The 71565-nt window shown below is 46.1% G+C and overlaps 4 protein-coding genes across 4 annotated transcripts in view; 1 reads left to right on the plus strand and 3 right to left on the minus strand.

The window, feature by feature from the left end:
* The window catches only part of LOC311140027 (UPF0606 protein KIAA1549-like), a gene marked incomplete at both ends in the record, with an annotated part of 11962 nt that extends 6518 nt beyond the window's left edge, over positions 1 to 5444 (minus strand). Inside the window, 6 exons of the mRNA XM_084174997.1 lie at positions 1887 to 2073; positions 2263 to 2393; positions 3254 to 3422; positions 3665 to 3750; positions 4016 to 4571; positions 4704 to 5444. Of these exons, the coding sequence (XP_084031123.1) occupies positions 1887 to 2073; positions 2263 to 2393; positions 3254 to 3422; positions 3665 to 3750; positions 4016 to 4571; positions 4704 to 5444 (1870 nt within the window). The remainder of the gene's footprint in view (positions 1 to 1886; positions 2074 to 2262; positions 2394 to 3253; positions 3423 to 3664; positions 3751 to 4015; positions 4572 to 4703) is intronic.
* Positions 5445 to 9199: 3755 nt separating this feature from the next.
* On the minus strand, positions 9200 to 21929 carry LOC311139613 (protein mono-ADP-ribosyltransferase PARP12-like). Its single transcript, XM_084174524.1, has 8 exons — positions 21538 to 21929; positions 20754 to 20889; positions 19318 to 19582; positions 19078 to 19173; positions 18821 to 18947; positions 12068 to 12236; positions 11575 to 11695; positions 9200 to 11346 (listed from the first exon to the last, which is right to left on the minus strand). The coding sequence occupies exons 1-8, from the start codon at positions 21864 to 21866 to the stop codon at positions 11246 to 11248; spliced, it is 1344 nt and encodes a 447-aa protein (XP_084030650.1). The 5' UTR covers positions 21867 to 21929; the 3' UTR covers positions 9200 to 11245.
* An 829-nt stretch (positions 21930 to 22758) lies between these two features.
* Positions 22759 to 28973, plus strand: LOC311139924 (KICSTOR subunit 2-like). The gene is made up of 3 exons (XM_084174923.1): positions 22759 to 23278; positions 26285 to 26573; positions 27261 to 28973. Exons 1-3 carry the CDS (start codon positions 23038 to 23040, stop codon positions 28078 to 28080), a joined length of 1350 nt encoding a protein of 449 aa, XP_084031049.1. The 5' UTR covers positions 22759 to 23037; the 3' UTR covers positions 28081 to 28973.
* Positions 28974 to 30727: 1754 nt separating this feature from the next.
* On the minus strand, positions 30728 to 51191 carry LOC311140181 (SLIT-ROBO Rho GTPase-activating protein 1-like; the record flags this gene model as incomplete). Its single annotated transcript, XM_084175127.1, has 23 exons — positions 30728 to 31150; positions 31284 to 31605; positions 31849 to 31962; positions 32406 to 32586; positions 33014 to 33087; positions 33291 to 33515; positions 34046 to 34151; positions 34760 to 34894; positions 34980 to 35057; positions 35221 to 35281; positions 35369 to 35402; positions 35544 to 35571; positions 35882 to 35966; positions 39752 to 39949; positions 40607 to 40708; positions 42445 to 42666; positions 42882 to 43010; positions 43171 to 43347; positions 43997 to 44059; positions 45382 to 45489; positions 45618 to 45672; positions 46519 to 46714; positions 51125 to 51191. The coding sequence occupies 23 exons, from the start codon at positions 51189 to 51191 to the stop codon at positions 30728 to 30730; spliced, it is 3183 nt and encodes a 1060-aa protein (XP_084031253.1).
* Between the last annotated feature and the right edge of the window lie 20374 nt (positions 51192 to 71565).

Below are 71565 nucleotides of genomic sequence, written 5' to 3' on the forward strand. Positions count from 1 at the left end.
GGTGTTGGAGTCGTGCCTGGCCATGCAGTCATGGGTGAACAGATAGTACAGGAGGGGACTGAGCACGCACCCCTGAGGGGCCCCCGTGTTGAGGATCAGTGTGGCAGATGTGTTGTTACCTACCCTTACCACCTGGGGGCGGCCCGTCAGGAAGTCCAGGATCCAGTTGCAGAGGGAGGTGTTTAGTCCCAGGATCCTTAGCTTAGTGATGAGCTTAGAGGGCAGTATGGTGTTGAATGCTGAGCTGTAGTCAATGAATAGCATTCTCACGTAGGTGTTCCTCTTGTCCAGGTGGGAAAGGGCAGTGTGGAGTGCAATAGAGATTGCATCATCTGTGGATCTGTTGGGGCGGTATGCAAATTGGAGTGGGTCTAGGGTTTCTGGGATAATGCTGTTGATGTGAGCCATGACCAGCCTTTCAAAGCACTTCATGGCTACAGACGTCAGTGCTACGGGTCGGTAGTCATTTAGGCAGGTTATCTTAGAGTCCTTGGGCACGGGGACTATGGTGGTCTGCTTGAAACATGTTGGTATTACAGACTCAGTCAGGGACATGTTGAAAATGTCAGTGAAGACACTTGCCAGTTGGTCAGCACATGCTCGGAGTACACGTCCTGGTAATCCGTCTGGCCCTGCGGCCTTGTGAATGTTGACCTGCTTAAAAGTCTTACTCACATCGGCTACGGAGAGCGTGATCTCATAGTCATCCGGAACAGCTGGTGCTCTCATGCATGCTTCAGTGTTGCTTGCCTCGAAGCGAGCATAGAAGTGGTTTAGCTCGTCTGGTAGGCTTGTGTCACTGGGCAGCTCGCGGCTGTGCTTCCCTTTGTAGTCTGTAATAGTTTTCAAGCCCTGCCACATCCGACGAGCGTCAGAGCCAGTGTAGTACGATTCAATCTTAGTCCTGTATTGACTCTTTGCCTGTTTGATGGTTCGTCGGAGGTCATAGCGGGATTTCTTATAAGCGTCCGGGTTAGAGTCCCGTTCCTTGAAAGCGGCAGCTCTACCCTTTAGCTCAGTGCGGATGTTTCCTGTAATCCATGGCTTCTGGTTGGGGTATGTACGTACGGTCACTGTGGGGACGACATCATCGATGCACTTATTGATGAAGCCAGTGACTGATGTGGTGTACTCCTCAATGCTGTCTGAAGAATCCCGGAACATGTTCCAGTCTGTGCTAGCAAAACAGTCCTGTAGCTTAGCATCTGCGTCATCTGACCACTTTTTTATTAACCGAGTCACTGGTGCTTCCTGCTTTAGTTTTTGCTTATAAGCAGGAATCAGGAGGATAGAGTTATGGTCAGATTTGCCAAATGGAGGGCGAGGGAGAGCTTTGTATGCGTCTCTGTGTGTGGAGTAAAGGTGGTCTAGAGTTTTTTTTCCTCTGGTTGCACATTTAACATGCTGGTAGAAATTAGGTAGAACGGATTTAAGTTTCCCTGCATTAAAGTCCCCGGCCACTAGGAGCGCTGCATCTGGATGAGCGTTTTCCTGTTGATTTATGGCCTTGTACAACTCATTCAGTGCAATCTTAATGCCAGCATTGGTTTGTGGTGGTAAATAGACAGCTATGAAAACTATAGATGAAAACTCTCTTGGTAAATAGTGTGGTCTACAGCTTATCATAAGATACTCTACCTCAGGCGAGCAAAACCTCGAGACTTCCTTAGTATAGGTATGTGTGCGAGTACAGTATATGTATAATTATGGTTAGGATGCTACAAACGGCACCCAGGTGTGAGAGTGTATAAGTGTGTGTGTGCACATGCGTGTGTGTGTGTGTGTGTGTGTGCTGGTGTGCGTGTGTGTGTGGGATAGTAGCTGGTGTATAGATGTGGGGTGTCAGTGAGGGGTAGATGAGTGTGTGTGTGGTGTGTGTGACTTACGTTCAGCGATCTGCAGCGTGGGGAAGCCCAGGTAGAAGCTGAACTCCACCGTGCTGAGGTGTCTCAGGTGACCGCTGACCTCTGACCCCAACAGGTAGCCCCGCCCGTCACGCACCGCAAACGTGATGTCCACCGGAATCTTCTGGTCACCCTGTGGCTTGGCCTGACCCATGGTGATGTTCAGAAGCTGGAGGTGAACACACACAACACACGCACACGTAAACACACACACACACACATATACAAGTAAACACACACACACACACGTGTTACAGATTGACTAACTTTTTGATTGATCTGAATCCCTTTCCTCAGCTCTGCTGAACCTACCCAAGTGAATGGCTAGTACACACACTTTCACGGCTACGACTCTTACCTGTACAGTAACGTTGCCAACTTCATGTGTGCGTCTGCGTGTCTCTGTGAAGGCCATCAGCAGTCCTCTCTCCACTCGCTCACTGAAGTTACACACACGCACATCCACGTGACTGGGCACAAACTGCAGCACTGAAAAACACACACATTATAGATCATCACACTGACAGTACACACACGTTGTCCAATGCAGCACTAAAACAAACACACAGGGAAGTTCGACTCTAATATTTTGACTAATTTAGTTCATTTGAGTCAGTAATGCCCAGAGCATGAAGGAAGGACCCCCTACCTCCGTACGATGAACTGAAAACTCAAGTCATGATTCTACAATCCTCTCGTTCACGTCGTTCACCATAGGGGGCTTATTTGAGCTGCCATTTGTGACAGACTTGTAAAAGTTTGATTTAAACAATGTACATATATGCTAGGCACACAAATATTATTATTTCTTGATAAATTGAAACAAGGTCTAGTTGTGGCTGCAACCAAACTAGATTGTGAACGACTCTTGGCAGAATGCATTGCTTGACTGCCACGAGGGTGATAAGCACAATATCGTTCAAACTGCAGTCCCCCAAACAATTCGTTCTCAAGTTTGTTGAGCATGTTTTGGTTCTACAAAGCCGTGTCATCACAACATTCAAAAATCAATTAATTCATGAGATAAATGATCAGTTCTAAACATGTATTTTTCTTCTCTATGCTGCCTGGAACATGATCTATTTCCATGTGCGCATATATGACAGACAGCTGTTGGTCGGACCACGTCTCTGGAGCCTCTGAGCCGGAGGACAGTGTATTAATCCTGCTATAGGACTCATTGCGACCAGCAGGTCAAATGAACGACTAAAATGAACGAGTTTCTCCGAAAAACAAATCATGACACTCAAGTCAGTAAAAAGAGTAGTTCAAAAAGAAAAACTTGTTTGCGAACTGCACATCACTAACACACCACACATACAGGGAGAGAGAGAGAGACAGGTTCCTACCAGAGTGTATCTGGTACTTGTGATCAGGTATGCCATAGAGGGCTGAGACAGTGGGGAAGGAGGAGGAGCTTCGTGTTGATTGGCGCAGAGCGTTGATGACAGACATGGCGGTGAAGATCAGAGGTCCCGCCACAGCACGGAACGCAAAGCTAGACGGAGTTCTCAGGAACTGGCGGAGGAAGGGAGAGAGAGAGAGAGAGAGAGGGGGGGGGGGGGGGGGGGGTTGGGAGGGAGGGAGGGAGAAGAGAGCAGAGGGAGAGTGAGGAGGAGAGGGGGTGAGGGAAACGCAGGCATGTTTGGCTTTCAAGACATTTGTGAAGGGCAAACTTGCACATTCCTGCAATGCAACTCATTGCTCCAAACATGCTCTTTCCCCAAAGCTTCTCCAGTGAGTATTGATAGATAGCCTACCTGCAGCTCCACTGAGCGGTTGAACTCCCTCTTCAAGATGTCCCTGACCTGGCCAAAGCCCACAGTGGAGCCAGACTTAGGCAGGACTAGGAAGAGACAGGGTTAACCTAAAAAAACCTGCATTCAACCATTGACAACTCATTCCCTGAAAACACACTCCTAAGCTATTCCTTAACCAAGGGATGTGCTCCCTTTAAAACAGGTGACCATGAGATCCCAGCACAACACATTGACAGGCCAGAGCAGTACAGCACAGTGCAATGCATCCTCATCTACAGTATTGACATACAATTGCCTCTCATATGTGCCTCCATCTCTAGTCTACTATGAGTTCTACTGGTGTTGTCTTACCCACTCTGACCAGGTACATGTCAGGCTTGGTGACGTTACACAGGTACTGGCGTCCCGGAGGGGCCTGGGCTGGGGGAGTCCGGGTGATGCTCGCCAGGGTGCCAGGGGTTGTCGTGGTAACAGTGGTTGCCTTGGTAGTGGTCGTCGGTCGGTTGCTGGGGACCTCGGTCACAGGTGGTGGTGGTGGTGGTTTTATGGGGTCCCTCCCTGGAGGTCGCAGCATGGGGGGGCGAGCCAGGCTGGTGGTGTTAGAGGGGGGCAGTGGTGGGTGTCTGCCCGGGGTAGCTGGGGGGACTCTGGGCCGCGGAACAGGAGGCTGAGGGGGTACTCTGGAGGTGGGTCTAACTCCAGGGGTGGGGGTACCCTGACCGTCCCACAGAGTGGGTGAGAGGGTCAGGGGAGGAGTGGGACCCGCTGAGGGGACAGGGGGGTGCTTGTGGTCCCGGGCTGGAGGGGGCCCTGTGCTAGGGGAGGGGGACAGGGATGGGGGCTGAGTGTGTGTGTGGGTGGGTGTTTTTGTGGTAGCGGTGGGTGTGATGCCGAGTTTGGGGGTGGTCTTTGGGGGTGGGATGACAATTTCTCTATCTCTGTCTCTTTCTCCATCTCTCTCCCTAGCGCTCTCTCTTTCCCTATCTCTCTCCATCTCTCTCTCTCTTTCCCTCTCCCTTTCTCTCTCCCTTTCTCTTGCCAGTTCTCTCTCCAGTTCTCTCTCCAGTTCTCTCTCCCTCTCTCTCTCCCTCTCTCTCTCCCGTTCCCTCTCCCGTTCCCTCTCCCGTTCCCTCTCCCTGGTCCTCTCCTCGTCTCTCTCTCTGGCCAGCAGATTGGTGTAGTACTCCAGACTGTTCATATCCGGCAGCAGCAGCTCCGTGGGCTCCAGAGGAAACATGTCCCCCAGGTCATAGTCTTCTTCATCCCAGGGAGGGTATCCCTCAGGCTGGGCAGGGTGGGTGAAGGGGAGGCCCTCCCGGAAGGGGGAGGTGGGGGACGTAGAGGGGAGGAGGTTGTTGGAGGACAGGGGGAGGGTTGGGCGGGAGGGGAAGGAGGTGTCGTAGGATGCCCCGTCGTCAGGATCGTAGGTGTGGCTGGGTAAGGGTGTGGCCAGGGCCAGTTCTTCCCCCTCTGGGCCCATGAAGGAGAGCGTCTCCAGGTAGTCTCCGGACCCCCAGGCCTCCTCTAGGGATGGGGCGTGCTCCCAGGGCGGGGGAGGGGTGAGGGTGGGCTGGCTGTGGGGGGGCAAAGGAGGGGGGTGGCTGGGAGACAGCAGGTCCGGGGGTCTCAGGAGGAGGTGTATGCCCTGAGCTTCATCGTCCACTGAGGCAGTGTCAGTGTTACCAGGGTGACCAGTGTCTTTGGGTGGGCTGGCGCCTGGCCATCTGGAAGAGGGTGACGATGACGATGGCGACCGTGATGAGGACCGTGCTGCTGTCATTCCGTTGGAGTCAACACCCCCTGTGGAGAGATAAACTGCAGTCACAACACGTGACTGTCCGGGCCAGAATGGCCCATAGTGCAGGAGCCCCCTGGACAGGACACTAGTCTTTCGCAGGGCCGTGTACATGTGTGCGTGGTTAAAATTAATGTATGAACACAGCAGGCTGAGCAGAATCCCTGCTGGTGGCTGAGAGACCTAGTTAAAGCTGAGCTCCATCTAGAGAATACAACGAGCAGAGGATAGAGCCCAGCACTGATCTCACACACACAGAGAGAGAGCCGACACTAGCCTTTTAGGGGCCCTAAGCGAGATTTGGTTGTGTGACCTCCATCTCACGGCAAAACATTTGTGGCTTCCCCTCTTGGCGGCAAAAATAAATTAAAAAAATACTGCAATTTTACACATTTTGTCATGGGGCAGAGAGAAATTTTGCAGTTTTAAATAAAATGTCCTGCAATTTATACACATTTCGCAAAAAAATTGATTTTTTTTCTATTTTAAAGCCAATTCCCAGCAATTCTACACATTCTGCCATGACTTATGCCATGTTAATACAATATCTGGGTGAGCGTGACTAACAAAATCAATTGGGGACCCCTAGAAGTCAGGGCCCCTTGGCACGTGCCCTGCGTTACTACAAGGTTTAGATAGCTGGCTAACTAACTTACCTAGCAATTTATAAAATGTTAGCTGACATGGGCTAATTGAGTGACTTTCAGTGACTGACATAAGAGGAAAACTGCTGATGCAATCCCAAATTTCAAAATGGCACCTTGTGTATTCTATTATTCTAACTCTCAACAGTAAGTTGAGACCCTGACTGTCGCTTATTTGTAGTGTCGGCCCTGAACACACAATCCTCACTCAACAGGACACTGAAGAGTCTTACACGCACACATAGGCATAGAGAAACACCCAGTGCCACTGTTCATTTATCATGATTTTAAGCACAATATAGTGTACCACAAAGCGCTATAGTACAGCTATATGATAACCATAACCAGGTCTCTCTAGGATGGTTACCTTGACTCAAACAGAATAAATGAACACTCTCCTTGCGCCTCATCCATCCATCCATCCCCTCTCTCACTCACACACACACACACACACAGTAAGTTACATTACAGCGAGCACCCTGCCTCCTCCTCCTAGCCTCGACTAGGCGCTGCCATGCTTTGCGGCAGCGTCACGTGCTGTGTGGCAGCAAGCTCATTGGTATGCTGCAGACACGGCACACAGCTCAGAGGCATCCCAGCCAACAGCAGGATCAAATCACACGCACCCACGCATGCGCACACGCACACACATTACATTGATACAGAGAGGGAGATAGTGATGGAGAGAGCAAGAGAGCAGAAAGAATACAGAGAAATAGAATTAGAGCAGGGAACAGTAATCGAGAGAGAAGAGAAAGAAAGAGAGTGAGACTGCAGGAATGAAGATAGATGAGAGTAAAGACTTGTGTTTCTAAGAATAGCATGCAGCACCCTTCGGTCGATCCACATGGCTTTGATGACAATGATCCAATCAGCAGTGCTAAACATCCTTCACCACCAGGCAGCAGTCCGTCTGCCCCCGTCACACACACCGCCCACAGATTTATTTATTTTAAGTCAGGATATATTTGATTTTGAGTGGGTGCTTGTATGCGCCGTGTGTATGTGTGAGTATCAGTGTGTGTGATGCCTTAAAGCCAGTGAGTGGGACTGAGTGAGGGATGACTGTGTGTGTAGGCATCCACTGTCCATCTGTCCCTGACGACATAACCGAGTCACTGAGAGATGGAGGAGGATGAATGGACAGATAGACTACATGAGAGAGGTAAAAGGATGGAAAGACATGAGGCGAGGAGATGGTGGTGAATATGGAAGTTGGTGCATTAGCACCAAGGACAGCTCCAAAAGTCTAGGGAAAGTCAAATACTGGAAAAGTCTAAGAAAAGTCCAAGAAAAGTCAAATACTGGCCCTGTCTCTTAGTGTACCTTGATGAAACCAGGTGTGAACAGTAATTATTATCATTCAGAGTCAAAGCCACCAGCCATCCATGGCTATGAGAGTAAGAAAATTGTCACATACCTGCAACAGGTGAGCTTGACATCGTCATGGACACCAACAAGGCAGCTACCAGCAGGTGCGCGCAATTAGTGCGCAGGCCATGAGAGGCTCGGGGGCACATCCTCGAACCCGCGCTTGTCAGGATCAGACTCTCCATGGCACGCGAGGAGTCACATCACACACGTGTGATGCCATCTCTCAGCTATAGCATCATCACTGCATGCTTTCTGGCGACCATGAGGCCCTATATGCAAATATCTAATAATACAAATCTATTGAGATAAAGGCCTAATAATAAAAATATCTTAATAGTATAAAAATATTTAATGGGTTAATCCCTATTTTTAAACTCGCCTACTAAAGCAGCAGACAGGCTGCCTTACCAGTGTCCTGTCACATTTGATAGCTGGCTGACTGACCCCATTTTTGGGAAGCTTATACTAGGCCACGTCTGCCAACAAACATCATGCATCTCACACATCGGACGGACACGGTGTGGTTCATTCATTTTGGGGTTTTTATTAGGCCTATTTAAAATAGCCCATGAAACGATAGGCTACAACGGATTTAATTGTTTTAGTCTAATTAGCCTATAATGTCGGTCATGAGACTCATGCCACAACTCCCAGCTTATTATCCTATCTTCATCATTACCTTACCTCGTCTAGCGGACATTCCTAAATTTTCCCACAGTATGCCTACACTTGCGCAGCAATAGACAAATCGATGCATTATTTTAGTGATAAAAAGGGCGGCAAGCGCGAGCTGTTAATGGCTCAAATTTGGAAGCCTTTTAAGACTGAATCGGCGGATAATATTAAACTAACCTATGTGTAACTGAAAGAAAAGGAAATAACCTAATCAAAATCTCTCAAACACACAAACAGTTAGCTTACAGCACTCGCCGCATTGCTTTCTTTCCATAGCCTATTTTATCACAGCGACGTGATGGAGCCTACCTGCCATCCAGGAGATGCGGTACAACCGCGTCACGCCTCTCCAAGGCCCATGCGGCCGCGCGCTCCCCAGCAAGGAGAGAGAACCAACAAAATTACTATGTTGCAAAATGCAGAACCTGACAACCAGTTTTTTCCGTTAGAAAAATAACTCCCAATGTCGCCAGTATTTACTGAACATGTTCGCGGCCGACCACTTGAACGTCAGCCGCGCCGTGTTCATACATTCAGTGATCATCTCGCGGTGAAACGTCACACGTTCGAGCGCCCATCATTGGAAAACCTGAGATTCCGGACACGTCTCAGTATCATACTGTCCTCATCAGGAATTTATCATAGCCCCTGTAATTTACGGCCCATAATACCCGAAAATGATATTTCATTCTACACACAAATCATGAGCACGCCATAATTGGGTTTATTCTTGGGATGTTTTGCAGCAGAGTGTTTTCTGCAACACCCCTGGCATTCCTCAAATGCGTGTGCCAACATGATACCTGGTCATTGGCCACTCAAAATACCGGTTAACTTGTCCTGTTTGATGCAAGGCATAGGCATAGGTGAATCATGGATCTATATGGCTTTCATTTAGAATATTAGGGCCAAATGATGTTCATAATACGTTTTCTGTGTAACTAATTATGATAAACATGGGGAGACATGCAAGTGATAGTCTTGAGTATGGTCTTGAATAACATAAAATAGACATGTAGAAAAACTATTACACAAATAAACATGCCAGACCAGTCTATAGTTTTATTATCACATCTTCACATAAATATAGAGATGCATGCTAGGAAATTGCGTTATATACTACAGACTGCGATTAACTCGTAACGTGATAGATATTCTAAGACAAGTTGTAACTACAGTTGAAGTCAGAAGTTTATATACACTTAGGTTGGAGTCATTAAAACTCGTTTTTCAACCACTCCACAAATTTCTTGTTAACAAACTATAGTTTTGGCAAGTCGGTTAGGACATCTACTTTGTGCATGACACAAGTAATTTTTCCAACAATTGTTTACAGACAGATTATTTCACTTACAACTCACTGTATCACAATTCCAGTGGGTCAGAAGTTTACATACACTAAGTTGACAGTGCCTTTAAACAGCTTTTAAAATTCCAGAAAATGATGTCATGGCTTTAGAAGCTTCTGATTGGCTAATTGACATAATTTGAGTCAATTGGAGGTGTACCTGTGGATGTATTTCAAGCCCTACCTTCAAACTCAATGCCTCTTTGCTTGACATCATGGGAAAATCAAAAGAAATCAGCCAAGTCTGATTCATCATTGGGAGCAATTTCCAAATGCCTGAAGGTACCACGTTCATCTGTACAAACAATAGTACCCAAGTATTAACACCATGGGACCATGCAGCCGTCATACCGCTCAGGAAGGAGACGCGTTCTGTCTCCTAGAGATGAACGTACTTTGGTGCAAATCAATCCCAGAACAACAGCAAAGGACCTTGTGAAGATGCTGGAGGAAACAGGTACAAAAGTATCTAATCCACAGTAAAACAAGTCCTATATCGACATAACCTGAAAGGCCGCTCAGCAAGGAAGAAGCCACTGCTCCAAAACCGCCATAAAAAACAAGCCAGACTACGGTTTGCAACTGCACATGGGGAGAAAGATCGTACTTTTTGGAGAAATGTCCTCTGGTCTGATGAAACAAAAATATAACTGTTTGGCCATAATGACCATTGTTATGTTTGGAGGAAAAAGGTTGTAGCTTGCAAGCCGAAGAACACCATCCCAATCGTGAAGCACGGGGTGGCAGCATCATGCTGTGGGGGTGCTTTGCTGCAGGAGGGACTTGTGCACTTCACAAAATAGATGGCATCATGAGGAAGGAAAATTATGTGGATATATTGAAGCAACATCTCAAGACATCAGTCAGGAAGTTAAAGCTTGGTCGCAAATGGGTCTTCCAAATGGACAATGACCCCAAGCATACTTCCAAAGTTGTGGCAAAATGGCTTAAGGAGAACAAAGTCCAGGTATTGGAGTGGCCATCACAAAGCCCTGCCCTCAATACTATCGAAAATGTGTGGGCAGAACTGAAAAAGCGTGTGTGAGCAAGGAGGCCTACAAACCTGACTCAGTTACACCAGCTCTGTCAGGAGGAATGGGCCAAAATTCACCCAACTTATTGTGGAAGCCTGTGCAAGGCTACCCGAAACGTTTGACCCAAGTTAAACAATTTAAAGGCAATGCTACCAAATACTAATTGAGTAAACTTCTGACCCACTGGGAATGTGATGAAATAATTATCTCTACTATTATTCTGCATTTCACATTCTTAAAATAAAGTGGTGATCCTAACTGACCTAAGACAGAGAATGTTTTACTAGGATTAAATGTCAGGAATTGTGAAAAACAGAGTTTAAATGTATTTGGTTAAGGTGTATGTAAACTTCCGACTTCAACTGTAGGTATTGATTACAGGAAACGTAAAAACAGACTTCAGTTGAGGGCACCGGGTTTTCCAATGAACAAAAAAAAACATATTGCAAACAAAATGCATATTATATCAGTAACATGATTTGAAATTAGCAACACACTGTGATTTCCTGTTGCTGGCTCTTCGTGGCTGTACCAGGTAGTTATCCCTGTGGTATTGGGTGATTTACATACTGTGTTGTATTGGGGTGACTGTCAGCCAGTCCAATTTATCCCCACTCACCAGATCCAGAGTAAAGGTACTACATTAATTCAGAGGAACAGATCTGCCCATTTATTCATCCTCTTTATTTACTTGCTCCCTTCTCTCTCTCTTTACGGTGCAGTCTTGTTCTCCACTTCCATGATGGAGATGAAGCGTGGTCGGCGACGCACCCTCCTCTTGGTGTTGTGTTTGGGGTTCCGCTGGTACATGTCTGCAGGAAGGTTTGAAAGTGGAGGACAAGTTGATGAGGAGAGGGGCAGAGGAGATGAGAGTAGGGTAGAGAAAGGAAGGGTACAAAAAAGAGATGGAGGAGAGTTCAAAGACTAATGATTCCTCATCCTGGTCACTGTATGTTTTGATATAAAACATATTGATCAGGTTTTTTCTTACACAGCTATTTCAGTGCAGGTGTATGTTGGGGATGTAATAAGGGCTTTACCTTGAAAACTGAGGTAGTAGTTACGGTGACCTTTCATAATGGTGACCTCAGCAGATCTGTCTGCCAGGTACGCTTCCTCCAGCTCCCGGGAAGAGAGGGATGTCATTCGCTGTTTATCGTCCTGACCACAACACAACCAACACCACCACATACTTAGGCCGGGATTCAATCCAAGGCATTTTATAGAGCAGCACACTGGACAGCCGACAATGCGCCTTTTAATGGTAATTTCCCCGACGTTCGCGGAGATAGCATTCACGGTAAACACTGCGCATGTCGGCTCTAATGCTAAATTAAAACTCAAGGGTAATGCGCTGCTCTATAGAGTGCCTGGGATTGAATCCGGCCCTTTCCAATACTGAATGCTTTTAAACCATAACTCAACCACAACAGCACCACTACAACTTAACATCACTGAATCCTCACAACCACATCTCAACCACAAAACAACAACTGCAAAGCTTAATGCCCCCCCTTCTCCCTCCAGACTCACGGGTCTTCCAAACTCAATCCAGTTCTCGTGGTCGCCCTTGTAGTACCACAGCCACTCAGTGGTCAGGATGTAGTGAGCCGGCTTTGTTACCGAGGATACCGTGGAGAGGCGCCGCACGGGGTCCGACTCCCGCGTCATCGTTAGGAAGTCTACTGGCCGAGAGCCCGGACTGAGAGAGAGAGAGAGAGACGTTCATGGATTATTTTCATTTTACAGTCAGACTTTACAGTATGTTGCCTGTAAAAAAATAAAATCGGAAAATGTTTTTTAGAACCCAATTCATACAGTCCACTTTTTACCACATTCTTGCTTGGATAAGCATTTTATGTCTCCCGTGAACATGCTGGCAAGTTTAAGAGTGAGAGTACATGTGGGCCGATGTCAGTGGCGGTCCACAAAATGAGGGAGGACAAATGTTTAATTTTATGAGCATGGCTTTATTTCTATTACAGCATATTGGATGACTGTCATTCATATTCCATTCACCCAGCTAAATGTAACATCGATAGGTTTAGGCTACTGCTAGTGTTGAGCGATTAGTGCTTTTTGAGGTAAGTTCGGTTTCGGTTCAATTATTGTTTTAATAATCACGGTTTTCGATTTTGCATGCTTCTGTCTATAACGTGAGCTGCTCAGTATGTGTAAATAATCCTTGTTACCACTGCTTTTTTGAAAGATATAACGTTAGCAATAGAGAACTGCAAAAGTGTTGCTACTGCTCTTGAAAACATTGCTGCCCTGAATTTAGCAGGCACTATTGACAAATATCAGTGGGAAAAAGTTGTGATGTACTACTTTCTGCACACTTTCAGTGTGAACCGGAGTGACTTGACACAACGAGGGTCAAACAAGTTGTACAGACAAAACAGAGTTAAAGGGGTTCCAGTCTGCTGTGAAGCGTTCATCCATGTATACGGGTAAGAGTCTAGCTTCATTTTCAGATATTATACTGTACGTTTCTAATTTAGTCAGAAAGTCATTTTCATTGCAAGTTAAAGCATACTGTTAGCTAGCTAGGGAACGTTAGCTTGCTGGCTCGCTAACTAATGTTACGTGTATGTTCTGTGTAGTAATATTATTAGTATCTCAGAAAGCCATTTCCATTGCTAGTTATAGCCTTTATGTTAGCTAGCTAGCTAACATTGAACCTAGTTGGTTAGCTTTAGCTACAGTGAGGGAAAAAAGTATTTGATCCCCTGCTGATTTTGTACGTTTGCCCACTGACAAAGACATGATCAGTCTATAATTTTAATGGTAGATTTATTTGAACAGTGAGAGACAGAATAACAACAAAAAAATGCAGAAAAACGCATGTCAAAAATGTTATGAATTGATTTGCATTTTAATGAGGGAAATAAGTATTTGACACCTCTGCAAAACATGACTTAGTACTTGGTGGCAAAACCCTTGTTGGCAATCACAGAGGTCAGACGTTTCTTGTAGTTGGCCACCAGGTTTGCACACATCTCAGGAGGGATTTTGTTCCACTCCTCTTTGCAGATCTTCTCCAAGTCATTAAGGTTTCGAGGCTGACGTTTGGCAACTCGAACCTTCAGCTCCCTCCACAGATTTTCTATGGGATTAAGGTCTGGAGACTGGCTAGGCCACTCCAGGACCTTAATGTGCTTCTTCTTGAGCCACTCCTTTGTTGCCTTGGCCATGTGTTTTGGGTCATTGTCATGCTGGAATACCCAGCCACGACCCATTTTCAATGCCCTGGCTGAGGGAAGGAGGTTCTCACCCAAGATTTGACGGTACATGGCCCCGTCCATCGTCCCTTTGATGCGGTGAAGTTGTCCTGTCCCTTTAGCAGAAAAACACCCCCAAAGCATAATGTTTCCACCTCCATGTTTGATGGTGGGGATGTTGTTCTTGGGGTCATAGGCAGCATTCCTCCTCCTCCAAACACGGCGAGTTGAGTTGATGCCAAAGAGCTCGATTTTGGTCTCATCTGACCACAACACTTTCACCTAGTTCTCCTCTGACTCATTCAGATGTTCATTGGCAAACCTCAGACGGCCCTGTATATGTGCTTTCTTGACCAGGGGGACCTTGCGGGCGCTGCAGGATTTCAGTCCTTCACGGCATAGTGTGTTACCAATTGTTTTCTTGGTGACTATGGTCCCAGCTGCCTTGAGATCATTGACAAGATCCTCCTGTGTAGTTCTGGGCTGATTCCTCACCGTTCTCATGATCATTGCAACTCCACGAGGTGAGATCTTGCATGGAGCCCCAGGCCGAGGGAGATTGACAGTTATTTTGTCTCACCTTCTCACCAAGCTGCTTGGCGATGGTTTTGTAGCCCATTCCAGCCTTGTGTAGGTCTACAATCTTGTCCCTGACATCCTTGGAGAGCTCTTTGGTCTTGGCCATGGTGGAGAGTTTGGAATCTGATTGATTGATTGCTTCTGTGGACAGGTGTCTTTTATACAGGTAACAAGCTGAGATTAGGAGCACTCCCTTTAAGAGTGTGCTCCTAATCTCAGCTCGTCACCTGTATAAAAGACACCTGGGAGCCAGAAATCTTGAGAGGGGGTCAAATACTTATTTCCCTCATTAAAATGCAAATCAATTTATAACATTTTTGACATGCGTTTTTCTGGATTTTTTTGTTGTTATTCTGTCTCTCACTGTTCAAATAAACCTACCATAAAAATTTGACTGATCATTTCTTTGTCCGTGGGCAAACGTACAAAATCAGCAGGGGATCAAATACTTTTTTCCCTCACTGTACCTGCAGATTCATACTACAGCATTTCATGCATGGTGGCTAGCTATGACAATCAGTTTGTATTGCTAGTAGGATGGGTTGGGATTATGGTTCATTTTTTGCTACGTCTAAACAAAAGACTCCACTTCGCCAGATTACATGACCCATCAAGTTAGCCAGGTGTGTCTGGGAGTGATTACGGCCATCTATTTATTGTATTTCATGAACATGTGTACATGTCTAGACAATAGTGACCAATCCAATTAGCTAGATGTGGCTGGCAGCTGGTTATAGCATTTGTTTCATATGACCCATCACTTTAGACAAGTGTGTCTGTCTGGGTAAGCATCATCTAATAATTATACATTCTTTTTATCTGGACACTTTTATTTTGTTATTGCTACTATGCAAGTAACCATTTCACTGTACCGTTTACACCTTCTGTATCCTGTGTCATGTGACAAATATACATTGATTTTATTTGATATAGTGTGTGTTTACCAGAGACGGTAATGTGGATAACAAACATGACCTGCACCAAAGTCAGATTAGGATAAAGGCCAAGGACTAGATCCAGTGTATTTTTACCTGGAGTTTTTCCTTATTGGAGGCTACTACTTTCACCACTTTTAGTCTTGAAATCTTTGGTTGTTTACTACTCTGCCTTACTCACTCTGTTTAGCACATGACCTCACCTGTGAATCCTTAAAGAGATGGGTGGGGCTATGGCTTAAGAGGGTGTGAACAATGCTGAATAGGTGTAGACGAAGAAGAGGTGTACCAAAACATTCAAGGGACATTTTCTAAAAGGTGAGGTTACAAGTTTATCAACTTTCAAAGCAGAATTACTTTCCCATTGTTCCTCAACTGCAGTGTACGATATACAATTTTGTAGCACTGAGTCTCTACTTTTATCCAATGTAAAAAACACAATTTTAAATGTTGCTACATAATACCGAATCGAGGTGGTCGGTCACATTTTTGTTCAGTGTATTTTATAACACCTGACGAAAGTATAAAATACAAATAATATTTTCCCCCCACACCTTGCGTCATGGCAACGTGTGGAACCGCTGTCATATAAAAAAGTTGTATTTTGAAACAGAGCCCAAGGCAAGCTCATGCTTTTTTTTATCCACGTTTCAGCTCTTTCCTACCCTCACTCCGCTTTGTTAGGGAGCAGGCGTAGGGTCTTGCATTCAGAGTATCTTTATCATGATGCTAGCTGTGCCACTAGAGATCCTGGTTAGAATCCAGGCTCTGCTGTAGCCGGCCGCAACTGGGAGACCAATGGGGCTGCGCACAATTGGCCCAGCGTCGTCCAGGGTAGGGGAGGGAATGGCAGGCAGGGAGGTAGCTCAGTTGATAGAGCATGGCGTTTGCAACGCCAGGGTTGTGGGTTCGTTTCCCACGGGGGGCCAGTATGAAGAATAATAATGTATGCATTAACTGTAAGTCGCTCTGGATAAGAGCGTCAGCTAAATGACGTAAATGTAAATGTAAATGTAATACCGACAGAAAATAATAGCAATCTATATTTTCAAAAGCATGTCTCGTGTTCATATTTCACAACCTCTGCAGGCTTGATTTAGGCTACATTATTGCATGCTAAATGTTTATATCAGTGATAGATGAGCAAACAAATAGATTAGCTATACCACCTCTATTTGCCCAGCCAGAGAATTAACCAAATATAGCCTACAGACGGAGATTCAGTGAAAGAAAATCACATTGATTAAAAGACAAGTCACAATCTTTTGGTCAGGTAGGTCTAGGCTACTAAGTGACTGCAAGTGAAGAGCAAAATAATCCACTTGTTAAGCTACATAACATGCTGGCAAAATGTTCTGATCAGTGCTAATAAATGAGCCAACTAGACAAGATGATCATGAGCAGCTTCACCTCAAATTAGCTAACATTTCTACAGCCTAATTGTACCCTAACCAATATCCAAACTGAGATTCAGTGAAAAGAAAAATCTGACATTGATTGATTTATCAAGAGTCCCCACGCTTGTCTCAAAGCAGCGCAAAACGGTGCTGACATAGTTGACCACACACAGGTAGGCTATGCTTCAAATGTATTATAACAATTTGATGACTTTCTGAGTTTCAGTAAGCAACAATTTGATGCCTTCAATTGCATTAGCCTACATTATTCCAATATGTTCATCCTTCAGTGATACTTATTCCCAAAGTCATTATTTATGGATCCATCCAGTTGTGGTTAAGAAAGCAGTTATTGTGGTAGGCTATGGGAAGAGATGGGTGAAGTGACATGCCTCCCAAAGTTTAGAACTGCATGAGGATAGTAGTAAGGGCGCTGCCTAGCAACCATCAAGAGCTTAAAGGAAAACTCCACCAAAAAATGATATTTTGGTATTTGTTTCATTAGTCCATTGTTGATATAGTCCCAAAATCTTCTGCATGTCAGAAATCAAGTTTTCAAGATATATAACTTTCAAAATACAAAAAAACAGCCAGTATTTTGGGTGGAATTTTCCTTTAAGAGCAAAGTGCGTGCCAATGCCGCCTCAGCATTACGGCTACATTTCATACTAAGCCGTAGGCATAACTACTGCAATCCCAACCAGGGGCGGTGTGTTCAATAGGGCGATATGGGCGACGCACTGCCAAACGGGAAAAGGAAGGGATTTTTTTTCTAATCAATTATATCACGGCAACAGTAGTTATCAGTGTTGTAATCTAGACGTCTGATCTGCCACAGTGCCACTAAATGTCCAATCAGGCTAAAGTCGTGCTTCAAATGGCCCCCCCCCCCTTTTGGGGCGATTTCAGTCAGGTTGAAAATCGCCCAGAAGTCTGTCATAGACTCCCATGTAAAATCTATTTTTTTCAAATATCAGAGCTTTCAATACAATCTCTATGGGTTTCTGAGGGCTTGCACTTACGCGCTTTCGTCATACGTAACATATAACCATGAACGTAACTAAGAAAAGAGCGGGTAGCAGCGTCAATCAATTCACTACTTCTATCAAAATGGCTAGGCTTCAGTGCAACTCGATTGTGTCTTTGAAAGAAGTTCCTTTTTGTCGGCGAACAAATGAAGATAAATTGGCAACGAAACAATTAGGACCTCCCAGACCAAATTTAATAATTCAACAGGTTTCTACTAAAGGGGGGAAGTCCTACACCCGAGGATTTTCCAAAAATTGGTACGAACGAAAAACCTGGCTAGCAGGCTGCGATGTAGCTAATGCAGTCTTCTGCTACCCCCTGCTTACTCTTTCACCCTGAAGGCGGCACGGCAGACAGCACCGCTTGGACAGCGACTGGTGTGTAACGGACATGCACCATCTTTCAGGAAAGATTAAGAAACATGAGCTGTCAAAGACCCACATGGATAGCTGTTTGAGATTGTCTGCTTTGGGGAGAGTGAACATTCCCACTCAACTGGATGAGGGATACAGGCTAGCTGTCCGCCGCCACAACGATGAGGTTAGTGTTGATAATCACAAGTTTACTGGAGAACTGAAACTGACAAGGCTGACAAGATAGGACCCTTTTGTCCATTGTTATTGGATAGGAACAGAACTTATAACCAGCTCCTGACCTAAATAGATCTTAGCACAACATTTTACTCAACATATCATATTCCATATTCACTATAACAAATATATTTACTACGACATTAGCAAGAACCGCCACATCCTCAGCCGGCTAATCCAGTGTGTGAAGTTTTGCGGAGTGTTTGAGTTAGCTTTGCGAGGCAAAGATGAAACTGAGGGCTCCACCAACCCTGGTAAGCCAACACTTTTGAGATCAGTCAATAAATGCTTCTGGTATTGACTTATATGCTGCCCCTGTCTTCATGTTGTTGCTGGACATATCTTTTTTAAAATGTGTGTAGGTCACCTAAATCATCAGAAAAATTGCCCCCCCTGAGAATTTTTTCAGGAGCCGCCACTGATCCCAACTAGGTCGGTTCGCAGAAATAAAGTGAAAGTTGGTAGAAAAACGTCTTTGTTTGAAAGGTGCATAAGAGTCCACTTTCAACTTTAGTGGGCAGTAGTGAACCCTGACCTGTGTGTGTTCCGGGGGTCACAGAAGGCTCTCTCGATGTCCTCAGTGTGACGCAGGTCTTTCCAGCCGTTCCCATCAAACACCTCCCACTTATAGGGCAGGTTAAAATGCACACGGATACACTGGTCTGGGCACACAAACGCATTACACAAACAAGCATGAGAGAACCACAACCAAACATACCAAAAGCATAGAAAATATCCCAACAGGCAAAACATAAAAAAATAAAAATAAACATCAAGTAGAAGAGAGCTCACCCTGGAATCTACAGTTCCTGCGTATGAAATGCAGACAAATCTCCTTCCTCTCCTCTTTCTGGATCACAGGCCTGGAGACCAGCTCACCTACACGCTCTGTACAGAGGGATATACAGAGGGATTACATATACAGAGGGATTATACACACACTGCAGATCAGGCCAAGAGAACAGCTCAGCTACACAAATACTGCAGATCAAGCCAAAAGAACACACACACTCCAGTTGAGGGATATCGTACCTTTAGCAGCGTAGGGTGTAGTGGGTGTGTTGAGGCGGTGGAGGTTCTGGTAGACGAAGGGCAGGTCGTTGATGATGTCACCGCTGAGGCCCCTCTCCTCCAGCATGCGGCGGCCATGCTGGTCGATGACGTGCTGCCTCTTGCACTTAGGCCCGAACATGCAGTCGTCCTGCACAAAGTGCATGCACATGTGCACCTTGGTGCAGCCGTCCCTGAAGGTACACGCACCGTGGGGCCCGGAGCCCTTGTTGTAGTGAGAGCACACCTGACGTCAGGAACATACGGCAACAATGTCAGAGACAATCATCGTGGCAATGCAGTCATATATAGCCAACCAGAGGGGCTGGGCCAAGCAGTTGCCTTTAGAAGGCTTACATGGTCATCGTTGAAAAAAAATCTAACCTCGCACACCAAGAAGTTCTACTTTACCTCTCTGGGTAACGAATACTTCCCGGAGACAAACCCACATCAACAGCATACGTTTTTTTATATTTCCTTTTTTGTTGTATTCTTTAAAAATATATAACATTCTTTATTTGCTTTTTTTTTTTTTTTTTTTTACACACAGGAAGTCCCACAGATCCAAGGTGGCTTGTCTTCATCTCAGAAGGTGAACGCTCTGATCCCTCTTCACCCACATTGGGCTTTAGGCTGGACGTGGTGGTATTTGTAGTGTTTTTAGGTTTTTTGTTTTGTCTTTTAAAACATTTCATTGATTTACTGTGATATTTGTTTAGACTGGATGAACCAACATTACTCTCGGAAAACTGAACACACGTTTTTTCATTTTTCTTTTTGAGAAACTTGTTTGTGGCTCTGAGGCCTCCGTATAGTTGTCCAATCAGATTACGGGTGCATCTGGTTCGGAGAGGTATCATCCGATCAGTGTGCAGGATTCACTTCTCACTGGCACTGAACCTGCCTATAAACTCGTCCAGAATTCCCTTCTCTGGAATGCCAGGATGTAAGCTACTCCTGTCCTTCCCTCTCTGGGGAGATAGAATGAGTGAGAGAAAAAGAGAGTGAGAGAGAAAAAAAGAGAAAGATAGAGGAGGTCTACCCCTTCTACCCATGAGCTCGTACACAAAGAGCACTCAGAACACTGCTACCCTCCCTGAGGGCAGAAACCTGTAATGCAGAAACGTCCCACATTTTACTTAAGGGAGCAAGACTTCATGGAGCAAGAGAGACAAGTTCACATACATAGAGAGCATGAGACAAAGCATTGTGTTTCTAATGTATTCATCTAAGGGAGAAAAGGTATATGAAAGTGTACAGGGGCTTAGGGAGAGGTGCTAGGGATTGGAACTGGGCTAATTTCTTAATGGAGACCACAAGGCCCTGTTAAGGCTCCTTCCAGGTGTGTAGTGGGGCTCTAGTCAGCAGTGGAGCGGCCCGTGCATTATTTTCTCTGTGTGTGTGTGTATGTGTGTTACCTCCGGCAGCAAGGTAGGATCATTCTGCAGCAGTAACAGGAACAGGTCATCCTCGTGCAGCTCATGCAGAGTGCACTCCCTCAGGAGCGGGTAGTTATGCTCCGAACGCACGTCATGGGAGAACTTACACTGCTTCCTAGTGAGAGAGAACAGCACACACAGATCAAATAAAATAAAATGTTATTTGCCACATGCGCCGAATACAACAGGTGTAGACATTACAGTGAAATGCTTACTTACAAGCCCATAACCAACAATGCAGTTTAAGATATAACAATTATTATTATTTTAATTAAAGAGCAGCAGTAAAATAAAATAACAGTAGGGAGGTTATATACAGGGGGTATCGGTACAGAGTCAATGTGCGGGGGCACCAGTTATTCAAGGTAATTGAGGTAATATGTACATGTGGATAGAGTAGGTAAACAGACAGGAGCGTACCATAAAGACATCAAGCATCATTTTGTTTTTGTGTAGGCTACTGAAAACTCATGATCATAATATGCCTTGTTCCAAATCAAGGAATTGAAGGAAATATAGGCAATTCTGCATCATACTGCAATATTTTGTATTGATAATATACCTGATGATAAAAATAAATGTGCTACCACAGCTTTACACGCATTAGTGGACTAGACTAGAAGATGCAGGTGTTATTTGTCCAGATTGATCAATACAGAATAAAAGGGGGCGTGACAGCTATCTCATCTATTTCTGCTGATAGCTAGCCACTCCCCTCCTTAACCTAGCAAAAACTACTCACCACGGTCGAGGTTTCTCTTACCTGCCTTTCCCAAATCTACAGTTTCCATAAACAAAATATTTGCAAAGGTGAAGCTCCTGGCAATCTCTGCAATCTTGCTTTGTGTAATTTTTGCATAGTCGCAGCGACGTTTTGGCGACAATCACACAGTCAGCTCCCCATTCGTCCGTCCTCTCTCGGTTCCGCACCACAGCAAACCGAGAACACTTCTTTACGATGTACCAAAAGTCGTCCTCGGTTATTTCAACACGCTGGAATACTTTCCTGTGCAATTGCTGGAGGACCAATGAACCTTTGTTGCTGCATAATATACTGGTGGCATGATGAATTACTCTGGAGTAACTTGACATTGTTGGTGCCTCTCATTTGCGGAAGCAGCAAACCAGAAACAGATTGGCAGTACTAGTAGTTCTACTTTTCTCCACGCTGGGGCGATCGAGTTCAATTCAGAGCATCACAGAAATGCAATGGCGAATGTTGCCCCCTTGTGGATAAAAGTGGGAAGTGTTCTGATTCTAAATATCAAGCATTCAATTTTCAATAATCTGTTACCAAAATGGCACACATTAATCCGTTCTGCCCCCTATATTGTACTATTGATAAACATTATTGGTCGTTGTGGTGTATTTTCCCCCTCTCTCTCTGGGTCTGTGGTCACGGATTATTTAATCCATCTGTGACTGATTAACAGCATGAGAGATGAAAAAAGTGGTTAGTGCTATCCAGTACCCTTGGGAAGTCCCTACCCCAACCTTAACCATAACCCTTACCCAACCCTAACCTTCTTATTTTTCTTCTTCTTCTTGCTGTGTGGCAAAAATGTGCTGTGTCAGGTTTTAGCAGTTCTAGAGTACTAAATCAGTCATTTATGTTTGACGTCAAATGCTGCTAACACTCACCCCAGAAAATCTGAAGGTTGTTCAGGGATACTTTAACAGCCAAATTAAGTAAATTGTGTCACATTGAGTGTTTGTTTGCAGGTTTTGTAAGGTAAATCAAGATGGTTTTTCGTTCCCATGGCATTGGGATGGCATGACACTCTCTACAACTTGGTAAGTACTTAAATATTAACACAGCTCAATCCAACGAACATTATGGAATGAAACAATTTATTTTCATTTTTCCGTTCAAGTGTGTTTCTGTATCTACCTGTATTTTGAACCACTCCAAGCCAAAAGAAGGCGCTAGAGGTTAAGATTGCAACGCTTCTCACGGTCCCGCCAGTCACTTCTAATTTGCCATAGTGTTGTGATGCGCATTGAAACCAAGATGGCGTTGACGGAATAGCGAGTATTTAACGCATAATGTTTAATAACTTCAATGTGTTGTATGCCAGTGCTAGATTAACAATAAATTCGGACAGAAATTCAGTTTGGGCCGAGAGTGGTGTTGCTAAAAAAAGCTATCCTAGATGGTTAGTTAGCATGATATCAGTAGTATCTAGCTAGTATGCGACCAGTTTAGTACGGCAATAACTATTCTAGAGACAAGTTAACTTGCTATATTAGCTATCCTAAAAGCATGATGGAGGCTCCGTGCGAGGAGGAACTGCGGCCGGTGCCACGTGAGCGGGCGATTCTGGAGAGTTTCTTCACGCAGCTCGGAATGTTCTCGTTTGACCGGGCGAAGGACTATGTGGAGAAAGAGAAGGACAGCAGCAAGAGCGCAGGAGCCATCTGGGCCGCTCTCCTCGCCGCCTTCGCACACCTTGCCGCAGCGGAGAAGGCCTATCACAACATGACGTTCCTGGGACAAAAACTGGGTAAGAAGCACCCAATGTAAACACGCACTGACAGGAAATGACCATTTTGTTGCACTACAAAAATCATTGGTGTGGCAAAATGTCACTCCTCAGTGCAATTAATGCAACCTATCACAAGTGGGACTAGTATCACCATGAACAATACCAATATGATGTTATTATCCTGACGAAAAGTCACGTTCCATAATAGAAAGTTGAAGTGTAGGTTTCTAACAGCAGGTGGCGATACAATCCCACATATTTTTATGACTTATGTATTCAGCAGCACATCACGTTGATATTATGGGGGTAGGAGGAAGAACGTACAACTGGATAAAGGATTTCCTGTTTGGAAGGTCTATCCAGGTGAGGGAGGATAACGGTACACCGCAGGGGAGCGTGATTAGACCTCTGTTGTTCTCAATGATCAATGAGGTTTACTCTCAGGTATGGGCAGATATTGGGAGGTCGTTATTTGCAGATGATGGGGCCTTATGGAAGAGGGGAAGAAATGTGCCATACATAGTCAGGAAGGTACAGGAAGCAATTGATGAGGTAGAGCAGTGGGGATTCAGGTTCTCTTTAGAGAACTCAGACAGTGTTCTTTACCAGGAGGAAGTTGGGAGATGAGGTATGCTTTAGGTTATATGGAAGAAACTTGGAGAGGGTGGGGTCCTTCCAGTTCCTTGGGGTGTACTTGGGCAGAACACATTGAGAGAGTGGTGGGAAAGTGTAAGAAGGTGCTAAATGTGATGCGATGTCTGACTGGGAAGGAGTGGGAGACTGGGCGTTCCTCATTGAGGACCATGTATGTTGCATTGATCCGATCTGTAATAGACTATGTTAGCATAGCGTATTTTGTGGCCATGTACACAGATGGTTCAAAAGATCCAAGGACAGGACGCACTGGGTCAGCATTTGTAGTGCAGGAATGTGTGGTGGCATTCAGGAAACGCATTACAGATCATCTGGCTGTGGAGCAGATGGCCATACTGTTGGCCTTAAAGTGGCCTTAAAGTGGGTGGAGGAAGTCAAGCCAGCCAGAGTAGTTATTTTCTCGGATTCATGTGCAGTGTTGAGTCTTCAGTCCTTTAGCTCACGTAGCAGACAAGACCTGCTTTATGAGGTACTACAAACCCATGGCAGGATTAGACAGATGGTTATACAGATAAGATTTACTTGGGTCCCAGCCCATGTGGGGGTGGAGGGGAACGAGGCAGTTGATGTACTGGCTAAACATGCACTTAGTAGTGGGGATGTTGATGTTGTAGTTTCAATGAGCAAGGCAGAGGCAAAAAGCCTGATATGGACAGTGATGGTGCAGAGATGGCAGGAGCAGTGGAATAGAGATACAGTGCCTTGCAAAATAATTCATCCCCCTTGGCGTTTTTCCTATTTTGTTGCATTACAACCTGTAATTTAAATAGATTTTTATTTGGATTTCATTTAATGGACATACACAAAATAAATAAGCAAGCACGTTTGGTGTTCGCCAAAAGGCATGTGGGAAACTCCCCAAACAAATGGAAGAGTTGAGACTAAGAGTTGAGTCAGATGAGACTAAAATTGAGCTTTTTGGCCATCAAGGAAAACGCTATGTCTGGCGCAAACCCAACACCTCTCATCACCCAGAGAACACCATCCCCACAGTGAAGCATGGTGGTGGCAGCATCATGCTGTGGGGATGTTTTTCATCGGCAGGGACTGGGAAACTGGTCAGAATTGAAGGAATGATGGATGGCGCTAAATACAGGGAAATTATTGAGGGAAACCTGTTTCAGTCTTCCAGAGATTTGAGACTGGGACGGAGGTTCACCTTCCAGCAGGACAAGGACCCTAAGCATACTGCTAAAGCAACACTCGAGTGGTTTAAGGGGAAACATTTTAAATGTATTGGAATGGCCTAGTCAAAGCCCAGACCTCAATCCAATTGAGAATCTGTGGTATGACTTAAAGATTGCTGTACACCAGCGGAACCCATCCAACTTGAAGGAGCTGGAGCAGTTTTGCCTTGAAGAATGGGCAAAAATCCCAATGGCTAGATGTGCCAAGCTTATAGAGACATAACCCAAGAGACTTGCAGCTGTAATTGCTGCAAAAGGTGGCTCTACAAAGTATTGACTTTGGGGGGGTGAATAGTTACGCACGCTCAAGTTGTCTTATTTCTTGTTTGTTTCACAATAAAAAATATTTTGCATCTTCAAAGTGGTAGGCATGTTGTGTAAATCAAATGATACAAACCCCCAAAAAATCAATTTTAATTTCAGGTTGTAAGGCAACAAAATAGGAAAAATGCCAAGGGGGATGAATACTTTCGCAAGCCACTGTACTAAGGGCAGGCATTTATTTCAAGTACAGAGGAAAGTTGGGGAGGACGGCAGGAAGGGACAGAAGAGAGGAGGTTATTTTTTCAAGATTAAGGGTGGGACACAGCCGGTTGAATAAGACTTTAAATGTGTGATTATTGCCAGGAAACAGAGACCGTTGAGCATGTATTGCTACAGTGTGGGCAGAATCAGAGGGAAAGAGAGAGGATGAGATCTAGTATGAGGGAGAAGGGGATACAGGAAATTAGTTTTAAAGAGTATATATAGTCTCACATTTTATCTTTTTTAAGAGCAACGCGGCTGGCAGTTAGAATTTAGGATTTAGTTTCTCCTTGTCTCTGGCCCACACTCCAGTACAGTAGGTGGCGGTAATGCACCATAACGTTGGATGCCAACCGCCGATAAACCCCACCGAAGAAGACAGCACATCACGTCTACCCCACTCTCTGAGGGGTCGGCTGAAAGTGGATGTTTCCGGTTTTCAAGGATACAGTATTTTCAACCTAACTTCCATTTCCCCTGAAAAATGGTTGTTGGGACTCCGCTCTGGTGTCTTTTTACATCAGCCACATTAGGTTATAGCTCCCCAAACAACAATTTCCAACATGGACTGTTTTCTCTACGTTACTCCAATATGTTGCTACTGCAGTGTGAGTGAGTGTGTGTGTGTGGTAATCAGGATCATAACCCACTCTTGCAGGCGGCCAGTCGTTCTTCAGCCGCAAGGACTCCATCCGCACCATCTACACCTCCCTGTTCAACACGCTGAGGAAGGTGGTGACCATGGGGCGCCACGCCCAGCCAGGTTCCGCACCCAACCTGGAGGAACTGCTGTCTCACCTGTCGGAGCAGCTGTGCCACTTTACCCAGGCCCGCATGGAGATGGCTGACCTGTACGAGAAGATGCACGCGCTGGGCAGCCAGAAGAACATCAACTCAGAGGAGCTGGTCACCACCCTCGACGCAGTGCTGCAGAAATACAGCTCCAGGTGTGTGTGGGACGTGTCATGTTTGTAAGCTCAGCTGTGCTGTCTGTGCAGACTGTAATAGTGTGTGAGTGGCAGAGAAATTGGAGAAAAAAAGAGAGAGCAAGAGAATGGGGAAGGGTGGGCGAGCGAGCACGACGGGGGAGGGGGGGGGGGCTTTCTGCTGAAATCAGCAGATATAAAATTTAGCTCAGCCGGAACCAAAGCAAGCCCAACCCCACTGTGCGGCTGAGTCGCAGTTCACACTGCAGCGAGTCACAATCTGGCACACACGGGTGGTTGTGCAGTTAGGGGTGAAGGTGACTCTCTCGCACAGCAGTCGACACAGCCAGGGAAAGTAATCGGCACTGAGAATAACAATACACAGGATATTAACTGCTAATCAGGGCCAGAACCTCCACACCCAGTCGCCCACACGTGCATAGTGCACACACCCTTAGCAGCACAGAAGACCAGAGACATCCAATACTGTTCCACGGCCACAATCCATCTCTTACAGTATATTAATCAGCATTAGTACTAATGAGGAGGCTATTTATCATTAGGATAATTGGTCTTACTGAATAGTGAACACGATTGATTCGTAGTGGAGTGTGATCAGTTAAGGCTGCCATCTGACACACCAACATTTCTACCTTATGTTAGCAATAGCTTGCTCTCCAATGACCCCCTCCATCTCCTCCCTCCCAGGTTCCACCACCCCATCCTGGGCCGCTTGGAGGGGAGCTTCCAGACAGAGGTGGATGTGGTGACACAGCTGCTGCGCTGCCAGGCCCAGGTGTCAGAGTGGCACTTCCTGCCTGCCCTGCTCAGCCTGCACGGGGCTAGCTCTAAGCTCACCGCCTGGGGACAGCTCTTCCAACGCCAGAGGGAGACCCGCAAGCACCTGTTCGGAGGCCAGTCCCAGAAGGCCGTGCAGCCGCCTCACCTGTACGTGTGGTTGCAGCGCCTCCAGGGGGCGCTCCTGGCTAAATTCAGTTTCTACTTCCATGAGGCGCTGAGCCGTCAGACTGCGTCCGCAGACATGAAGGCCCTGACGGCACGCACGGCACCCGATTACCACGGCAAGATCTGTTCGTTTATCCGCAAACACGATGCCAACAACGTGTCCCTGGTGTTCGACAACCGTGGCTCGGACAGCTTCCAGGGCCACGGCTACCACCACCCGCACTCGTACCGCGAGGCGCCCAAGGGGGTGGAGCAGTTTCCTGCTGTGGTGTCCCTTCCCGGGGGCGAACGGCCGCTCACGCACTGGCCCAACGTCATCATGATGATGGGCGACCGCGAGGCGGAGCTCAACACGCTGGACAAGGTGGTGCACTTCTACGACGACAAAGTCCAGAGCACTTACTACCTGACCCGACCGGAATCACACTTCACCCTGGTGGTCATCTTCGACGGCAGGAAGTCCGAGAAGGACTCGCACATCACCGCCTTCCTGCAGGAGATCTCTGGCTCGCTGAGGAACTCTAAACCATTCAGCACCCTCAAACCTGGCTCCAAGTGCTGAAAGAGAGATATGACCTGCTTCATATACTACGCACACACATCATAAACAGAGCTCTTATAACGATACACACACAACCTCTCTGCCCCTTATGAGGACACACAGAGAGACGAGGCATTGTTCCAGTTCCATAGACAGACAGGCCGTTACAGACAGAAGTTGTCTAATCATTAGGAAAGCTTCTTGAGTGACATTGTTGCAACATTCTGATTGGTTTTAGCTTCTTAAAATGGGCGGCCAGGACCTTTTGCTTTACTACTTGATATTTGTATAAAATATAATTAGAACCTCAACATTAGCTTGTTTTAATTGAGAGAATGACTTCAACCCATGGTCCAACTGTTTGTTCTGTTGAGCTTCATGCTTTGAATCCTTTAGTTTGTTTTGACAAATCAGTTCCAGACCAAAGAGATGCGTCACTGACTATATTAGACGCAGTGTGGCCTTCTCACAGTGAACTGCTCGATTGAGACATTTGACCTGTTTCTTTGACTTGATTCTATTCCATCACAGGATAGCTAACTTCCTACCCCTGTCAGGGATATAATGTTGCTATGTACTGAAAAAGCTTTTGTTTAATTTATGTATACTTTTGTTAACATTGATGTGTTTGTTTACCGTTTTAACAGAAGTGCTTAATTTGGTTTTACTGTATGTCATCCTTTATTTAGTTGTACTTATTTTGCTGTTATTTGGGAATTAAGTTTTGAGATGACTGTAGAAAAAAGCTTAATATGTAGAAAAGCATAATGACGTGTGTGAGAGGTCCTTTCACATGTTTCAGATGCTGCTTAAGACTGAAACATAAGTGAGTGTTCAGACAGCCAACTGTAGCACATCCCCACTCACACACTCAGCAGGTGATAAACAAGGCAATAATGAAGGCTTGACTAACCAAAACACACTTGTTCATTTATTCCCTTTTATTTATAATATAAATACAACACATCAATACTATCCATTTGGCTATAAGAGCTCGTCTTTAGGAAGCTCAGGAGTTTCAGATACAGCAACACTAACAGACAAAACCATTTCCTTTAATTATCAGACACATTCAGAGAGAAACCAACATCCCTTAAAATGCACCTGTTCACATGTTATAATGCTACATGCCAAGTACATGATTTTTCCTATACATCAAAGTGCAATGTCACAATAGATTAACTCTAGGATTCATAATTCAGTCTTGTACTAAACACTTTATGATTATTTCATTCTAAGTGCTGCTGCTCTTCGTTCAGGACATGCGTGAGTGGATTACTACTCCCCACAAAGACAAAGGTAAAAAAAGGCACTTTCACATTGACACACACACACACAAATTGATGCACACCCATAGCCCATTCTTAGAGACACACATCCCCAGTACTCCACACACCAGTAAAGAGGACACATTCAGTGTGCTGCTGTTCGAGTGTATTTTGGGCATTTACACGCAAGAGCCCCACCCTGTTTGCTTACTGTGAATTTAAGGTTATTTAGTGACTTCAGTGTAACACAACCAGATACACCATATTCCCACACACACACACTAAGTGCCAGCACACGCACCCCTGTCCTGCACATGTTCTGGTACTAAAGGCAGACATGAATAATCCATCATTTTATCCACCATCGCACTTACAAAGGAACAGAATGAGGGCAGGCAGAGGAAACGCACACACACAGACAAACAAGGTAATGGGAAAGAAATCACACATACCCAGGCCGAGGGAAATGTACAGAAATCTACAAACTCCACCACTGTACCTCAACTATTTCCCCTGGCCTGAGTGTGTGTATCGGTTGAACACGAGAAGGCTGTTTTCTAGTAGTGAGGGTTAACGCCACCACCACCCCTGTGACATTAGTGCCCACTGAACATTCAATAGAGAACTGAACAGTCATAGTTTAAATACTGGAACATTCATTAAATAGCTGAACATTGGTTAAATAGAATGTGAGTTTTGTCACCAATGCCTCGAGAGGCTTCGGTTGAGGCATTAGTGAGCTTAGCAGCGGAACCAAGTGAAATAGAAAATAATAAAAAAAAAGATCACACAGACATCCGCCCTTATGTTTCCACTCTGTGTGAGCCTCCCTTTACCCATCAGGCACCTCTTCATTCTGCATTGTCCCTTTCTTTCGCTTCGCCTTTGGAAATCGTTCATAGATGCAGCAGCCAATCGAAATACACTAAGAATACAGCAGCCTCTTGGTGATAGACCTTCATTAGCTGAGGAGCCTATCGTCATTACATAGTCAACGTTCACATCACTGAAACTACATTTCACTGGAGGAGAACTACACTTCCCACACATCTGTGACTACATCTCTTTTACAGGATAGGGTTTCTGCTTTCTTTAGCTTATACTTTTTTTCTTGTACTTCTCCCATTCAGCAGTCCCATTTTACATAGCTACCCTTTGATAAATGCTTTGATACATGGAGAAAGTAAACTCCTTTACACCAAGAAGAAAGTACACACCAACCTGACAACACACATAAATATCATGGCATATCATAGATCATATCATATATTATTTTGTATTACTACATAAAACCCTTTTAGTTTCAGATCTGTCCTACCACTTTCTACCCTTGTTCAGGTTTCTAAACAGTAAGCAGGTACCCTGTTCTCCTATTCTTTATGTTGGCCTGGTTTGGCTCATCACATGGTACAGGACTTGTCCAGCAGCGGGGGCAGAGGGGGGGTGTTGCTCTTGGGGGGCACCAGGGGTTTGGGCCTCAGGGCTGGGGGGCGAAGCGGAGCCCCCATACGGAGTGGAGCTCCCGCTACGGGCTTGAAGGAGCCCAGGGTGTCAGGAGAGGGGTTGGTGGATCGGAGGGGTGCGGGAGGGGGGCCAGGGAGGGGAATGAGGGGGCTCAGAGGGCTGAGGGGACTAGGGGTACCAGGAGTCCCTGGGGTGGAGGGGGTGCTGTGGGGGCTGGGCGACTCGGAGGAGCAGGCTGTGATTGGGCTGTTCTTAACCTGCTCCAGAGTGTCCAGGACCACGTCAGGAGCCGGCCTGCAGCCCCCACGCTCCAACTGCCTCAGCTGCCCCAGAGCCACACTCACACTTTCATCTATGTCCTACAGAGAGAGGGGGAAGAGGCAGGGTGGAGGAAAGAGGGAGTGGCAGAGAGAAAATACAAGATTAAGTGTAGTTTGATGATGTGTGCAGAAGCTGTCTGTTTATGTATAATTGCTGTGTGAGAGTGTGTACCTGTGCCAGTGTGTCTGGGTCTAGGGTTCTGGAGCTGAAGCCGTGCTGCCCGCTGCTGGAGCGCCGGATAGGTGTGTCTTCAGGCCGACGCAGCGTATCGTGGCGGCTCACGGTAACCGTTACCACGGCAGTGGAACGGCGACGACGCTCTGGGCTGTCGAGAGGCGGGGTTAAGCCAGTGCCCCGCCCCAGAAGGAGCTCCCGCGGGCTGAAGTGACCAGTGACGGGCGGCGAGTTCCTCTCCAACACACCCCCGTTACCATGGTCTTTAGAGCGACCGAGGGGGCGGTGGAAAATGTCAGTCCGCTTCCTGCGGTGGCTGCTGTGGAGAGACGTACAGTATAGACCGTTGGCTAAGATAAGCGCTTGACTAAATCAATACACTCTACAAACCGCTAGCTTAGCTTGATAGCTTTGTGCAAGTTATAAGTCTGTGGTGGTCTGTTGTGTGTTATTAACTACTGACCTGTTGTAGGTCTCAGGCGATTTAACTACTGACCTGTTGTAGGTCTCAGGCAATCTAACTACTGACCTGTTGTAGGTCTCAGGCAATCTAGCTACTGACCTATTGTAGGTCTCTGGCTGTCTGTCAGCAGGAGAGCTCAGCTCCCTTCTGGCTCTCTTGTCGTCATTGCTAGTGCTCCCACTGTCGCTGTCCACTGTTGATGCAGAGTCAGGCCTGAAACACCACACAGAACCTCTTACCAACCAATCAGCACTAAACAGAACCTGCTCCCCAACCAATCAGTGTTAAACAGTACCTGTTACACAACCAATCGGGGCACTCTAACTAATCAGACAAATGATAAATTAGTCAATCAATACCAGTGGCCAGTAATTGTTCACTCCAATCAATTTAATTAATAACTTAGGTCATCAATCAATTTAATCAGTCAGTCAATCAATCCATCAATCCCCCCAAAAAACTGTTTAAAGAATCATGGGCAGTTCCTTTGACACTGAAAAGGGAGTTGAGCACGTAAATTCCTCATTCTACAGTTAATTTGATAACAATCCACAACGGGATAACGCTGTAGGCATATTTTACAGACGTTCTCTTGGCATGGTTGTGTTACTTAGTGTGTATGCTATGTGCTAGCTATGCTGTAGCCGTGTACTTGCCTGTCCTTCAGTGTTATGTACTGGTGAGGCACCAGGCCATGGGTGCCGTTGAGTCGCCCCTCCCACCAGTCATGTGAGGCACGCTGGAACAGCTGCAGGGTCACTCCCTTCTTAAAGGAGAGCTCCCGCCCCGACCGGCCCGTATAGTCAAACCTGGCCACCGCCTCTACTGCTTCCCCCTCTGAGAGACAGAGAGAGAGGGGGATAGAGAGAGAGAAAGAAAGATGAGGAGGGAGGGAGGAAAATACTTATAGAGAAAGAGAGAAACAGAGAGAGAAGGGGCTGGAAGGGGGAGGACAGAGAAAAAGGAGAGAAGAGCCAGATCGTATGATCGAGGGGGACCTGTCAAATATTCATCTCCCCGGCTCGACCTTGCCCCGACCTCAGCCAATGAGGAACGAGGGGGACGTGAAAATCAGAGCATAAGAGTCTTGGCTAGCCATCACCCCACCGCACCCCATCCCCCCTACAATGGGAATCACACACTGCACACAGCGACAGGGGAGAGAGGGGGGGGTCTCTATGCTAGCTGTTGCCATGGAGACAGCTCTATCATTGGTGAATGAGAGAGAAGCACACTGGTTGATTGTGTAGAGGTCAGAGCGTACCCTCCTCACTGGTCTGGGTCTCTGTGCTGCCGTCAGGCTCCGCCTCCCCACCCGGCTCGCTGAACGGACTCTCGCTAGAGAGAGAAAGAGAGGTTGGGTGCGGGGGGAGGGAAAGAAAGAAAAAGGGAGTGTAAGTACCATAACTGCAGCAGTCAGCAATACTAGACAGACTTGCTAGAACTGGGCCCTCTTGATATTTCACAAAATGGATGAACAGAAGGATAAAAGCACAGATGGTTGCAAGGCTGGAATATACAGTATAGTCCATCTGTCTCACCAGTACTGGTCTCCAGTCATGCACTTCTCATAGATGGGCCCAGGCAGCTCCAGGGGGTCGGGGAAGATGTTGTCGTGGTGCAGGATGACCGTCTTGATGACCTCATTAACATGCGCCTGGCAGGCCACCTGGTCCAGGGCGTCGGGCGTGGGCAGCAGGGTGGGGCCGAAGACGATGGCCAGGTTCCCAGCATCCATCATGTTCTCATCGCTGTACTGGGATAAGCTGGGCAGGGGGCACAGGGCAAATGTTACTATTTAAACACCACATCACATGACCAGGCAGGAAGTGAAACACTAACTCCAGGATACAAATATAAGTATACTGAATGTTCTTCATACTCATACTGAATACTGCAATCTAACATTCTGCAATCTAACATTCAGACTCTGCTGTGGTAGATCACACCTGCACCTCACACTTCTCTCTCTCTCCTCCCGTTCACACTTCCTCCTCCATCTCTATTTGGAGCTGCAGAGATGAGACATCGTGTTCAGCCAAATACAGACAGACAGACCGTGTTGTGTGTGGTTCTGTGTGATCTAGACTACTGCAGACCTATATGTTCTAGACTAACCCGGTACTGGTTCTGTGTGTTCAACTAATCCAGTACTGGTTCTCTGGGTTCTATACTAGTCCATACCTGGTTCTGTGTGTTTCTATATGTCATAGACTAGCCCAGACCTGGTTCTGTGTGGTTCTATGGGTTCTAGACTAGCCCAGACGTGGTTTTGTGTTAGCGTACAAACACTCACTGGTTGAGGAAGGCGAACAGGTATCTCATCACGACCAGAGTCGCCCGTGGAACACCCAGCAGAATCTTACGAATACACTGAGCTCTGTCATACAGGCTCTCTTTACCTGTGGGAACACACACACACACACACACACACACCAGCTGTCAGTAATATTCCCAAGAAAGCATGAGGTGTAATCCTGACACATCCTGGAATATAAGCAGCCCACAGAGAGAGGCAGCTAGCTCTGTGTGTGTGTTTCAAAAAGAAACTAAGTGAGTTGGAGACAAAGAAATGGGACTGGGAGATTGTGTGTGGGAGGAAGAGAGTGAGAGAGATACAGAGGGACCCATTTTGACATGAATGTATTACTCATAACACTTTTTATCACTGCATTTCAAAACTGCAATTTTTTTCAATGAACAGGCGCTGATCATTTATGGAGACCTAAAACAAACGGTGCATTTATGTGAAGCATGCAAAGCAATTGGAATCTGTTGCATTTTTTAAACGTTTTGAATTAAGGGCCGTATTGAATGCTGATAAGGTCATTTTGCATGTTAGAGCTGTCCAAATGTCACCTGCAGTCATGGTAAATCACAAAACCGTCACAGCTGATAATTTTTACAAACACACACACTAATTGCATACACACAACCCCCCCACCCCGTTAAAACAGTGATCCCTGTCCCGCCACCTCCCCACACCATAGAGGAAGGAAGTGCTACTCACGGACACAGGAAATGAGGTCGTTGAACCTTTCCTTGGGAAAGAGGGGGTTCTCCAGCCCCCGGAAGTAGAGCTTCAGCACACCGGCCACAGAGTTGATGTCATGGTTATTCTCCTCGTCAATCAGGGGGTCGTGACCTTGGCAACACAGAAACGGACACGGTCAGTTTCCTCTCCCCTGACCTGGAAGCACAAGTATGATGACCTCACAGTGACCTCTCACCTCTCTCAAATGAGTTCTTGATATCGTTGACCTCCACCTGCGACCCCGACACACGGAATATGCCCTGGTGCTGAAGACCTGAAGGAGATGGAGAGGCGGTTATGAGAGTCTAATCATGTGTCAGTACACATCAGAGGAACTTGAAAGGACTTGATAGGTATAAACGGTATGGATTTGGCTCCTAGCCCCCAAATAGGCTAAGTGGAGGATCCACCATGTTGTTTTCAACAGTCAGACTCACCATGGAGGTTGATGTAGCGGATGCAGCTCTCCACCAGCAGAGGAATGGCTTTAGTCGAGTCCTAAAAAACACATCCATGCAATTAAGCAACCAGCAGAGGCCAACCACACACAGACAGAAGCAGCGGGAGGAAGAGTGGAAACATTACCTGGTGTTTGCTATGGGAGTTATTTCGTCCACGGCTAGAAGGAGAGAAACAGAGACAAGAGTGACTCAGTTTTGTTTTGCAAAGCTCAAAGACAAGAGGTGAGACAATCTAAAAGATAGAAACGGCTAGAAACAGTGCTTCAGTCAATAAAATGTTTATAGTTTAAGAGCTATACCTGGTAGTCAGCGTGTCTGCTATATACCCTGGAGAGACATGAAAGACACAGGCAGACAGAGAGAGGGCAGGCGTTTTATTGACAGACGGGGAGGGCATTAGCACATAAGGCATATTTCTAAGCCGTAAAAGAGAGGCAGTGAGAGAGATAGGAGTTCCAAAAAGAAAGCCTCGTTCGACCATCCTGATATTGCGAGCTTACATTCTGTTCCACTACACTGATTCAAGTGAAACAAAACGAGAGCGCAGTGTTCAAGATGGTGGATCAGGCTAACAAAGAGAGAGAGGGTAGACGGCAAGAAAGAATGAGAAAGCAAGATAGAATGTGGGGTCTCTTACCCTCGGCCATGGCTTTCTTCAGTAGGTCGTGTTTGGCCTGTAGTTTGGAGATCAAATTACTGCCCTCCAGATACTCACGGAACTTCTGTGGACCACAGACATAAGAACATGCAGCTTTTATTAACTGTACATCTACCTAACTAAATGATATCATCTAGCCTGTGTGTCTGTGAGTGTGTGCAGGGCCGGCCCTCCCATTAAGCAAGTTTAGGCGGTCACCTACGGCGGCACTTGAATTGGTTGCCACCCTCCGGTGCCCCTGATCGGCTACTACACCGCCGGCGGCGCCCAAGCCACCAGCTCATAACCGTTGCTGCAGTTCCACCCCCACCCCATTCCCGCTTCTCCCCGAAGTTCATTCCCACTATCATTGGTAGCTATGGTGATATGTGTGTGTTTTTACGGGATTATCCAATTGTGAAACATTAATAAAAATTAATCTACCGATTTAAACTATTGTATTGTTTTTTAATGTTTGTGTGTGAGGAAGACTGTTAGTGATTTAGGCAGTAGCCTAACCTAGTCTGTTAATGTTAGCTAGCTACTAGTGGAAATAATTTCTGGTAAAAGTAAGCTATGCTACCATGTCTAAGAGACAAAAACTATCAGGAAGCGAATATATTTTTTAAACGAACGAGAAAGGAGGCACAACCTCTAAACCAAAGCGATTCAACATGCCTCCGAGGACAGGCCGTTCATTCGCCGAGACGGACGAACCCCCTTCAATGGTTCTAGCAGCGAAGAGGGCGAACCGGAGGAGACCGAGCCATCCACTTCCACCGATGATGACAGCTTTCTGGGTGGACAAGAACATTTGGTCTCACCAGGCCTAGCCACACCTCCAAACAATGCCAGCAGGGACCCTACTATCTAGGACCCGGACTCAGATTCGTCGCTCCACGTCCCGGATGACAGTGCTGCAGGATATCAATCCGAGGGCCTTTTTTACAAAATCAACCTCCAAGAAGCAGTGTATGCTTTTGCTGTCAGGAAGGCCAGGCGCGTCAACTTGTCTTTGAAAAGGTAAGCCTTGATCATAAACTCGCATTAATTCTATCACCGAGTAATTTGTAAGATTACTCAATTATCTATCGCCTGTTTACTCTGTAATTACTACCGAGAGAAAACATCGCTGACTGCAATGAAGTACCACAGCAGAGGAAAGAGGCCACTAGGCGGGACACGAAATGAAGAAATGCTGAAACTTATGTTCGACAATCAAATTTGATATGTAAATAAACGAAATTAATTGGGTCATTGACAGAACTTATTTTACACTGCTGCAGCGAAACGAGGCCCGCCATGCATTTGTGAAAGCACTTGTTTCCAAAACTTTTACAGTTCTACAGGAATTTTCATCATAGGTACACGTCAACTATGACAGACAAATTGAGATTTTTTTTCTCCAGAAAATCACATTGTAGGATTTTTAATGAATTTATTTGCAAATTATGGTGGAAAATAAGTATTTGGTCACCTACAAACAAGCAAGATTTCTGGCTCTCACAGACCTGTAACAACTTCTTTAAGAGGCTCCTCTGTCCTCCACTCGTTACCTGTATTAATGGCACCTGTTTGAACTTGTTATCAGTATAAAAGACACCTGTCCACAACTCAAACAGTCACACTCCAAACTCCACTATGGCCAAGACCAAAGAGCTGTCAAAGGACACCAGAAACAAAATTGTAGACCTGCACCAGGCTGGGAAGACTGAATCTGCAATAGGTAAGCAGCTTGGTTTGAAGAAATCAACTGTGGGAGCAATTATGGAAATGGAGACATACAAGACCACTGATAATCTCCCTCGATCTGGGGCTCCACGCAAGATCTCACCCCGTGGGGTCAAAATGATCACAAGAACGGTGAGCAAAAATCCCAGAACCACACAGGGGGACCTAGTGAATGACCTGCAGAGAGCTGGGACCAAAGTAACAAAGCCTACCATCAGTAACACACTACGCCGCCAGGGACTCAAATCCTGCAGTGCCAGACGTGTCCCCCTGCTTAAGCCAGTACATGTCCAGGCCCGTCTGAAGTTTGCTAGAGTGCATTTGGATGATCCAGAAGAGGATTGGGAGAATGTCATATGGTCAGATGAAACCAAAATAGAACTTTTTGGTCAAAACTCAACTCGTCGTGTTTGGAGGACAAAGAATGCTGAGTTGCATCCAAAGAACACCATACCTACTGTGAAGCATGGGGGTGGAAACATCATGCTTTGGGGCTGTTTTTCTGCAAAGGGACCAGGACGACTGATCCGTGTAAAGGAAAGAATGAATGGGGCCATGTATCGTGAGATTTTGAGTGAAAACCTCCTTCCATCAGCAAGGGCATTGAAGATGAAACGTGGCTGGGTCTTTCAGCATGACAATGATCCCAAAAACAGCCCCAAAACATCACTGCTCTAGAGGAGATCTGCATGGAGGAATGGGCCAAAATACCAGCAACAGTGTGTGAAAACCTTGTGAAGACTTACAGAAAACGTTTGACCTGTGTCATTGCCAACAAAGGGTATATAACAAAGTATTGAGAAACTTTTGTTATTGACCAAATACTTATTTTCCACCATAATTTGCAAATAAATTCATTAAAAATCCTACAATGTGATTTCCTGGATTTTTTTTCCTAATTTTGTCTGTCATAGTTGACATGTACCTATGATGAAAATTACAGGCCTCTCTCATCTTTTTAAGTGGGAGAACTTGCACAATTGGTGGCTGACTAAATACTTTTTTTCCCCACTGTATGTGCAGGCGCGCACACAATAAAATGTATGGGCCTAATCATAGAATTGCATATAGAATTGGAGCCTATTTCATCCTATTAAAAAACGTGGAAGGCCTAACTGTTTGACAAACACAATTATGCTATCCATAGACGTCGGTATAGCCAAATCCTCCAATACGGTCGCATTCACTCCTTAAATACCTCAGTGTCTGGGAAGGATATCTATTGTTAGATTTATATTTTGAAATAAATACATAAAAAGTATCCAGATTATATAAAGCGTTCTATAACAATGCTTAACTCTGTGATGCCTTATGGTAGAAACAAGCTTTAAAATGCACGCGAAAGACGTGACTCCGATGCATATGGGGATATATTGATTCCTCTCTATGACATTCTGAAGCTGAGCTGCAGCCTATAATATTCAAGGAGACAAACAAATTGACTTTGCTATTCTGTCCCTATTAGTTGAGGTTTTCACTTTCTGAAAAGAAAATATGTTTGTTTAAACCCAGGCAGCTTTTAGGGAAGCACTTCTGTTGTAGCCAGCAGATTAAGCTTAAATTTTTCTGCTTCGGTAGAGCGTCTGTCTGGGTGGAAAGGTAACTTTTGAAAGTGCCATGCTTAGATTCATAAGGATGTCTAAGATTTTATTATTTGCAAACAGCTGTTGCAAACAAGACACTGGTTTGACATGGGAGAAATATGGTAAGAATGCCTATTTCACTGCCCATTCTTTCCTGAAACTTCTATTTCATCATCCACCTTTCATTTGAGACTTTTTCAGCCCATTTTCTTTTGATTGCAATATGTTTTCCCCCAATCAACGCACACAGAAATAAAAAAACGAATTTAATAGAGCCATTGGTTATTTTATCAATGTAATCAGATTGAAAATATTAGGCTATGTTATTGACATTGTAGTGATTATATAGCCTACTAACCAGATGTTTTCCGTTTTTATTTGTAGCATAGGCATATGGATTGGGCTGCTATTATGTTCTGTTCCTCTGATTTTTAGCAGAGAAAGAAATTGGCCCAAGGCCAAACCTATTGCAGACCCCTGCTGTACTGTGCAGTCTTCTGTCTTGCCTAAGGCGGTAGAACGTCCAGGGCCGGCCCTGAGTGTGTGTGTGTCTCACTGTAAAGTAGAAGAGCTCAGTCTCCTGTTGGTTGGCACGGCGCTTGGCGAGGCTGGGTTTGTTTAGGTAGCCGTCCGACACGCTGGACTTGACTGACTCTGAAGAGGGGCTGTGGGTGAAACTCTGGGAAACGTCATAGTCATCCAGCACTGTCATGTCCTGAAGGGTGGTGAGAGTGGCCCCCCATGTCTTCTTCACCTGGGGGTAGGAGAAGTAGAGTTAGACCAAAGTAATCACTCACAGATTATGTGTGGTGTTTGTGTGTATGTGTGTGTTCATGTATTTGTGGATATGAGGTTTGAGCGAGTGTGTATGCGCATCTTAAATCTGTATGGTGCAGGTGGTGTGTGTTTATTTGTGTATGGTAATTATGATGTGTGTGTGCTGAGACATGCAGATGCAGCTCATTACTCCAGTCTCCATCAGCACTTCTGTGCCCTTCAGGGTGAGGTAACAGCTGCCCTCCCATTCCACAGCAATCCATATACAATTTGCTCAACAGTAAAACACACTCCAAAAACACACAATACATAACCAAAAAAAGCTATAGCTTCAGGGCACAAAAACAGTTTATTTGTAGGTCTACCTCTGTTACAAAATCACTCCAACCCAACCTCCCTCTCCTTCTTCCCACAGCATGTAGTCTGAGAGTCAACCAAACTACAACACAGCACACTGGGAAAATGTATATGTCTGGTCTCACCTCTACAGCAAAGCACACTGGGAAACGGTATATGTCTGGTCTCACCTCTACAGCAAAGCACACTGGGAAACTGTATATGTCTGGTCTCAGCTCTACAGCAAAGCACACTGGGAAACTGAAGTACATATGACTGTGTGATAAATGTGTCTCACCTCCTCGTTCTCTATCTTCAGAGTGGAGAGGCGTGACTGGAGCTGCTGCAGCCTAGATGCGAGCTCCGCCTGCACCTGTGGCTGGGCGGCTATCTGGGTCACCTGACAGGAAACAGGAACAACACACAGCATGACCGGGCGCCTACCCGGGGTGTGTGTGTGTGTGTGTGTACTGTATGTGGGTACTGTACAGTGAGGGAAAACAGTTTTTGATCCCCTGCTGATTTTGTATGTTTGCCCACTGACAAAGAAATTATCAGTCTATAATTTTAATGGTAGGTTTATTTGAACAGTGAGAGACAGAATAACAACAAAAGAATCCAGAAAAACACATGTCAAAAATGTTATAAATTGATTTGCATTTTTAATGAGGGAAATAAGTATTTGACCCCCTCTCAATCAGAAAGATTTCTGGCTCCCAGGTGTCTTTTATACAGGTAACGAGCTGAGATTAGGAGCACACTCTTAAAGGGAGTGCTCCTAATCTCAGCTTGTTACCTGTATAAAAGACACCTGTCCACAGAAGCGATCAATCAATCAGATTCCAAACTCTCCACCATGGCCAAGACCAAAGAGCTCTCCAAGGATGTCAGGGACAAGATTGTAGACCTACACAAGGCTGGAATGGGCTACAAGACCATCGCCAAGCAGCTTGGTGAGAAGGTGACAACAGTTGGAGCGATTATTCTCAAATGGAAGAAACACAAAATAACTGTCAATCTCCCTCGGCCTGGGGCTCCATGCAAGATCTCACCTCGTGGAGTTGCAATGATCATGAGAACGGTGAGGAATCAGCCCAGAACTACACAGGAGGATCTTGTCAATGATCTTAAGGCAGCTGGGACCATAGTCACCAAGAAAACAATTGGTAACACACTACGCCGTGAAGGACTGAAATCCTGCAGCGCCCGCAAGGTCCCCCTGCTCAAGAAAGCACATTTACAGGGCCGTCTGAAGTTTGCCAATGAACATCTGAATGATTCAGAGGAGAACTGGGTGAAAGTGTTGTGGTCAGATGAGACCAAAATCGAGCTCTTTGGCATCAACTCAACTCGCTGTGTTTGGAGGAGGAGGAATGCTGCCTATGACCCCAAGAACACCATCCCCACGTCAAACATGGAGGTGGAAACATTATGCTAAGGGGGTGTTTTTCTGCTAAGGGGGCAGGACAACTTCACCGCATCAAAGGGACGATGGACGGGGCCATGTACCGTCAAATCTTGGGTGAGAACCTCCTTCCCTCAGCCAGGGCATTGAAAATGGGTCGTGGATGGGTATTCCAATGACCCAAAACACACGGCCAAGGCAACAAAGGAGTGGCTCAAGAAGAAGCACATTAAGGTCCTGGAGTGGCCTAGCCAGTCTCCAGACCTTAATCCCATAGAAAATCTGTGGAGGGAGCTGAAGGTTCGAGTTGCCAAACGTCAGCCTCGAAACCTTAATGACTTGGAGAAGATCTGCAAAGAGGAGTGGAACAAAATCCCTCCTGAGATGTGTGCAAACCTGGTGGCCAACTACAAGAAACATCTGACCTCTGTGATTGCCAACAAGCACTAAGTCATGTTTTGCAGAGGGGTCAAATACTTATTTCCCTCATTAAAATGCAAATCAATTTATAACATTTTTGACATGCGTTTTTCTGGATTTCTTTGTTGTTATTCTGTCCCTCACTGTTCAAATAAATCTACCATTAAAATTATAGACTGATCATGTCTTTGTCAGTGGGCAAAAGTACAAAATCAGCAGGGGATCAAATACTTTTTTCCCTCACTGTATGTGTACGTCTGTCTGTGTGAGTGCATGCGTGCTTGTGTGTTTTTGCACTTTTGCGCACTCACCGGGTCCCCCATGTGGGGCTGGAAGCTGAAGCGTGGCGGGGGGCAGAAGGCAGTGGGGTAGAGGCCCAGCAGGCGCTGTCTGTCTCGGGCAGGATCCAGGCCTTCCACGGCCCCCTCCAGTACCTCCAACCCTGTCCGCCTGGAGGCCTCCAGACTCAGCTCTGCAGACAGGTAGGTCTTCAACGCACGACTCAAACTGGAGTGGTACCCCAGGTCACAACACTGAGGGAGGGAGAGAGAGATGAGATGGTAATGTCTTAGAGAAAGAAAGATACACAGCTTCTAACACTTTTTGCCAACACTTCTTAGGTAATAGTGAAATCTACTGAATAAGCTTGTGTGTGTGTGTGTGTGTGTGTGTGTGTGTGTGTGTGTGTGTGTGTGTGTGTGTGTGTGTGTGTGTGTGTGTGTGTGTGTGTGTGTGTGTGTGTACTCACGTCTATGATATCGGGCAGGTCGTGGATGTAGTATTTGAACACGGAGGAGTTGGTGGCCTCCATCGTCAGCAGGTACTCGTTCCTGGCCTTCAGAGACTTCAGCTTGTTCTCAGAGTACTTAGCCTTCCTCTGGAGAGAGAGAGACAGAGAGAGAGACCAGAGGGAGGAGAGAGAAGGAAGGTGGGGAGAAAGGAAAAGTTATACTTTTTAGAGACTCTTAAAAAATCTAAATTAATGCAGGAAAGGAGAGGGTGCATGTCTGAGGTCTGTCCCTCAGGGGTCTCCGTACCTTCTCCCTCATCTTCTCCATCTTGCGGACGGCGTTGCGTCTCTGGTGGCGTTCCTCTATACGCATGCCGAATAACGGCTCCACCCCCCCGCCAGGCCCCACCTGACGCTCGGCATCCCTCAGCTTGGTCTCCGCGTTCAACGTCTCCCCATGGTACATGTGGTATGTCTTCATCACCTAGCAACCACAGCCCACAATGCATCCATCTGTCAACAACTCTGCCCAGGCAAATCGTCTGGGTCGTGTTCAGAAGGCACTAATGGACGGAAATGTTTTGACATGGAAAGCAGAAAGAATGCACCTTATTGGACAAGTTCAGGTAGTACCTCCATCGTTTGAAAGTGTTTTCTCCTGTTTCGTGCCTACTGAACATGACCTTACTGCTGATACCACAATCACCTATAGAAATGCACCTGATAAATGTTGCCCACCATTGGCAGAGTTGCACCCACCCTAAACCTCCCTTCCCCCTGTGAGGGTAGGAACAGACCTGTCCCCTCTCTAAGCTCTTGCTAGCTCATGTGTTTATTTATTTACACCAGAAGCTTTTAAGGCTGCCAAGCCTTCACTTAACTAAACTTAACTAAACACTCCAATCAGCAACTTTCCTTTGAAGCATTTTTCTGAAATTACAAGTATTGGTAAAGCACAGAAAAAGTGACTCATTCCTCAAAGTTCATGTTGCAATGTTTAAAATGAAGTGTGGCAGTTTTTGATGATGTATTGTTTAAGCACATGAAAAGTGACAGTAAAAAAAGCTTGCAACTCCCTAAAGTTATATATTTAATGGACACTGTGTGTGGCAGTTATAGTTGATGTCACTTACGGTGTAGAGTTCATTAAGGAGTTTCATCAAGTCCTCCTGCAGCTGAAAGGTGATCTCTTTACTCTGAGAGGGGGAGGGGAGGGGAGAGGAGGAGGAGAGCAGAGAGGGTAGACGAGAGGAGGTATGGAGGAAGAGAGAGAGGAGGAGAGAGATATTTCATCAACACACAGTGGAGAAGGGAGGATAACTGTAGGATATAGAAATACACACACAGGTCATCACTGCAAATGAGAAACGTTTCATAATCAGATAAAAGAGGGCATATGAATAAAAAATATAGTGGCAGGAACCAGGCTGTAGCTCGTGTGTGTGTGTGTGTGTGTGTGTGTGTGTGTGTGTGTGTGTGTGTGTGTGTCTGAGTCCTTCTCATGTATTAAACAGCTCCTTCCAGTTTGGGAGTTTGAGGTATAGCATTCTGTACAGCATTAATATTGCATTAAGACAAATTACTCTGAAATCCCAGAATGGATGAATCCCATTCCACTAGCCTTCTCACTGTGAGGCGGACCAGCTGACTCTGTCACCATGGACACCAGGCTGTCAGAAACTCAGCGTTGTCATGGTCACCAGCTGGTGTCATCCTGGGCTCAATCACAGTGACTGACAAGTGTCATCTGTGTGCTAGAGCTTAATACAGGGGCGCAACTTTCACTGGGGACGGGGGGACGGGGGGACGGGGGCATTTTTGTTGTTGTTGTCCCCCCCAGTTTTATCATTGTAATGTGATACAAAACGAGGCAACGATGTGCCTTAGGAACATGCGGACGCCTCCGAGCGGTCGGGTAGGCTGTTTTGGAGTGTTTATCCGACTGGAAAAATATATAAAAATAAATTGTCCCCCCCACTTCTAAAATCAAAGTTGCGCCCCTGGCTTCAAAAGCAGTTATAACACAGTTACTAAGACTCTATGTCTAGGCGTACTGTATGTAGCTACTAGCTAGCAGGTCTCTCAGCACTTTAGCTCTCATCAATAAAACAGGAGCCACAGAGAGATTAATAATGAACATGATGAGCTGAACTCGGAAGAGGTTTGTGTGGGTGTGTGTGTTTAACTTGTTCGACAGTACTCGGAGGCAGGCTTCTTTGAACATACACAGGGGAAAATGTGTGCCGCTTCTGTACTTTTGATTAAAACCCATCAGGTTAACTCTTTGTGGCTCCTTTTATAGCTCCCTCTCAAACCAAGAGGCTTCTCGGAAAATACACAGGGGGAAATATAAGCCTTTACTTTTCATTAGAAAACGTTAACTTTTCTAGCTCCTCTTATACTAACAGACTTGTCGTTAAAGCTATAAAACCCTCTATTCCCTTGGGAAAGTCATATTTGAACTCTGACCCCTGATGATATGTGACACGTGCATGAGAAGAGGCTGTAATTGGCTCACTCTTTTGAGCAGGCGGGCAGAGTCGTCGCTGATGTGGGTGAGGCGGGTGATGACGTTGTTCAGGTAGAGGTCACTGAGGGTGGCGTGGTCCTTACTCTCTCTCCTCACCTGAAGAGAGAGATAGATCATGTGTTTACATTGCCTAAACACAGGCAACTATTTAATGAAGAGAACCAACATGTCAGCAATATGTGCCTTCAAGATTGAGCACACATGCAAACAAACACATTCATTACCTGGTTCAGCAGCAGGTACCAGCAGTTAACTGGAGACAGCAAGTTCTGGTCCTTTCTGTAGGAGAGAGAAAGATTGGGGAGGTCAAATCAACACAAACACATGCATAAAGCCACTGTATCACCTCCTGGTACGACAACTGCACCGCCCGCAACCGCAAGGCTCTCCAGAGGGTGGTGCGGTCTTGCACAATGCATTACCGGGGGCAAACCACCCGCCCTCCAGGACACCTACAGCACCCGATGTTACAGGAAGACCAAAAAGATCCTCAAGGACATCAACCACCCGAGCCACTGCCTGTTCACCCCCCGCTATCATCCAGAAGGCGAGGTCAGTACAGGTGCATCAAAGCTGGGAAAGAGAGACTGAAAAACAGCTTCTATCTCAAGGCCATCAGACTGTTAAACAGCCATCACTAGCACATTAGAAGCTGTTGCCTATAGAAATAGACTAGAAATCACTGGCCACTTTAAGAAATGGAACACTAGCCACTTTAATAATGTTTACATATCTTGCATTACTCATCTCATATGTATATACTGTATCCTATCCTATTCTACGGTATCTTAGTCACTTTAATAATGTTTACATATCTTGCATTACTCATCTCATTTGTATATACTGTATTCTATACTATTCTACTGTATCTTAGTCCATGCCGCTCTGACATCGCTCGTCCATATATGTATATATTCTTAATTAATTCCTTTCTTAGATTTGTGTGTATTGGGTATATGTTGTGAAATTGTTAGATATTACTGCACTGTCGGACCTAGAAGCACAAGCATTTCGCTACACCCGTAATAACATCTGCTAAACACGTGTATGTGACCAATAAAATTTGATTTGATTTGTTTACACTTAAACACATGAGCTATGCACACACACACACCATCCTCTTACTTGTACTGCTGGTGGTCCTTGGTGCTGCGTGTCTTGGCCATGAACCTCTCGGCTAGTTTCTCCAGGTTCCTGGAGTACTCGGTCTCGATCTCAGCCTTCTTCCTGAAGAAGTCCTGCAGGTCCTGCAGCAGCTGCACCCTCATCTCGGTCTGCTGTTCCAAACACCGCTGCTGCTCCACCAGCTGGGCACGCACATCTACACACAGATACACTCATAATCAGAGATATACTGTATACACATATGATACACACAGGCACACATACAATCAGCGATATATACACATACGATTATAGAAATACACACACACAATCATCAGAGACATACTACACAATCAGACATGTTTACACACTTCCCTGCACTGATATGGACACAGAAATACATGCACACACCCTAAACCAGACCTCTACAGACAAACACAATCATTCAGTTACACACACACACCTCTAGTAACACACACTAACAGATGCAGACATAACACCTTTGCAGAGTACTGGCCCATATACTAATGAATTGTATTCATATAGTGTTTTTCACCAGGTCTCAAAGCCATTTACAGATGATGGGAACACCTCTCTCCATCACCCACTAATGTGTAGCTAGGCACCTGGGTGATGCATGGCAGCCATTTTGCGTTAGAACACATGCTCACTAGATATCCACTATCACAGTGGGGAACGTGCATGTCTCTGCACACTTACGTGCATGCGTGTGCAAACACACACACACACACACACACACACACACACACACACAAAAGAGAGAGAGAGCATGCGTGACTGGAAATCAGATTCTTCAGGCTAAAGGCCATGATATTATTCTATTGGGATCTTTATGAAGCATATCTGTGCATATGTGCGTGTGTGTGTGTGTCAATGTCGATGCGGCAGATCTGAGCTCTGTCTTCACCTTCTTCGTCACATGGTTCACACAGTGTGTGGTTGCCAAGACAACAGGTAGTGGAGTGGAGAGGGTCCCCTGGAGATTGGTGTGTCTGCGTGTGCATGTGTGTGTGAGAGAGGGAGAGACCGAGATAAGGAGAGAGAAAGAAAATGAGGAAGGGAGAGAAAGAGAGAGAAATATAGAATGTGTGTATGTGTGAGAGGCGAGAGAGGGAGAGTGGGAGAGGTGGGGGGGTTATCATTGTGTATTCTCTGCCAGTCCTCTCCTTCCTGGGTCAGATAGATCCCTCACTTTGAAACAGCACAACCATTGAAGTGTGCACCGCCATGCTGACTGTGGGATTGGTGTGTGTGTATATTTAATGTGTGTGTTTGTATAATGGGTTTGTGTATGTATAATGTGTGTGTTCTTTAATGTTATTGTGGCCAAAGGATGCAGTCCAAGATGACTCCTTAGAGACAGACGCGCTATGAGAGAGATGGAGGGAGGGAGGGAGGGAGGGAGGGAGGGAGGGAGAGAGAGAGGGATTAAAGAAAGGAAGGGAGAAATGGAGGGGTAGATACAGGGGAGGGAGAGAGAGACAGCGGGCCTGAGGACTGAGTGAGATACACGACTTCTGTTGGACGCTGTAGCAATGTAGTAAAACCTTTCCCTTCTCTTGTTCTTCCATCCATGATTTTGGTCTTGTTTGTTGTCTAAGATTAGTGGAGGGTGTCTTTGATATGAATGTATGAATGTGAATAATACAACTCTGCACAAGTCAAGAACAATTCATTTCACCAATCTGACACTACATGACCTTTCATGGCTTAGACACCTGGAGTGTGTGTGTGTGTGTGGTCACAGCTGAACAGGAAGAGGAAGCTCATCCTGGCAAATTTCCATGACAACCAGGTCCAAGGACACAAGGGCAGAACACCGCTGGATAATCATAAAGGGACACACATACACGTAAGTGTTGGCGTTGGCCACCAAATTCTTCTTCCTTCAGTCTCACAACCACACACTGTTGTGAGTGCTCTCTCTCCATCTCTCCTTCTTTGCTTCCTCCCTCTCTTCCCTCCTCCCTCTCTCCTTCCATTCCCTTCGTTCTCTCCCTCCTTCCCTCCCAGGCATGCAGATGTGGGGTCAGTAATCACACACATGCAGATGCAGGCAAAAGCAGAGCTGCCTGCAGCAGAGCTCACTTTCACAGGGCCCCCCTCCTTCCCTCTTCTCGAACCCCTACCCACTCCTCCCTCTCTCTTCCACTCTCCTTCCATTCCCCTCTCTCCCTCCTTCCCTCCCAGGCATGCAGATGTGGGGTCAGTAATCACACACATGCAGATGCAGGCAAAAGCAGAGCTGCCTGCAGCAGAGCTCACTTTCACAGGGCCCCCCTCCTTCCTTCTTCTCGAACCCCCACCCACTCCTCCCTCTCTCTTCCAATCTCCTTCCATTCCCCTCTCCCTCTCTCTCTCTCCCTCTCTCCCCTTCCCGCTCTCTCTCTTTCCTTCTTTTGCATTTATCATTCAGGCTTATATGATCCAAGCCATCACTTGATGTTATCAAACATGTCCCATATCATTGCACACAGAGCCAGCCAGCCAGCCAGACATTAGCATTGTGGAATACATAGCAGAGGTCAGAATACCTGGGGATACCTGGGCTTCAGATCAACCCTCTCACTGATGACGACATGACACTCAACACTCTCACTGTGACATCATCACGTGAGTAGAACAGCCCCCCTCGTAAACACAGCTGCTCCTGACCAATCACAGGCCGGGGAGGGAAGGCAGACTGCAAATCCACATAGCGACAATTCAGATACATACATGTACCTCCGCTAAGACGGGAGAGAGCAGCAGCAAAGCGGTGCTGTATCTTTAAGTGGTCATTGTAATGCAGGGCATCCCCAAGTGTGTTTTGGCCAGCTGCCAGACTGGGATGGGCACACACACACATACGCTCTTCGGTGCTCTCCATTAAATCGAATCACTCAAAGTCATTGATGTCGATTCAGTGTGTGTGTGCCCAGGGAAGAGCCTGTGCATTCAGAGTTCATCAGTGACAGAAAGAGCACAGCAGGAGGGAGAGAGAGAAAGAGATGAGAGTAAAGAAGCGAGGAGGAAATTCTCTTCAATGAACTCTTGAGTTCCACTCAGCAATGTGTGTCTGTGTGCGTGGCTGAGCTGATGATGTATTCCTGACCTTTCCTGATCAGAATGCACACACACACACACACACACACAACATGCCATTTCAGTCCAAAACTCTTCCAACACCCGTTCCCATTTCCTCCTTGCTCTTTGATATCAACCTGCAGGGACAGCAGGCTTTTTCACAACAATGTGGAGCTCTTTCCTGTGAAAAGTGAAAGCAATTTCCTTTTCTTAGATAAGTGATCATGTGGGCATGAAGGCACTGCAGGTGATAAAGTGAGAATGTGTTATGTGCTCTGTGGTACTGTGAGGGAGAGCATGTGAGGGAGAGAGAGTGAGAGAAGAAGAGAGTTCATCCCACACAGCCCTACAACATGCCCATGTAATTATGATGGGTGTAGAGCCATGTTCAGTGTATGTGGCCTGGCAACCATCTTGGTTGGAATATCCTACTGCTCTGTGTGCAGTCCTCAGTACAATAATAATAATAACAACAATAATAATAAATTACATTTCTATAGCGCTTTTCATTTAATCTCAAAGCGCTTCAAGAGCAAAAAATAAATAAAATAAAGCAATATATGATGGCAGGTCAACCAATAGAGGCCAAGTCTTTGAAAGCTGCATCCTACGAAGATGGAGAGAGTCAGTTCATGGGTGAGCGGAGAGAGCTGGTCAGAGGATGGTAGATGATGGTGACGGAGTCTGCTGATGATCTTGTAGAGGGCATCATATAGCCAATGGACTTCTCCTCCTCCACTCTGTGTAGCACAGTGTAAGATGGTGATGCCTCAGCAGCTCTGGGTGCCAGAACGCTCACCACACAAAGTAGTCAGCCAGGTCACCCGTGATACAAGTCTGTATTCAACGTCCATCCATGTCTGAGGAAGTATTCAGTTCAGTGCTAGTGTAAGATGTGACATTTAACAGAATCAGTCTCGCGTGGAACACCTAGTCAGTCAGTGCTCTCCCCAGGTGTCCCCCTCATCTCATACTGTACCACAGGACATAATGGTGGGAAGGGGGGCAGTTCCATAGATACAGCACTATGCAGGGGTCTGACTGTCACAGTAACCATAACAAGCCTCTCTGCTCGGGGACATCAGTGGGGTTGACAACACGATGAAACCTACACCGTGTCCCACTCCCACCATATGCAGAGTGCAGTGCTCATTATATACAGTTCGTCACACACACACACTTCCACATGGCTGAGAATGATCAAGGGCTTTGCAGAATCCCCCCCTCCCTCTCTCCTCATCCTCTCCCCCTCAGGCACCTTGCAGCACTCAGGATGAACCCAGAAATACTGACATCTCATACTGAGGTGTCACCCCCACTACACATCCATTCTCCAAACAAGCCCTGTGTGAGAGGCAGTAGAATCAGACATAACATAGGCAGGTTTAGTATATATGGACAGGTGTGTGTATATATGAATGTGCCTGTGAGAGAGGGGGGTTAATAAACATGTGGGTGTGTATGAGGGGTGTAAATGTGTGTGCATGTGCGCGGCTTCGCGTGCGTGTGACGCGTTAGTGATAAAAAAACAACAACATACCTTTCACCTGGCTCTCATACTCTGCAATTATCTCTTTATCCTTCTTGCTCCTGACCAGGTTCGACATGTCGACGCACTAACAATGGTAAATCAGATAACGGTCCAAACCTTGATTATTCCGCTCTGCCGCGCGTCTACGATGCCCGAGGCGCTATCGCAAACCACAGGTTACATACTAGGGAATATATCCACTCACTGCTGCAACAACAGAATGTATTATTCCTCCTCAAGGGATGGCGGATAAAACGCTCAATCATCCAGAATCACCCTCCATAGAGCCGCCAGTGACCGCCTGAGCCATGCTAAGGACGGGTTCTCCGTGAGCTGTCAACTGGGAAGCAGGTAGTTTCAACTTCCCATTAGCGAGTCAATGACCGCGGGAGAGGCAGCGGCAGTAGCCTACACACACACACTGGGCTGCGGTAAGAGAGGGGTGCACTCACACTAGGTAATCCAGAGGAACACGCCCACTGGTCAGACGCGCCCCTGGTCTCTCTCGTTCGTCGGAGTTTCTCCTGTTCAAGTCTCTCCCGGGGTGTTTACGTACTATGTACAATATGTGTTTTTTGATCTAACCCTGCAGTAACCTAACCTTCCACACAAACTATGGGCTACGCTACTCCGCTCCAGCCTGCTGCTCAATGCCATGGGAAAGGGTGGGACTCAGCGGTGGGTACCCAGAGATGATTGACAGTTAGGCCTACCGTGACCACTTAAGCTTTGTTTACATTGGCAGTTTGAAGTGACTCAATTATTAATTTTTGGGACTGTTATTTGGCATATCTAGCTACTCTTTTGACATTTTGACAAGAGCATGTGGTAGTTAACTAGCTTGTTAATTGTTTACAAACAAGCTAAAGCTAAACAGTTCTATATCGTGGAGCTCCGCCCCATAGGGGAGCTCTGCTCCTAGTGGTTTACCCTCTGCCCTAAGGCAGCAACAGCCTGAAGCAAAATTATGCACACACCTGCAGCCAATGGGAGCACAGGTGTCCCTATAAGAGGGGACGCTTCCCCTCAATCAGCCTCCCATTATCTTCAGCGACTGGACGACTAGACTGAAGAAGCCAAGAAGTAAGAAGACTCAGGAAGAAATCGTCGTCGATGAGCCAGCCATCGACGTCTTCTAAAATGAGCACGCCAGGAAATTTTCCACCCCCAAAAGACCTTTTCAGGGCTCAGTGCCGATGCTCCTCCATGGCATCTGCGGACCCCCACGACCTTTGTTTCGTGTGTTTGGGGCCGCAGCATGCCAAGGAAGGGACCGGCAATCCCCGTAATTGTGCCTCCTGCGCCCTCCTTCCTATGAAGGAGAGGAAGCAGCGTTGGGCGTTTTTTAGGGAGGATATCCCCCTAGAGGATGTACTGTCTCTTCTCGCCTCTGCTTCAGAGGCGTCGACGGACAGTGCTGACTCAGGGGAGGACAAGGAGAGAGACGCAGAGATGGATGTTCCAATGGAACAATCCGACCCTCTGGCGCCAACCTTCAAGACCCCCTTCCCTATGGGGAGTGTGAGATCTGAAGGCTCCTTGTGCGATGACGACACGGGCTCTGTTACGTCAGCAGCCCTGTCCTTCGCAGCGGCCTCTCTGCGTTCGGACTTCCCCGAACTCATTGAGAGAGCCGCCAACCGACTAGAGATAGCGCTGCCCCCTGCTCCCCCCCCTGTGAAGGTCGACATGATGGAGGGCGGCCCCTACTCTAGACCGAGGAAGGCAGCTGAGCCGATGGCTCCTGCTATGCCTTCCCTCGGGAAATATGTCGAGGGCTCGTGGGATACACCCCTGGCGGCGCGTTCGCCGGCCAAGGTGTACACCCCATTCACGAGAGTGGCTGGACGTGAGTGGGCTGCTAAGGGAATCCCTAGGCTCGAGAGCGCCATGGCGGCGTATCTAGTGCCGGGTTCGAGTCCCTGGGCGGCCTCCAAGAAAGCCACCTTGCCAGCACAAAAAGACAGACTCACAGCACAGCTGGCTGAGAAGTATTTTACGCTGGGAGCCCAGGCTGTGTCAGCGGCTAACAACATTGCCCTCCTCGCGGCCTCCCTATCCCGTCTAACAACGGGTAGGTCTGAGTTGACCAGCGAGGAGATTGAAGAGGCGTCCAGGATTTCTGGCGCTATTCTTCATTTGACACAGGCGTCAGCGATATGCGCAGGCCAGTCCATGGCCACCTCGGTGGTCATGGAACGTCACCTCTGGCTGTCAATGACAGCCATGAAGGAGACGGACAGAGCCTCGCTACTAAACGCTCCCGTCTCTAGCGAGGGCCTCTTTGGGGTCGCCGTTAAGGAGGCGACGGAACGCTTTGGTAAGCTGGACGAGGAGAGAAAGCACCTGGCTAAACACCTGCCATTGGCAGGCAAGTTTAGCAGGGCCTCAACTAACCCGTCAACCCCCAACGCCCCCAGTAGAACTACAGGGAGGCGACGGGCCAGGCGACAGGCGCCTACCACCGACAGCAGGCGAGCGGGCTCGGCCCCTCCAGCGACGACGGTGGTGGCGACGATTCCTCCGGCGAGAGAGGTCGTCACAAAACCGTCCTGGCAACACCAGAAGGTCAGCCAGAAACGACGGCGTCAATGACGGGACGAGGGGGAGAGGACGGATGACGGCTCGGCGCAAGACGCGACAGAGCCCACTGTTCCCCCCCACCCTACTGTTCAGGGCATGGAGGGAAATGTTTATTGTTGTTGTGTGAATAAAGAGCTGGCTCTCACTGACATTGTCACAAAAGGGCCTGTCTTCCATGACACATTGCAGAGTACTTCACGTCCTATGAATTTCTCTCACCATCCTGAGTGTAGCTCAACCCACCAAGGGTGCGTAGTTGAATACACTCAGGAGAAAAAGGTAGCAAGGCGTAGCCTTAGCTCACCTAATAAAGATATTTTACGTAAAGGTCTCACATAGCAGGCAGCTGTCTCAGTCTAAATATGACATGAAGACGCAGCCGCTAACTGGGAATGACGCCTTGCTTCAGGCTAACGCCTCAGCCAGCGCAGTTCAGACCCATGCGACGTTCACGGAGGGCCGGAATACTAGAGTTACAGGTGTAACCAATGTATGGGCGCCCCCGGTTAATTCAGAACGTAACAATGCCCACTACTCTGAGTGCAGCTCACCACACCTAGAGTGTGCTGTTGAGCAGCCTCATGAGACCAGTAAAAAATAGGTATTGTGGCGCCACCTTGTGGTACCAGTTAGAGACCACACTTTCCAGACTCTGTTGAGTACTGCAGTGGACGGATCTCATGGCAAGCAGCAGTCTCAGTCAGACAATGACATGATGACGCAATTGCTATCCGGGGAGGGCGCTCTGTCTCAGGTTAATACCTCAGTCAGTGCAGCTCAAAACCGTGCTGCGTTCACGGAGGGCCGGAATACTAGAGTTACAGACGTAACTGACGTATCAAGGCCTCCGATTCTCTCAGAACGAGCTGATGTTTCCTCTCCCTTTCGAGGGGGGCCCGCCTTGGGCTATTCCACCAACCCAGTGCTGGGGAATAGCGGCGGCGAGGGCCATAGAGGAATACAGGTCCTTCCTACTGGATGCACCACAGCTTCGTGCGCGCCCGCTTTCTCTGCATTGCTGGCAGTGGCAACGAAGCTGTACCCTCTCACGCTTGCTAGAACAGACGTTGCAGAAGGGTTATGCCCTCCAATTCCATCGAATCGCACCCCCGTTCAGGGGAGTGGTGGAGACGGTGATGAAAACGCCAGACAAAGTGGCCGCTCTGATGTCAGAGATTACGGAACTTTTGGCGAAGGAGGCGGTCACAGTAGTTCCCCGGGAGCAAAGGAACAAAGGGCTATATTCGCCTTATTTCCTAGTGCCCAAAAAGACTGGGGGAGTGAGGCCGATTTTGGATTTACGCACTCTCAACGAGAGCATAACCAAACGACCCTTCCGAATGCTGACGACAAAACGTCTACTGGAATGTGTCCAGAAAGGAGACTTTTGTACAAGCATAGACCTAAAGGACGCGTACTTCCATGTGCCGATACAATCGCGTCACAGGAAGTTTCTGCGGTTCGCCTTTCAAGGGGTGGCGTATGAGTTCACGAGGATGCCATTCGGGTACGCCCTGGCACCTCGAACGTTTTCCAAATGTGTGGAGGCGGCATTGGAGCCGCTGCGTCGTCAAGGGATAAGGCTATTAGCCTACCTAGACGACCTGCTGGTTCTCGCCCCGTCAGCAGAGCTGGCGTTCACTCACACAACACAGACAGTGATTCATCTCACGCGTCTGGGGTTCGCTGTGAATTGGAAAAAGAGCGCACCCTGGCCTAGTCATCAGATTGTCTACCTGGGGCTACAGCTAGACACTGTAATGATGAGGGCTCGAATTTCGGACCCTCGAAGGGTAGCATTGTTGCTAGCCCTGAGGAAGTGTCGTCCGAATCACACAGTGACGGCGCTGTCGATCATGTCACTTTTGGGTCTCATGTCGTCAGCCCACTCTGTGGTCCCGCTGGGACTTCTGCACATGCGCAGAATACAGCGATGGTTCGCCCAACTAAGACTAGACCCAGTGCGTCAACGTCATCGGTTGGTGGTGGTTCCTCTCTCGCTAAGAGCAGACCTGGACTATTGGAGGAATCCGAGCGTTCTCACGCACGGAGTCCCGATGGGCAAGGTGTCATCCTACATTCCAGTATTTACAGATGCTTCTCTGACTGGATGGGGAGGGACATGTCAGACTCAAGCGATAGGAGGTGCATGGCCTCAATCAGGTCGTCACATAAACCTCTTGGAGTTGGAAACGGTTCGACTGGTTCTGACCCACTTCGCGCCTACCCTTCGGGGTCGCGATGTGCTGGTCTGGTCAGACAACCGGACCACAGTAGCTCACATAAATCGCCAGGTGGGGGTCAGGTCACCTGCCCTCCACAGGGCGGCAGAGGAATTGTGGCTGTGGGCTCACAAGCACCTTCGCTCGTTGAGAGCAGCACACATTCCGGGCTACTTGAACGTAGGAGCAGACCTCATGTCAAGAGGGGGTCCTCGAGACGACGAGTGGTGTCTGCATCCGGACATTGTTCTCCAAATTTGGGAACAGTTCGGGAGAGCCGAGGTGGATCTGTTCGCGTCACACGTGAACGCGCAATGTCCCCTATGGTTTTCTCTGAGGGAACAGGACGAGCCACCACTGGGAAGAGACGCATTCGCGCACTACCCATGGCCGAAAGTTCTCCTGTATGCATTCCCTCCGCTGTCTTGCATTCTCCCACTGCTAGCCAGGGTGAGGTCAGAGGGGCTGTCAGTGATACTGATAGCGCCCGATCGCCCGGGGGCTCCGTGGTTTGCGGAGATGAGTCAGATGTTGATTGCGCCACCTTGGCCAATTCCACATCGACGGGACGCGTTGACCCAGGCGGGAGGCTCGATAGGGCAGTGGCCCATAATCGGCCAACCACTGAAGGCTTAGTTCCTGAATGGGACAGGTTGAGGCGCCGTGGGTTATCTGATGCAGTGATCAGAACCATACAAGGTGCACGAGCCGGTTCCACTTCTAGGATGTATACCAGCAGATGGAACGTTTTTTCACGATGGTGTGACACACAAGGTGTGGACCCCATGAACTATCAGGTTGAGAGTGTGCTCTCTTTTCTGCAGTTTATGTTTGATAAGCAGAAATCGCCCTCCACCATTAAAGTGTTTGCAGCGGCAATTTCAGCTGGTCATGAGGGGTTTGGCGGAACGAACGTGTTCAGCCATCCTTTAGTGAAACGTTTCTTATTGAGAACGTGGCGGCTTAGGCCAATGCCTAGAGCCACGCTGCCCCAGTGGGATTTGGCCTTGGTACTCGAAGCGCTATGTAAGTCGCCGTTCGAGCCATTGAATCAAATACCCCTCAAGATGCTGTCTATCAAGACGGCGCTGTTGCTCGCCTTGACTACCGCTAAGCGTGTCAGTGATTTGTGTGCCCTGTCGACGAGACCCGACTGCCTTGCCATTAATGGCGATCTGAGCAGAGCGGTGTTACGTCCTAACCCGGCGTTTGTGCCGAAGGTTATTAACAGTGCATATAGATCACAGACCGTGGAGTTGTGGGCTTTTTCTCCCCCTCCTCATGGGGAGAGGAGTGAGGAAAAGCTTCATTGTCTGTGCCCAGTGCGCGCTTTGGCGTGTTACGTTGAACGCACAGCAGCGATTAGGTCATCGCCTCAGCTGTTTGTGTGTCACGGTGCGGCTGCATTAGGTAGACCACTTTCAAAACAGCGATTGTCTCATTGGCTTTGTGAAGGTATTGAGACAGCTTACGAGGCAGCGGGGCGACAACTGCCTCAGGGTATCAGAGCTCACTCCACTCGTGGAGTAGCAGCTTCTACTGCCCTCTTCAGAGGAACAGGGGTAGAGGATATTTGTAGAGCAGCGTCATGGTCGACACCGTCTCCTTTTATTCGTTTCTATCTATTAGATATGTCTTCTAACTCTTTGGCTCGATCTGTACTCAGCGTGGCTGAAGGGAGATCTTGAGCAAGAAAGAGAGGAAAAAAAGCAGGACTGTGGACATGGGTGTCCATCAGGTCCGCTTTGGTCAGGAAGACATATTCTGTTTCTATCTATGAGATTTGCCTTCTAACTCTTTGGCTCGATCTGTACTCAGCGTGGCTGAAAGGAGATCTTGAGCAAGAAAGAGAGGAAAAAAGCAGGACTGTGGACATGGGTGTTCATCAGGTCCGCTTTGGTTAGGAAGACATATTCTCGACAGATATGTTTTCTAACTCTTTGGCTCGGTCTGTACTCAGCAAAGCTGAAAGGGGGTTTTGAGCCAGGAAGAGAGGATAAAGCAGGACTATGGGCAGGTTCCCATCAGGTCCGCTTTGGTTAGGAAAACATGTTTTTTGATAGATAGGCTTTCTATCTCTATGGCTCGATTGTACTCAGCATAGCTGAAGGGGAATCTTGAGCTAGAAGAGAGAAGAGCAGGACGATGGACACAGGTTTCTATCAGGTCCGCTTTGGATGGAAAGCATATCTTGTGGCATGTCTCTTGACTGACAGGGTCAGTATAGTAGAGACATGTATTGAATTGACAGAATGTGAGGTCATCTATCTGAGTGTTCAGTTTAGTATGACTTATATTTTGTTCCTGCCTACTAATCTCTGGGATTCCATTGAGTGAGTGAGGTGGTCTACTGTGTACATAATGTAGAGTGACACTTGGTGTCATTCCATTAGTGGTCGGTAGTGTTTTCACAGGATATTGAGGCACATCTATCTGCTAGTACAGATGAGTGTAGCTTCTATTCTGGTGATCTGCCCACTAGTCATTGGCATTGCCATTGAACTAGGTGGGGCGGGTCTTTAACCGATGACGCGGTATATTGTGACGCCCGGAGGGGTTTTTAGTTGCAGTACTGCGGGAATTGGTTGCGGCCATTGCTAGGCTTGACCTTTTCATTTTTTAATGGGAAGTGTTAGGCTCGGCAGGGAGTACATTTTGGAGCGCTACGCTCCGCCTTAAACCACTAGGAGCAGAGCTCCCCTATGGGGCGGAGCTCCACGATATAGAACGATTAGTTACCGGAGTGTAACTCCAGTTCTATGAGTGGAGCGGAGCCCCATAGGACTTAAGGCCCTGCCGACCCTCTCTAGTCTCGCTGAAGATAATATCTCGGGAGGCTGATTGAGGGGAAGCGTCCCCTCTTATAGGGACACCTGTGCTCCCATTGGCTGCAGGTGTGTGCATAATTTTGCTTCAGGCTGTTGCTGCCTTAGGGCAGAGGGTAAACCACTAGGAGCAGAGCTCCCCTATGGGGCTCCGCTCCACTCATAGAACTGGAGTTACACTCCGGTAACTAATCGCTACTTAGCTAGCTAGTTCACTGCTGTGGCTAGCCAAAAAGGACTTGTTTTGAAAGTTGGATCATGTTATCCTTTGAGGCTTCAAAAGTGTTCTTACACTATGATTTCGATCATTCAAAGCAACTAGGAAACATCCATGGCTGGCATTGTTGTCACTTTAGCTTGTTACATATTTTCTGCATGATAGGAAGAAGGAGCACCACCACCAGTCAGCCTACACCACTGCGCACACACCCATAGTGACAACTAGCGTAGCCAATTCAGCAAATGACTGCTGTTTGAACACACAAATCCGATTTGGTCACTTGTACATTTCTGTTTGGACAGTCAGTATTCCAAAACAGATTGGAAAAACAAAACTGGTTTGAGCATTAAGGCCTGCATTATTATGCTTTGTGGCTCAGTCATAATACAGTGCGTCTGATAGGACCCGTGTCCAATTAGGATTTATGACTAATAGGTAATTTATTAAAATCCTAATTAGGTAATTTGTGAGATTAATTCAGAGGGGGTTTGGGTCAACAGTGCAACACAGGTGCATGCCTGCAGGTAGCCTAAAATAACTTATTTTCTACAGTAGAGAGGAGACATTTCAACTCGTTGAGGTAAGTGCTAACAGAGAAAGACTGGATATAGTTGAAAGGGGCTCTAGAGGCTTGTAAGAAAGAGTGAAAATGACAGGCCATAGTAGCTGCATTTACACAGGCAGCCCAATTCTGATCTTTTGCCCAATTATTGGCAAAAGATCTGATTGGCCAAAAGACCAATTAGTGGCAAAATATCAGAATTGGGCTGTGTGTAAATGCAGCCAATGTTGCTTATTGAATTCTTATTCTGAGGACACAGTATTGGATTTCACTCTAGCCAAGCATTAATTAGAAAGGCAACCAATTAACTGAAATCTACCAAGAATTATCCTATGGAATATTGTCAGAAATATAGTTAGTTATATCTGGAGTACTTCAAATAGGCCTAGTTGGCCATTTAACTTACCCTGCGTTCATAACCAAGTTGGAAGGTGGTATTTACCAGTTGTGAAGCAGTAAATACCAGTTGGATGCATTCACGTGCTTTGAACTCATTGAGAAACGCAGATTGTTTCAATTTACCCCTGCCTACATGTACAGCGCCTTCAGAAAGTATTCACGCCCCTTGACTTAGGAACATAGGCTACATCTCTGTATTTTCATTGCCCTTGACTTTTTCCACATTGTTGTTACAGCCTGAATTTCAAATGGATTAAATTGAGATTTTGTGTCACTGGCCTAAACACAATACCCCATAATGTCAAAGTGGAATTATGTTTTTAGAAATTTTTACAAATTAATAAAAAATGAAAAGCTGAAATGTCTTCAGTAAAAAAGTATTGAGCTAGGCTGAAAGCCTAAATAAGTTCAGGAGTAGAAATGTGCTTAACAAGTCACATAATAAGTTGCATGGACTCACTCTGTGTGCAATAATAGTGTTTAACATGATTTTTGAATGACTGTCTTATCTCTGTACCCCACACATACAATTATCTGTAAGGTCCCTCAGGTGAGCAGTGAATTTCAAACACAGATTCGACCACAAAGACCAGGGAGGTTTTCCAATGTCTCGCAAAGAAGGACACCTATTGGTAGATGGGTGAAAAAAAAGCAGACATTGAATAACCCTTTGAGCATGGTGAAGTTATTAATTACACTTTGGATGGTGTGACAATACACCCAGTCACTACAAAGATACAGGCGTCCTTCCTAACCCAGCGAGGAAGGAAACCGCTCAGGAATTTCACCATGAGGCAAATGGTGAGAGGCCAATGGTGACTTTAAAACAGTTAGAGTTTAATGGCTGTGATAAGAGAAAACTGAGGATGGATCAACAACATTGTAGTTACTCCACAATACCAACCTAAATGACAGAGTGAAAAGAAGGAAGCCTGTACAGAATAAAAATATTCCAAAACACGCATCCTGTTTGCAATAAGGCACTAAAGTAAAACTGCAAAACATGTGGTAAAGAAATTAACTTTATGTCCTGAATACAACGCATTAAGTTTGGGGCAAATTAGAGACTTACCCAGAAAGACTCACAGCTGTAATCGCTGCCAAAGGTGATTCTAACATGTATTGACTCAGGGGTGTGAATACTTACAGTACCAGTCAAAAGTTTGGACACACCTACTCATTCAAGGGTTTTTCTTTATTTTTACTATTTTCTATATTGTAGAATAATAGTGAAGACATCAAAACTATGAAATGACACATATGGAATCATGTAGTAACCAAAAAAGTGTTAAACAAATCAAAATGTATTTTATATTTGAGATTATTCTAATAGCCACCCTTTGCCTTGATGACAGCTTTGCACACTCTTGGCATTCTCTCAACCAGCTTCATGAGGTAGTCACCTGGAATGCATTTCATTTAACAGGTGTGCCTTCGTAAAAGTTAATTTGTGGTATTTCTTTCCTTCTTAATGCATTTGAGCCTATCAGTTGTGTTGTGACAAGGTAGGGGGGTATACAGAAGATAGCCCTATTTGGTAAAAGACCAAGTCCATATAATGGCAAGAACTGCTCAAATAAGCAAAGAGAAATGACAGTCCATCATTACTTTAAGACATGAAGGACAGTCAATACGGAACATTTCAAGAACTTTGAACGTTTCTTCAAGTGGTCGCAAAAACCATCAAGCGCTATGATGAAACTGGCTCTCATGAGGTCTGCCACAGGAATGGAAGACCCAGAGTTACCACTGCTGCAGAGGATAAGTTCATTAGAGTTACCAGCCTCAGAAATTGCAGCCCAAGTAACAGACACATCTCAACATCAACTGTTCAGAGGAGACTGTGTGAATCAGGCCTCCATGGTCTAATTGCTGCAAAGAAACCACTACTAAAGGACACTAATAAGAAGAAGAGACTTGCTTGGGCCAAGAAACACGAGCAATGGACATTAGACATGTGGAAATTTGTCCTTTGGTCTTTGGTTCCAACCGCCGTGTCTTTGTGAGACGCGGTGTGGATGAACGGATGATCTCCGCTTATGTATTTCCCACCGTAAAGCATGGAGGAGGAGGTGTTATGGTGTGGGGGTGCTTTGCTGATGACACTGTCTGTGATTTATTTAGTATTCAAGGCACACTTAACCAGCATGGCTACCACAGCATTCTGCAGCGATACGCCATCCCATCTGGTTTGGGCTTAGTGGGACTATCATTTGTTTTTCGACAGGACAATGACCTAATACACCTCCAGGCTGTGTAAGGGCTATTTGACCAAGAAGGAGAGTGATAGAGTGCTGCATCAGATGACCTGGCCTCCACAATCACCCGACCTCAACCCAATTGAGATGGTTTAGGATGAGTTGGACCGCAGAGTGAAGGAAAAGCAGCCAACAAGTGCTCAGCATATGTTGGAACTCCTTCAAGACTGTTGGAAAAGCATTCCAGGTGAAGCAGGTTGAGAGAATTCCAAGAGTGTGCAAAGCTGTCATCAAGGCAAAGGGTGGCTATTTGAAGAATGAGTATGTGTTCTAAAACCTTTGACCGGTAGTGTGTATGTATACTGAGATCATGTGACAGATCATGTGAAACTTAGATTGCACACAGGTGGACTTAATTTAACTAATTATGTGACTTCTGGAGGTAATTGGTTGTACCCGATCTTATTTAGGGGCTTCATAGCAAAGGGGGTGAATATACTGTATATGCACACACCACTTTTCCGTTATTTTTTTCATTTCTCTTTTCATTTCACTTCACCAATTTGGACTATTTTGTGTATGTCCATTACATTAAATCCAAATAAAAATCCATTTAAATTGCAGGTTGTAATGCAAATAAATAGGAAAAACGTCAAGGGGGATGAATACTTTTGCAAGGCACTGTATGTGTGTATTTTTTATATTTTTTATTTTGCTTGTTATTTTTGCATTAATACGTGTCACATATCAGTTTGCAAACAATGTAAAAAACAACAACATTGAGTTAATAAAGCAGCATACAAACATGGTCTCTTTTTTGCTTTCTTGACTAAGGCAGCTCCAAATGCAGGTGTTTCAGCCTAGCTCAGTGCTTTCTGTGGTGGTGGGGCAGCCAGCGGAAAATACAGAGTGTAGGGGTTAGTAATGTTCTCTAGTTGCGCCGTGATTGGCTCAGTGTTCTGTCACTCATTGGGACACTAAGTCACTGCAAAATCTACAGGGAGATCTTGAAAATGCAAGCCCCTTGGGTGCTGTCATAGATTTACATTAGAAGTGCCCATCCAAGAAGGCTCAAGGTCATTAGACAAAGATAAAATTACGTCAAATCCCGTTATATATACCGTAGCTTTGATTGGACTGATGTCAACATCATACTTGTCAAAATCATACTTTCAAAATCTTAGCTAGCAAGCTAGACAAGCAGTCATCATCATGAATCAAGTCGACACTCTACTGGCAAATCCTTTTCAATCCTTGCCATATGGAGAGAAATGATAGATGAAACGTATCGGTGCTCATCGGCCATTGGACATTAACCTTACACAACAAGTTGGAAATCGCAAATTCAACAATGAGTGGTTTGGAAGGAATCAGGTTGCAAAGCAATCACTGGCCTGCTATTCAGTGGAGAGGGTGTGTGGACCAAGTCTGGGTTTAAGGGTCTCTTTTCCAGGCTTAAAAGGATAAACATTCACATGCAACACCATGGGCCAGAAAAGGTTGAATCCATTTGCCATGCTGTCAATCCAGCATGTCCAGCATGACTTCTGCCAAAACTACTGGAAACTCGGTACTGACAGACTTCAGTGAGTTCAACACAAAAAATGACTGGGAAAATATATTTTGAACGGTCATCCAACTGGGAATTCCAACTCGGAAACTCTGGTCTCTTTCTAGAGCTCCGACCTGAAGATCACTGACGTCATGATTCAACCTTGTTTTTTTCAGAGTTCCCAGTTGTCTTGAAAGCATCATAAATCCAGAGAATGTCAGACTTTGATGACAAAGTTACATGACAAAATATGCCCACAAGAAGACCGCCGCACCACCGTCCTGTTCAAGTGAGCACAGCACAACAAGGTGAGTCCAAAAATGTATTGTATTCTGCTGCATAAATGATGTAATATGCCAGGGAGATACAGTGGGGGAAAAAAGTATTTAGTCAGCCACCAATTGTGCAAGTACTCCCACTTAAAAAGATGAGAGAGGCCTGTACTTTTCATCATAGGTACACGTCAACTATGACAGACAAAATGAGATTTTTTTTCTCCAGAAAATCACATTGTAGGATTTTTAATGAATTTATTTGCAAATTATGGTGGAAAATAAGTATTTGGTCAATAACAAAAGTTTCTCAATACTTTGTTATATACCCTTTGTTGGCAATGACACAGGTCAAATGTTTTCACACACTGTTGCTGGTATTTTGGCCCATTCCTCCATGCAGATATCCTCTAGAGCAGTGATGTTTTGGGGCTGTCGCTGGGCAACACGGACTTTCAACTCCCTCCAAAGATTTTCTATGGGGTTGAGATCTGGAGACTGGCTAGGCCACTCCAGGACCTTGAAAATCTTCTTACGAAGCCACTCCTTCGTTGCCCGGGCGGTGTGTTTGGGATCATTGTCATGCTGAAAGACCCAGCCACGTTTCATCTTCAATGCCCTTGCTGATGGAAGGAGGTTTTCACTCAAAATCTCACGATACATGGCCCCATTCATTCTTTCCTTTACACGGATCAGTCATCCTGGTCCCTTTGCAGAAAAACAGCCCCAAAGCATGATGTTTCCACCCCCATGCTTCACAGTAGGTATGGTGTTCTTTGGATGCAACTCAGCATTCTTTGTCCTCCAAACACGACGAGTTGAGTTTTTACCAAAAAGTTATATTTTGGTTTCATCTGACCATATGACATTCTCTCAATCCTCTTCTGGATCATCCAAATGCACTCTAGCAAACTTCAGACGGGCCTGGACATGTACTGGCTTAAGCAGGGTGACACGTCTGGCACTGCAGGATTTGAGTCCCTGGCGGCGTAGTTTGTTACTGAAGGTAGGCTTTGTTACTTTGGTCCCAGCTCTCTGCAGGTCATTCACTAGGTCCCCCCGTGTGGTTCTGGGATTTTATCAGTGGTCTTGTATGTCTTCCATTTTCTAATAATTGCTCCCACAGTTGATTTCTTCAAACCAATCTGCTTACCTATTGCAGATTCAGTCTTCCCAGCCTGGTGCAGGTCTACAATTTTGTTTCTGGTGTCCTTTGACAGCTCTTTGGTCTTGGCCATAGTGGAGTTTGGAGTGTGACTGTTTGAGGTTGTGGACAGGTGTCTTTTATACTGATAACAAGTTCAAACAGGTGCCATTAATACAGGTAACGAGTGGAGGACAGAGGAGCCTCTTAAAGAAGAAGTTACAGGTCTGTGAGAGCCAGAAATTTTGATTGTTTGTAGGTGAACAAATACTTATTTTCCACCATAATTTGCAAATAAATTCATAAAAAATCCTACAATGTGATTTTCTGGAGAAAAAAAATATCAATTTGTCTGTCATAGTTGAACCTATGATGAAAATTACAGGCCTCTCTCATCTTTTTAAGTGGGAGAACTTGCACAATTGGTGGCTGACTAAATACTTTTTTCCCCCACTGTATACTGTAGCTAAGAAAGTAATACTAGGTGTATGTGCCTCACCCTAATAATTTGGTCCCTTTCCCCCTCATAACTTAGCCAGATGGGTTCTCAGTTCATCGCGCGGACAGGAATAAATATCTCTCCGGGAAGCAGAAGGGCGGAGGTGTGTGTTTCATGATTAACGACTCATGGTGTAATTGTAGTAACATACAGGAACTCGAGTCCTTCAGTTCACCCGACCTAGAATATCTCACAATCAAATGCCGACCGTATTATCTCCCAATAAAATGTTCTTAGGTTATAGTCATGGCTGTGTATATACCCCCTCAAGCCGATACCACGACGGCCCTCAAAGAACTTCACTGGACTTTATGCAAACTGGAAACCACATATCCTGAGGCTGCATTTATTGTAGCCGGGGATTTTAACAAAGCAAATTTGAGGACTAAGCTGCCGAAGTTCTATCGACTGTTGTACTCACGCTGCTAAAATCCTCTACCATTGCTATTCAAACTTCCGGGATGGTTATAAGGCCCTCCCCCGCCCTCCTTTGGGCAAATCTGACCACGACTCCAATTAACTTCTCCCTTCCTATAGGCAGAAACTCAAACAGGAAGTACCCATGCTAACGACTATTCAATGCTGGTCTGACCAATCGGAATCCACACTTCAAGATTGTTTTGATCACGCGGACTGGGATATGTTCCGGGTAGCTTCCGAAAATAATTTAGACGAATACACTGAAACAGTGACTGAGTTTATCAGGAAGTGTATAGGTGATGTTGTGCCCACTGGGACTATAAAAACCTACCCTAACCGGAAACCGTGGATAGACGGCAGCATTCGCGCAAATCTAAAAGTGCGAACCACCGCATTCAACCATGGCAAGGTGACTGGGAATATGGCAGAATACAAACAGTGTAGCTACTCACTCCGCAAGGCAATTAAACTGGCAAAACATCAGTATAGAGACAAAGTGGAGTCGCAATTCAACGGCTCAGACACGAGACGTATGTGGCAGGGTCTACAGACAATCACGGACTACAAGAAGAAAACCAGCCACGTCGCCGACACCGATGTCTCGCTTCCAGACAAGCTTTGAGGATAACACAGTGCCACTGACGAGGCCCACTACCAAGGACTGTGGCCTCTCCTTCTCCATGGCTGATGTGATTAAGACATTTAAGCATGTCGGCCCAGACGGCATCCCTAGACGCGTCCTCAGAGCATGCGCAGACCAGCTGGTTGGTGTATTTATGGACATATTCAATCTCTCCCTTTCCCAGTCTGCTGTTCCCACATGCTTCAAGATGGCCACCATTGTTCCTGTACCCAAGAAAGCAAAGGTAACTGAACTAAATGACTATCGCCCTGTAGCACTCACCTCTGTCATCATGAAGTCCTTTGAGAGACTAGTCAAGCATCATATCACCTCTACCTTACCTGTCACCCTAGACCCACTTCAATTTGCTTACCGCCCCAATAGATCCACAGACAATGCAATCGCTATCACACTGCACACTGCCCTATCCCATCTGGACAAGAGGAATACCTATGTAAGAATGCTGTTCATTGACTATAGCTCAGCATTCAACACCATAGTACCCTCCAAGCTCATCATTAAGCTTGAGGCCCTGGGTCTGAACCCCGCCCTGTGCAACTGGGTCCTGGACTTCCTGACGGGCCGTCCCCAGGTGGTGAAGGTAGGAAACAACATCTCCACTTCGCTGATCCTCAACACTGGGGCCCCACAAGGGTGCGTGCTCAGCCCCCTCCTGTACTCCCTGTTCACCCATGACTGCGTGGCCAAGCATGCCTCCAACTCCATCATCAAGTTTGCAGAAGACACAACAGTAGTTGGGCTTGATTACCAACAATGACGAGACCGCCTACAGGGAGGAGGTGAGGGCTCTGGGAGTGTGGTGCCAGGAAAATAACCTCTCACTCAACATCAACAAAACAAAGGAGATGATCGTGGACTTCAGGAAACAGCAGAGGGTGCACCCTCCTATCCACATCAACGGGACCGCAGTGGAGAAGGTTGAAAGCTTCAAGTTCCTTGACGTACACATCACCGACAAACTGAAATGGACCACCCATGCAGACAGTGTGGTGAAGAAGGCGCAACAGAGCCTCTTCAACCTCAGGAGGCTGAAGAAATTTGGCTTAGCACCTAAAACCCTCACAAACTTATACAGATGCACAATTGAGAGCATCCTGTCAGACTGTATCACCGCCTGGTACGGCAACTGCACCGCCCACAACCGCAGGGCTCTCCAGAGGGTGGTGCGGTCTGCCGAACGCATTACCGGGGGCAAACTACCCGCCCTCCAAGACACATACAACACCCGATGTCACAGGAAGGCCAAAAAGATCATCAAGGACATTAACCACCCGAGCCACTGCCTGTTCACCCCGCTATCATCCAGAAGGCGAGGTCAGTACAGGTGCATCAAAGCTGGGACCGAGAGAATGAAAAACATCTTCTTTCTCAAGGACTGTTAAATAGCCATCACTAGCACATTAGAGGCTGCTGCTGCCTATTGAAATCACTGGCCACTTTAAGAAATGGAACACTAGTCACTTTAATAATGTTTACATATCTTGCAATACACATCTCATACGTATATACTGCATTATATTCTATAATATTCTACTGTATCTTAGTCCATGCCGCTCTGTCATTGCTTGTCCATATATGTATATATTCTTAAATCCCATTCCTTACTAGTTTTGTGTGTATTGGGTATATGTTGTGAAATTGTTAGATAGTACTGCACTGTCGGAGCTAGAAGCACAAGCATTTCGCTACACCCGCTATAACATCTGCTAAACACGTGTATGTGACAAATAAAATTTGATTTGATTTGTTCTGACTTCGTGGTGCACATGTAGCCTATAGCCCGTTTTAGAGAAATGTCATTATCAAATATTGTAAGAGCTTTCATTGTCTGCTTATATGGCCCCTTTATTTATCCTACGATTCTGACTTTGTGTACAGGGAGAATATTGTAAGAATGGCCCATGTTCTGAATTCTGTCGCTGTTAATTTCAAAAGTGCTGAACAGATAGTTATATTGACTAAGTCCATCTTAGCTCGCTCATTAATGTTTTCATCGAAACTACGGATTGCCTCTTATCCGCCCATCCTTCCCTTATGCCATAGTTGTCTGTAGAAACCACATTTGTTTAAGCAAGTCAACCATATAAGCTATGTTTTTTTTTAAAGGCAGTAAATGAGGCTGAATGAATGAACTGTTTCGCTGCCAGACAAGGCTCAGCTGATAGCCAGGTGTAGCGGTGGTAAGGATTCACTCCATGGTGCTGAAAAGAAAGCTCTGCTGAAAGCTCTGCTGTTGGGACAGCTTTATGTAGACCCTAACAGTTTGTGGGCGTTATAGTGCAATTAATGTATTGTTTAGTTGTTTTTTGGGGGGGTATTTTATCCCCTTTTTCTCCCCAATTTCGTGGTATCCAATTGGTAGTAGTTACAGTCCCATCGCTGCGACCCCCGTACGGACACGGGAGAGGCGAAGGTCGAGAGACGTGCAACCTCCGAAACACAACCAACTTCTTAACCCGGAAGCCAGCCGCACTCACGCGACAATGTGTCGGAGGAAACACGTGCACCGAGTCAGCGTGCACTATAACGCCCACAAACTGCACGCGCCAATGTGTCGTAGGAAACACTGTGTGCCTGTAGACCGGGTCAGCGTGCACTATAACGCCCACAAACTGTCTACATAAAGCTGTCCCAACAGCAGAGCTTTCTTTTCAGCACCATGGAGTGAATCCTTACCACCACTACACCTGGCTATCAGCGAAACAGTTCATTCACAGGGGGGCCGGGCGCAATGGGACAAGGACATCCCTGCCTGCCAAACCCTCCCCTACCCTGGACGACGCTGGGCCAATTGTGCGCCGCCCCATGGGTCTCCCGGTCGCGGCCGGCTACGATAGAGCCAGGATCTCTAGAGGCCTTAGACCACTGCGCCACTCGGGAGGCCCGGGTATTGTTTACATTTACATTTAAGTCATTTAGCGTTTAGTGTTGTGTAGTGGCTTTGCTGCCAGGGGGGGTTTACCCCACCAACATTTACATGCTAAAATCGCAAGTGCCCCAAGGACCTGCTCATTCCACTGTGTGTTGATCCAGACTGGTCTGCCATCTAGTGACACTATGCATATCTACAGAACCCTCTTCAGGATGCAGTCTTGCCTATGGCCCTGCTGCCTGCTGCCACCAGATGGCAGTAGAGTCCTGCTAGTTACTCCACTCATACATCCTCTGGACCTAGCTCTTTATCAAATATAATAGTTTTTTCATTTATAGAATAGAATACATGGTTTGGTGGTGGGGGGATAATTAATGAGGTTGGAAAGTTTTAGAATTACCCTTTAAATAATATGTGAGAACTCCACTGGAAGGCATGGTGTTGTGTTGACCCAGGTGGTCTCCCATATCTAGCTTGATAAATTAGGGATAGAGAGGACGTAGGATATTCCAAAAATACATTATTGCCTACTTCACCCATATTTTATTTTTGCTTTAAAAAGTGTGTAGTTCTAGTAGTTAGCTGCACTGCTACATGGCAAAAAAAAGTAATTAAGTACTGAAAACACTACCTAGATTTGAATTTAGTTCAACTACCACCAAGCTACTGCAAAATGTAGTTAAAGACACTAGTTGAACTACATGTAGTTCACTACTCCCCAACACTGGTGGTAACCAAGTTTGGTCCAAAAAACAAAGTCAAATGAATTTGTGTTATGTTTCATGATGCTTGTATCTAAACCAAAGTATATAGTTTTAAGATTGTTCTATACATCAGTTGGGGTCTATAAGCTACAATATGAGGTCCTAAACCTAGCATGAAAGTGCATCCTGTGTGGGCTAATATAGTCAAAATGTTTGCCTTGGGGGGTAAGTTGAGCCAATGTCCATATAAATGTTGATTACATTTTGTCCGTTTTATGCATAATGGAGCCGATTCAGACTTAGGAAATGTATGCTTTTCCTACGCATGCCATTACTACGCACTTCTTAGTAGTTGGTATTCAGACTTACCTTATGCAGGCTTGTAACCGGCTTTGCAGGCATGGTTCCCTTCCACAGTCTGAATACATTTTATTCAACCGCTGAAAACCCTCCCACTTGCTGGCCAACAGATTTTCCAACAGATTTTCTTGTGGAGTTTTCATTCAATAGAGTTTTCAGTACATTTATCTTAAACCATCCCTTTACATACGGTGTACCTTTTAATGTTGTCGACAGACTCACTAGAATACATAGAAAGAACGGCTTCAGAATATTAGTGATCAATGAAAGGAAGCCATCTAAATATATGCATATTTGTCTCCATTTAGGCACCAACTGGTTTAAAAATACTCTGATCTTGTAGATTATTTAGGCACATTTTAAGGTTAGGAAAATATGTATGACTCATAAAACAACAGGTTTGGAGAGCCTTTACGTACAAAATGTATTGATGAATATTTTGTTGTTGTTTAATAATCCTGAAAGTTGCCATATTCAAGTTCAAACCATTAAATATTGGAAGGTGAAAAAAGTGTACAATAGGGTTTGAACAATAGGCTAGTCCTATAAATCTACCCTAATCCTCACAAATCATGGAACTGTAATGACAAAGGTCAGTCATTGTGAACCGTGCGCCAGGCTCCAGGTTTAAACGGCTACTTATGGTCTGCGTTCCATAATGATTGAAATAGACTGCATGTCCCAAATTATTGCACAACGTTAGCCTAATATGATCTACTATTGCTAGCAACCATCACGGACACACGGACGTGACAGAGAAAGATAAACGGAATGGAATGGAATAATGCAAAATGTAGCCTACAAATTGAAGGAAACTAAGTCTAAAGTTACAATTATGTGGTTATTACTGATAGTCGCTAATATTTAACATGATTCAAATTGTAAAATTAAACGGAGAAAAGCCAGGGCATATAATTAAAACATAAAACGCATAAATCATCTTGATAGATTCGGCGCTACAGAAGCCTATAGCTT

Source organism: Coregonus lavaretus (assembly GCF_964263955.1).
Source record: "Coregonus lavaretus genome assembly, chromosome: 13".
NCBI classification, from domain to species: Eukaryota; Metazoa; Chordata; class Actinopteri; order Salmoniformes; family Salmonidae; genus Coregonus; species Coregonus lavaretus.

Coding starts and splice junctions, on each gene's coding strand:
- LOC311139613 (XM_084174524.1), bottom strand. CDS start 21,866: ATGTCAAGTTACTCCAGAGTAATTCATCATGCCACCAGTATATTATGC. Junction 19,174..19,317: donor TACACCCTACGCTGCTAAAG/GTACGATATCCC, acceptor CCCTCTGTACAG/AGCGTGTAGGTGAGCTGGTC. Junction 11,696..12,067: donor GGATTGAGTTTGGAAGACCC/GTGAGTCTGGAG, acceptor TGTTGTGGTCAG/GACGATAAACAGCGAATGAC.
- LOC311139924 (XM_084174923.1), top strand. CDS start 23,038: ATGATGGAGGCTCCGTGCGAGGAGGAACTGCGGCCGGTGCCACGTGAG. Junction 23,279..26,284: donor GTTCCTGGGACAAAAACTGG/GTAAGAAGCACC, acceptor CCACTCTTGCAG/GCGGCCAGTCGTTCTTCAGC. Junction 26,574..27,260: donor CTGCAGAAATACAGCTCCAG/GTGTGTGTGGGA, acceptor CCTCCCTCCCAG/GTTCCACCACCCCATCCTGG.